General features: G+C 42.4%; 2 protein-coding genes across 7 annotated transcripts; one reads left to right on the plus strand and one right to left on the minus strand.

Annotated features, from left to right (window-relative positions):
* The first annotated feature begins 12,763 nt into the window (after positions 1 to 12,763).
* fxr1 (FMR1 autosomal homolog 1) lies at positions 12,764 to 48,722 on the plus strand. 5 transcript variants are annotated; one of them, XM_072438213.1, is made up of 18 exons: positions 12,764 to 12,902; positions 21,931 to 21,983; positions 22,495 to 22,588; positions 23,952 to 24,023; positions 24,448 to 24,596; positions 26,778 to 26,871; positions 26,969 to 27,085; positions 27,860 to 28,030; positions 30,448 to 30,526; positions 31,628 to 31,737; positions 33,032 to 33,130; positions 38,099 to 38,288; positions 39,045 to 39,138; positions 39,217 to 39,335; positions 41,518 to 41,730; positions 42,182 to 42,259; positions 44,602 to 44,684; positions 45,127 to 48,722. In XM_072438213.1, exons 1-18 carry the CDS (start codon positions 12,852 to 12,854, stop codon positions 45,301 to 45,303), a joined length of 2,043 nt encoding a protein of 680 aa, XP_072294314.1. In that variant the 5' UTR covers positions 12,764 to 12,851; the 3' UTR covers positions 45,304 to 48,722. The 5 variants fall into 5 exon arrangements, with proteins under 5 accessions (XP_072294314.1, XP_072294315.1, XP_072294316.1 ...); XM_072438214.1 differs by having other exon boundaries at positions 33,035 to 33,130; XM_072438215.1 differs by having other exon boundaries at positions 33,044 to 33,130.
* A 564-nt stretch (positions 48,723 to 49,286) lies between these two features.
* dnajc19 (DnaJ (Hsp40) homolog, subfamily C, member 19) lies at positions 49,287 to 54,228 on the minus strand. 2 transcript variants are annotated; one of them, XM_072438220.1, is made up of 6 exons: positions 54,114 to 54,228; positions 53,335 to 53,386; positions 50,476 to 50,549; positions 50,301 to 50,380; positions 49,532 to 49,602; positions 49,287 to 49,446 (listed from the first exon to the last, which is right to left on the minus strand). In XM_072438220.1, exons 1-6 carry the CDS (start codon positions 54,114 to 54,116, stop codon positions 49,382 to 49,384), a joined length of 345 nt encoding a protein of 114 aa, XP_072294321.1. In that variant the 5' UTR covers positions 54,117 to 54,228; the 3' UTR covers positions 49,287 to 49,381. The 2 variants fall into 2 exon arrangements, with proteins under 2 accessions (XP_072294321.1, XP_072294320.1); XM_072438219.1 differs by having other exon boundaries at positions 49,511 to 49,602.
* Positions 54,229 to 72,089: the final 17,861 nt, after the last annotated feature.

The following is a 72,089-nucleotide window of genomic DNA, read 5'->3' on the forward strand; positions in this document are numbered from 1 at the left end:
CGACACCAAATTACTGTTTATCGAAATAAGTCGGCCGGCGTTGTAGGGGATGGCGGCGCGTGGCTGAGGCGTTCTGAATGTGCGGAGAGAGTGGCGTTTCGTCAGGCCGAGGGCGGATTAGGACTCTGAAGACGGTCAATCGCTTGGTACTCGGAGCGTCGAAAGAGGGCGTTGGTCAGATTTTTAACCGTTTTCAAACAGTGACGAACGGATGGTGGATTTTAAACTGAACAAGTGTGTAATATTTGGGGAAAATCCGATCCGTTCAATCCAACTTTATTAGTGTAGCGCAGTTTAGAAACGAGATATTGCGCACATATTGCCCTGCGACGAGTTGGCCACTGTCCAGGGTGTACCCCGCCTAAGGCCCAAAGTCACTGGGATAGGTTCCAGTCACCTGCGACCTCGAACAGGAAAAAGCGGCAGAAAATTCATGAATATTGCGCACAATGTCAATGTAAAACAAACATTTAGCAAGGAAAGTGAGCAGAAATAGGCTACGTTTTGAACAAATCCGAGCATTAGCGCATAGAAAAGCTTCAATAATACAGTACAGGAGAATACAATGGATTAAAACCATGAATAAACATTGTTCATTAGGATGCTGGTACTTGGAGTGTACTTAGTTACTTACTATAAATGTGTTTTTGTAGCATTTGTGCCATTTACAGGACACACAGCAGAACACGGAGATGACATAATTCAAGTATAATAAGTATAAAATAAAAAGACATGTATTTTGTTCTTACTGTTCTTTACTTTTGAATTCTGAATTAAATTTAGACCAGTTTGTTCAGTGTTGATGGCTGCGGATACTTTTTTGATCACCAAAGTAAAACAACAAAACAGAAATATAATGCTCATAAAATCCACAAAATACGAAGAATGTTTTCTAAAAGTTTCTATCATCAATTTGTGGTGACGCTCGCTTTTAACTCCCAGGACCCACCAGGCATTAAAAACCCGGGAAAACAAAATAAAATGCTTTCTTTTCTTTCGTTGTCTTATTTATTTAACCTTTAAGTACTGGAAGTAGCCCATCCAAACGCATTTGTTTCCATGCCATACTACTCGGTCCTAATCATCGGTTTGAAACAATTTTTAATTGCACTTTTAAGTACGTGTAGCCGTATAGTTTGAAGTGTTTATACCTCTCGGTTGGAAGGTTGTTTACTCGTGTTATTCAATCCTCTTCACTTGTGAGGCCATGTCTGAGCCGAGTGCAACCCTGAAACCCACAACAGCACTTTGGAAAAAAAATACATCTCAACTATCTCAGATTTAATTAACTCCATATCCCAGACCTTTTATTTTTGCCACTTGGGGCAAAAGTGTGCACGTGTACTCCCATTTTAAACCTTTGGGGAGCATTAATAGTAAGCCTAAAATAGAAACATATTTGAACCCTGGTCCCTGGCTAAGTAGATTATAAACATTTATTATTATAGCGCGTTATCGTAATATCCTCTGCAGCATATTGCTCAACTTCAGCGGGCCACTTTCTCTCGCGGCGGAAGATCATAGCTAATTCAGCCACGTTATGGTAATGTAGCGGTCCCTATCGGCCCCCTGAATCATTTGTACTAACAAGCTTAGGATAAGCCAAGGCTGGGACGGTGTGAGCCTCGAATTTCTGAAAACCAAGTGTGGCCAAATCTGACTTCAGCAAAAAAAAAACTGGGGTGATTCCTCTGCTTAAAAAATTAGTGCTAGTGCATATATTTTTTTGCTAGCGAAGGGAGGTTTGGTAGCTTGTGAGTGGGGAAAAATGCTCGGTATGTAGAAAATATATTTTAAGTAAGGGGGAATTCGTCTTGAGCAGGCTAATCAGCTGGAAAGCCTGTAACGTGCTTTGGGAGATTTAAACACCGTGCAAGGGCTAAAAAACCCAACGCCATTGTTGACCAATTTTGAAAAACGCCCAAAAACCTCAGCTTCATCGCTAACGAACGTCCGCACGCTTCACCGGCGTCCACTGCACTTCTCGTAGTCGGTAGCTGTGAGTGTCGGGAGTGCAAGTGCGTCCTAAGCGTGTTATGCGCCAGGCTCTCCGGCCGAACCATGGGATCCCAGACAGGAGTGCATTCTGAGACAACATGCTAAATCCTGTTTGGTGGACTGGTCTAATCTAAGCAGCCAGGAACATGAGTGAAGTGTGTGAGCCGGTGTGTAGCCGAGAGGCAGCGTGTCGGGGGGAAATCATGTACTTACGCAGTTTTGTGTTGCTTTTTCTGGAAGTTAGTCTTGGTTTTGGGAAGACGGTGCTCCTCGTGCCAAAAAGTACCGTTTTTTTAGATCCTACATCAGCGGTTGCTAACCTCCTTTCTCGCAAGGACTCGTACAGTTACATTTTTCTTCTGCGGTACAGGTTTAAGGGGTCAGGGCCACTAACAACAGCACAAAGTGTGTACAATCGAACGACTTATTGATTATTTTGCGGTCAAAGGTTTCACAGATGCTTAAAAATGCCCTTCCGAGTCAACTGCTGTCGTGATTTTTTGGGGCGTTACAAAAATAAATTGAATTGAATGGAAATTTCAGACTTCGCTACCAAGTCTGAAATGGGAAAATACACGATTCTCAAGACCAATTTTGATCCCACAACAAGAGTTAAAAATGCGCCTATTTAGTCAGTCAAGTCAAGGTCTAAAACGATACTAGTTCTTCTAAAGCTCAAGCTCTTTCTTAAACTGGAAAGGACACATTTTTCAGTTTATTTGTTCAGTGTCGATCACTTGTAAACCAGGAGGTCCAACACTCCAGACTCTTGTTTGTTTAGACCTTTGTCTGTTTATTGAGACCCCAAATACTATAGTATCTACACCATCTCTGGGATATCCTATATCCCTTGGGGTTTTGTCGCGTTAACCAGAAACTTTTACACCACCTTTTGGGTTCTTTGTTCAGGGAAAAACGTATTAAAAGTCTTTAAAATCAAACTTTGCAACACATTTTTCATCCCATCTTTTTGTCCGTTTGTCTTTTCTTTCTCTAAAATGATAATTCCGGGCATCACAGATCTGGCACTTGTAACAGGTCTCGTGGAGGAAAAAAATAAATAATTAATGCAAACTCCAAGTGCTATCAAAATGCTGCGTTTGGAGTGGTGGCAGTCAGAGCGAGGCGCGAGGACGGGGCCCGGTCTCATTAGCAGAGCTGCAAAGTGGAATTAGTCTGAATATAATAAGGGCCCACACTATCGTATGTAAAAACAGCCTGTTTGCCCGGCCCATTCATCTGCACTAGTAATTAGTTTTGGCCCTAAAACTGTCACCCTTTACTCTGAGCAAAGGCAGATGTGATTTGAGGTGCAATTTAATCTTGCTTAAATGAAGAACTAATGGACGCGTCGCAAATTACTTTTCTCTCATGGCGGCCCCTCCTGTGTGATTGTGGAAACGAGGAGAGAGAGGGAGGGAAAAAAAATCTATTTCCTGCATTTCAAAAGATCAAGAGTATCTTTGATAATGGCGAGAGCGTCGCCGGCTGCTTCGCCGCACCGAGCCGGCAATTCACTGGAGAGGGAGGCCACAATTAGCGACAATGGGCCCCAAAGAGATGCGCGCGCCCTGGATAGCCGTAAGCCCTGGTCTCCCTTGTTACGAACCGGGCTGCCGGAGGTGTCACTCAGGAACAATGAGGCCTGATAAATTACCCTCCGCGCGCAAAAAAAGAAAAAGGAAGATGTACAGCTAATTTTCAATTATACACCTATAATGCATTCCCGAGTGGAGGGGGAAATTGGAGGCGCGTTTGCGGACGAGAACAAACACACCATAGGCTCAATGCAAGCTGTTTGTGGCGGTCAGAGGCGGCGGTCAGTGGTCGCTCTATTAGCCGCCAATGACACGGTGCTTAGTGCGAAACGTCGAGTCGGGCGGGCGCCAAAACAAAGCGGGCGCGGCGTGGACAATGCGCCGCACGTCGTCCGCGGGATCATCGAGCAGATGCGACTAATTGAGACTCATTTACGAAAACGGCGGCCGTGTTTTGGAAGGGGGAAGAATACGTAATCGCCGTGACTACCAGGAAAGGCGTTGAGCTGAAGTTGGCCATTTGTAATTTGTTGATGAAAGAGCATACCTTTTTTTTCATTCTCTTCCGTGACCGTTGTCCTTAGAAGTCGGTCCGCGGCGAGGATTTTCAGTCGATAAATCAAACGTTGATAAATACAAAGATGGCCGTGCTGGTTGTGTGGGTGTTGCGAACTTTAGATGTTTCCCATACTCCGAATACTTTGAATGGAAAACTGGCGCTGGCTTCAGACCTGACCTTTTGCATATTTCTCTCAGCAATCAAATTACTTCTCGTCGTCGTCATTACGAAATGACATTGCGCTTGAGGATGAAACTGGAATGTGGAATCAAGGTTTGACGGTGCGCGGATGTGAAACGGAACACCGTAAAGTATGAAATAAAAAACATGCGACTTAAAAATAAAGCATATTTGGTAGAAACGTCCTTAGATCATGTCCCTGTGAAACAAACAAGAGTTAATTTAGTTATTTGTTACAATTTACAAGTAATTTAACGTAATTACAATCAGATATTGAGGAGAAATTATGAAAGTTTTAATGATGCAGAGAGCTGTAGATTTACGTTTTAACATATGGTTGAATGGAGATGTTATTGCGCTGTTTGGAAGGTTCCACAGTATGGCATTCAAGGACACATCTTAGAGACAATTTACTTTTGTGAGCTTTAAACCATGTTCTGAAACCATGTCCCTCGTCAAAAACACACTTGGAGCTGTGTTTAGCTTCATTCACACGTCGATAACCCTGTTAAGTCCTCGTTTTCTGAGCCTCAGAAAACATTTGGGTCAAAACCTCAGAGTTACAACGACGGTTCTGAGCGTTCCTGCCACAGTTCTCAGCGTTCCTGCCACAGTTATGAACGCGTTCCTGCCACAGTTATGAGCGTTAGTTCTGTGCGTTCCTGCGAAGGTTCTGAGCGTCCCTGCAACAGTTCAGAGTGTTCCTGCCACAGTTCAGAGCGTTCTTGCCACAGTTCTGAGCGTTCCTGCCACAGTTCTGAGTGTTAGTTCTGAGCTTTCCTGCCACAGTTCTGAGCGTTCCTGCCACAGTTCTCAGCGTTCCTGCCACAGTTCTGAGCGTTCCTGCCACAGTTCTGAGAGTTCCTGCCACAGTTCTGAGCGTTAGTTCTGAGCATTCCCGCCACAGTTCAGAGCATTCCTGCCACAGTTCTGAGCGTTAGTTCTGAGCATTCCCGCCACAGTTCAGAGCATTCCTGCCACAGTTCTGAGCGTTAGTTCTGAGCATTCCTGCCACAGTTCTGAGCGTTAGTTCTGAGCATTCCTGCCACAGTTCTGAGCGTTAGTTCTGAGCGTTCCTGCCACAGTTCTGAGCGTTAGTTCTGAGTGTTCCTGCCACAGTTCTGAGCATTCCTGCCACAGTTCTGAGCCTTAGTTCTGAGCGTTCTTGCCACAGTTCTGAGCGTTAGTTCTGAGCGTTCCTGCCACAGTTCTGAACGTTCCTGACACAGTTCTGAACGTTAGTTCTGAGAGTTCCTGCCACAGTTCTGAGCGTTCCTGCCACAGTTCTGAGCGTTCCTGCCACAGTTCTACAGTTCTGAGCGTTCCTGCCACAGTTCTGAGCGTTCCCGCCTCAGTTCTGAGCGTTCCTGCCTCAGTTCTGAGCGTTCCTGCCACAGTTCTGAGCGTTCCTGCCACAGTTCTACAGTTCTGAGCATTCCTGCCACAGTTCTGAGCGTTCCCGCCTCAGTTCTGAGCTTTCCTGCCTCAGTTCTGAGCGTTCCTGCCACAGTTCTGAGCGTTGCTACCACAGTTCTACAGTTCTGAGCGTTCCTGCCACAGTTCTGAGCGTTGCTACCACAGTTCTACAGTTCTGAGAGTTCCTGCCACAGTTCTGAGCGTTCCTGCCGTCAAACCGCGTTCATCACAACACTGCGTGCTGTCGTCGACATGTTTGGAACATGTTTTGTTTATTTCGCCTGTGGTAATTCCCTCGGCTGCCAGCAGATGGAGTGCTAGCGCTAGTATTGACGAGAGAACGCCTGACTGGAAATAAAGTGTGATTTTTGACTTCTTAAACATATTAGCATAATTAAAATCCAATAACAATTAAAATAATGTGCAATATGTGTCCTTTAGTCTCTCTTGCTTTAAGTGTATTTGTAGTGTTTTTATTGCTCATACTGTACATACCTTTGGCCACAACACAGTCTGTACTAAGTCACCAACAAAGAGTTTGGTCTCATCTGCTCGTGTCCATGGAGATACTCTTTAATGCCACACTCTGGAACACTTCTCCACCAAAGCAGTGACACGGCACAATAAAACCACTTCACGGGTCAAAGTTAAATATAGGTTTTGTTCAGTTTGCACCGTTCAGTTTTATCCACTCATAATTCTTAATGAACTACTTGTTGCTACGTCATCAGGGCTAATTAAAGTGTAGTAATCATAAAATGGTACCGAGAAATGTTGTTGTATTACACCGCGGGAAATAAATGAGATGTATAGATAATAGGATTTAAAATTGTTTTTTTTCCATCTGAGCTGCTGGAACGAGCTCTGAACCTTGAAAACGCCCGCGAAGCGCTCGAGTATCGACCTCACGCGCGGCAAATGCACAAGCCTTGCGTGTTTGTTTGTGCACGGCGCCGCTCTCATACCCACTCGAGCGCCACCGCCGCCGCCGTTGGCCTTGAGAGACTTTCAGGCGGCGGCGGCGGTGGAAAAGTGTCCTTGAACGAAGGCGGCCGGCGGCGGGTTAACACGTGTATCCACCGCTCCGGCCGCCCAGGTCACTCTTCCCGCTTTTAAACGGCGCCGGGCTTAACGCGGCGACACATCTGATTACCCGCGACGGTAATTCCCCCCCCCGTAAATGAGGAAGAAATTGGACGAGATGAATGAAATTTGGCTGCGGTTTTGCAACAAGGGCGGCGCGGGGAGATTACGCGCGGCGCTGTATCGTCCATCGTTTCCCCGGCGGTCGCGGGCTTAGCATAATGGAATTGGTAAACTGGTTTAGCAGGACGGTGTATCAGCAGAGGCCACTATAATGTCTTCAGAACCATGCAGAATATTACACAGACTTGCAGTTAGGGCGAGGCGGGGGGCGAGGGGCCAGGCGAGGGGCGCGCGGGCTCTTGACACACTTTTGCAGAGGGAAATATTGACTAAACAGTTATTTATTCCAGAAATACTAAGTCAGGATTTGACATGAAGCAGCTGTACAGGTTTTTATAATGATGTTACTGTCATTTAGTGTTCGTTTGTGGGACGTTTACAACTGGATTCAGCTTTAAACTCTAATGAAGCAAGTTTTGTATAAAAGGCTGATGTAAAATGCAACGGAAAAGGCTTAACTGATCTTTTCTAGTATTTTTTATACATACTTTAAGTGCAAATTTGGCAGAAGTAAATGTAATTGAGTACTTTTTTAGCCTTGACACTGTACTTTTACTACAGTATATTTTGAAGTACTCTTCATTTAAATATAGAAGACGTAATTTAGTGAATTAAGATAAAAACACAATGAACCCCATAAGTAATATTAAAACAGAATATAATTGTTTTACCACTTGAAATCCTTGCTTTAATTACACACACACACACACACATACATATACATATATAACACACACACACACACACATATAACACACTGTCACACATATAACACAATCACACACACACATATAACACAAACACACACACACACATCTCTCACACACATATAACTAACACACACATATAACTAACACACACACACACACAACAAACAGTCACACATATAACACAATCACACACACACATATAACACACACACACACACACATATATAACACACACACACACACACATAACACACAGTCACACATATAACACAATCACACACACACATATAACACAAACACACACACACATCTCTCACACACATATAACTAACACACATATAACTAACACACACACACACACACACACATACATACATACATACATATAACACACACTCACAAAAATAACACACACAAACACTCATAACACACACACACACGCATCTAACACAGACACACACATATACCGCACACACACATATACTGCACACACACATATACCGCACACATACCACACACATATAACACATATAACACACACACACACATATAACACAGACACTAACACACACACACACACACACACACACATATAACACACACATACACACACACATATAACACACACACACACACACACACACACATATAACACACACACATCTCTCACACACACATATAACTAACACACATATAACTAACACACACACACACATACATACATATAACACACGCATATAACACACACTCACAAAAATAACACACACACACAAACACTCATAACACACACACACACACACACACTCATATAACACACACACACACTCATATAACACACACACACACACACACACACACTCATATAACACACACACACACTCATATAACACACACACTCATATAACACACACGCATCTAACACAGACACACACATATACCGCACACATATAACACATATAACACACACACACACACACACTCGTTGTGTGAAGTTATGACTTTGGCCACTAGGTGTCGCCCTGCCCGTTCGGAGAAGACAAGCCTGTCTCAGATTCACTGCTGCAAATAATCATCTGAAAAATGGAAACATCAGGTAAATTACTCAACATTTTTTGTGTGTATCGAGGAAGGATTTATTCAGACAAATATTCAGGTGGTTATTGCGTTCAACACACGCAAAGAGTGAATGAGTTTGTGTTCAATTGCACTGATCATTTATAACCATGTCCTTGTACTTACTATAAAACTCTATCAACTCTGACTGCATCACATCAGTTGTAAACTACTACTACTACTACTACTACTACTAGTACTACTACTAGTACTACTACTAGTACTACTACTGTATTTGTTATGTTATTACATTATGTTGAATGTCATTAGACTGTAATCATAGTTTCTCTAAAGGTATAAACTACAAATGTGAGGCCAGGAGTTTGTTTTCTTTGTAAGTCTCTGATAGGTTTATTAGTATTATATTTTTATTTTGGGAAAACATGGTGTGACCCTTGACCTCTTCAGGCTTCAGAGGTGTGGTGTACATGGAGAAGGAGGAGTCAAAACATATACTGTCAGGCTACCCCAAATAAATTGTCTGTTTGCTGTAACCCGACCCAACATTTTTCAAGTGGGTCGGTCGGTAGGTAAATTCTTTTTACTTTGAAGGCAAAAAAGAAGATCAAAATTTTGCCCAGGGGTCAGGCTTCAACAGTCAATGATGGAAAACGTCTCGACCCGATTTTAAGATATTTCAATCGACCAAAAACATGTTGTAAAATATACGTGTTGGGAAATAATTGAGTGTCTTCTTATGATGTCATAATTAAGTGTCTGCTTATGATGTCATAAAGCAGACACTATATGTTCTTGTATTTTAGGATTGTAGGATTTTTGACACGTTTCAACTCCTTAACACTTTCACCGATTTCAACAAGTTATACCTTTTTACGATTGCTTTCACCGTCTTACTGGGGCAGTTGCTTTTGACATTTTTACATACCAGAATATTTTTCAGTATTTGCAAAAGTAAATTGCTAACGCTAACGTCTCTACAGGTTGGAGGGGGTGCAGCCGGGTCACCGAGGCTCTCTCTCCCTTTTTCCCTGCTCAGGTCTGCGTTCAGCACAATCTTGCAATTTGTCAGGACAAACAACTATTTGAGTCGCAAACTACGCAATCATCAACTGTGAATTACTGAGCATCATTGGTCCATCCATCCATTTTCTGCCGCTTTATCCGGGGCCGGGTCGCGGGGACAGCAGTCCGAGCTGGGACTCCCAGACTTCCTTCTCCCCAGACACTTCCTCCAACTCCTCCGAGGGGATCCCGAGGCGTTCCCAGGCCAGCCGAGAGACATAGTCATCATTGGTATGCAGCAAAAAACGCAGCAGAAAACATGAACGGGCGGGAAGGTGGCCACGCGGGCCACTTTTCAACAAATATTGAACATTTTCAACAACACATGTAGTACTCTGACACACATGTGTTACACACATGCAGTACTTTCACACAAATGCAGTACCTTTACCACAAATTACACTTCTTTACACAACTAAACTACATGTTGTTGTTGTTGTTTTATGGCGGCTGGTATCCTTGTTGTTGTTGTTTTATGGCGGTTCTTCTTCTTCCATCGCTTTGGTGTATCAAAGCCCATGAGTTCATGAGAAGTTTTTGTTGTTGTATCCTTTAGAAGTTACATTACCGCTAGTACTTTATTCTTCAGACTTTATTCTGTGTTTCAAAGCCCATGAGTTCAAAGCACGTTAGCATAGACTCGAGCATTCCTTGGAATGAACATTCCATTCCATGGCTCGAGCCTAACAAGAATAAAGTCTTTACTACATGTGGCACGACGAGGGTGTTGCAGGCAATTTTACATTAATATTTAACTAAAGGGGTAGATTTAACAACACCAACAACGCCACCTGGGATAGGCCCAGGACCGAAATTAAAAGTTGAGGACACACGGGTTCGTTATTGGCAGACACTTGGTTCAGTTTAGATATATTTTAATTGTCTTTTCGGTTAACCAGTCAAATATACATTCAGGTCAACTCGCATCCACACTCACGGAGCCTGCCACGCCAGATGCAGGACCGCCACATCAGACAGTACCATGACAGGAAAATAAAACAATGAATAAGAAAGAGACAAGACCAGACTAAAGACAAGACAATTCACAGGTCATCCTCAGTGCCGCCGCTCCACGCAACAGCTTCCGTGATCTCCCATCACCACTTGCCTGGCGCACCACGCCTCAATCCACAGGCTTTACGCCAGACAGTCGGGGCATATGACAGCGGAACCGACCAAACGTGGATGAGAACGTGACCGACAGTGACAGGGGGGCATAGGCCACCAGACACACGCAGGAGCGTTACACCAGCGAGACGTTGCAGAGGTGAGGGCCTAGGAGCGACGGCACTGAGGACGACGGGAGCCCAACCCTCGGCGCAACCCGGAAGTGACAGCAGTGTCAAAGGCCAGAGAGCGAGAGCTAGCGGGAGCGCCCTTTTATAGGAGCCCCCTGGCGGTAGAAAATGGCAGGCGCGCCCTGCCACATACACACACGTAGTACTTTTACGCAAGAATGCAGACACTCGCAATGGCTTCAGCCATTGCACATTATCTAGTTAAACATGTTGTAAAATATACGTGTTGGTAAGTAATTGAATATGTTCTGAAAATATGTATTCAATCTTTCATTTGATAATGTCAATCATATTGGTGCAATATTCCCTGTCCATAAAACTTCTGTAAATAAGTGTGTAAATAAGAGTGTTACTTACTATTTCCTTATTTTCTTAAGTCTTCTATAAGTTATCTATTCTCTCACTTCTGTGCCTACTTGTGTGTTGTAACATTGAAATTTCCCCACTGTGTGTACTAATAAAGGCTATCTTATCTTTATAAGAGTTACTTTCCTTAAATCACACGTTGGACTTGATCAATACAATTTAGGTTCCAAACTGCATGTTATTATTTAGAAAAACAGAAACGTATGATCAGTCAGTCGGATGTTAGGGTTATTTGTTAAATTATTAGTTAGAAATGTATTTTTTAGTCAAATTATTAGTAGGACATGTATTTATTAGTCTTATTAGTAAGAAATGTATTTATTAGTCAAATTATTAGTAAGATATTTATTTATTAGTCAAATTATTAGTTAGAAATTGATTTATTAGTTAATATACTAGTTAGAAATGTATTTATTAGTCAAATTATTAGTTAGAAATGTAGAAATGTCCGGATGCACTGGATGTTTTCAACTTTGGTAACGTCGTTCGGACAATCTCCATGGCAACCCACTTCCAGCCTACCGTTTTCCGCGACGACTGCCGTAAAAACAAAACACAATTAAAATGCATGAGCGCGACGGACCAAACAAACCGGTTTTGACCGAACTTCGCGTGAAAGTGCGTGCGTTTCCATCGCTTTCACACAAACCGCCACCGTCTTTTTTGTACTTTCTCTTTTATACTACCTTTTTTTACACTTTCTTTCCCCCACTTTCCTTTCCCTAGAAAACTATGACCAGTCAGTCGGAAGTTAGGGTTATCAGTTAAATTATTAGTAAGAAATGTGTTTATTAGTCAAATTATTAGTTAGAAATGTATTTATTAGTTAATTTATTAGTTATACATTTATTTATTAGTTAATGTATTAGTTAGAAATGTATTTAATAGTTACATTATTAGTTAGAAAAATAGAATACTATGACCAATCAGTCGGATGTTAGGGTTATCAGTTAAATTATCAGTAAGAAATGTATTTATTACTTAAATTATTACTTAGAAATGTATTTATTAGTCAAATTACTAGTACGGTATGTATTTATTACTTAGAAATGTATTTATTAGTCAAATTATTAGTTGGAAATTGATTTATTAGTTTGTTTGTTTTTTTAGAAAATACAAAAGTATGATCAGTCAGTCTGGATGTTTTCAACGTTGGTAACATCTCCATGGCAACGCAGCCTACCGTTTTCCGCGACGACTGCCGTAAAAACAAAACACAATTAAAACGCATGAGCGCGACGGACCAAACAAACCGTTTTTAACCGAACTTCGCGTGAAAGTGCGTGCGTTTCCAGCGCTTTTACACAAACCGCCACCGTCTTTTTAGTACTTTCTCTTTTATACTTTCTTGTTTTGCACTTTCTTTCCCCCACTTTCCGTTCCTTCTCCTCCAAACTTGGCCTGAAGACGCACCTGTCGTCCCGAGATCCTTTGCGTGTCCAATATGGAAGAACTGGCGGTGGAGGTCCGCGGCTCCAACGGGGCTTATTACAAGGTAAACCTGGCTTTATTACACCCGCACGGGGCCGTCGTGACGGCCCGCGGCCCGGTCCCGGTCCCGCGGACGCCACCGGAGACGCCGTTTAACCGCGGGACTTTCGCTTTCCGCCGCTATCCGCTGCTGCTAGCTTGACGCGGCTAGCCCCGGATTAGCTTCGCGTGCTAACACCCGCCGCCCGTCCCCCCCGGTTCTTCTTCCCCGTGACGGTTCCTCCCGGCTTCACTCCTCACGGACGCGTACGGGGCACACGACGCGCGGCACACGTCCGTTTCACCCGTTACTGCGCGTGTTTTTGACGTGTTCGAGCGCGTTTTGCGGTCGGTGAAATGCTACATTGACGGCGTTAGCATGCTGCGCTAAAGTCGACGTCAATAAGTTTCATTCTCAGTTTTGTCACATGTCTGGATGTGTTATGTGATCAGAGTCCAAGGCAGGGCGTGAAATTAACTCACAATTACACGATTTAATGACAAAAGTGACATAACCACGCGTTTTATCCACAATAATCCACATTTACAGAGCTACTTTTGACTTCATTACGCCTTTACACGATGTTGCCTGAGCTTATGTTGTTGTTGTTGTTGTTTTATGGCGGTTGGCATCCAATTGTTGCATTACCGCCAGACTTTATTCCTCAGACTTTTCGTAGTTGTTGTTGTTGTTGTTGTTGTTTTATGGCGGTTGGCATCCAAGTGTTGCATTACGATGCGTTCGCTCTTAATTTAATGCTAGAACGTTGCTTTTTTAGGGGTTGTTTTAGTCAATTACGTATTAAAAGAGGATAAACAAAGGGTCAATTTGCAATAACAAGCTAAATATATGAGCTAGGCATGATACACGCCTTTGTTGTTGTGTGTTTCGGTCTGTCATTGTCTAAAGATAATCACATTTTGGATATATTATATCGTTACTCTGTCCATTTTAAGAGTTGTTGGTCCAGAAATCGTTGATTAAGTCCATATTAAATCTAAAATATTCCTTTTAATTACTCCATACTGCTTCCTTTTGTGTTCATTATACCATGAGTCAGTGTAATATCATCGTCCCACATATGATACAATGCTCAATATTTATTTACATTCATTTATTTATGTTATGTTCGTTTTTTTTGCACTTTGAGCCATGTGCTATTTATTGACTTATTGTGCCTCCATGTTCTTCAATGATATGGTACATTGTCAGTGGCATTAAAGTAGTGTCAACGTATATTATTATATTTATTTATGTATGTTTGGAGAGTCCCTGAGCCGTCTTTATTTTAGTTTTCTCCGCTTCCTTGTTGTACAAATGAAACCTTGGTTACTTTGACTCTCCTTCACTGACTTTGTTAACTTTTCGTGATGTTTTCGAATCTTTTCGCGGCCCGTTTTCGTGCGAACTGGATGCAGGGATCGGTCGGGATTGGTCAGAATTGGCGCTTTCGGGATCCTGGACTGTCCCGGCGTTCCATTATCTGATACGTGGCCACGGGCGAGTTATTTGTGCCGCGGGACGTGTTTGCGGGGGGCCCGGCTGTCGGTGTCACTCCGGCGCAGTTGGCGTGTGACGAGGGGCCGGCGGCTGATACCATAGACGTGCGGGCTATTCCTGGACCCCGGACTAAGTAAAGGTTGAAATGTGGAGACTGAAGGCATCTAGAGACGGAGAATGTTTAACAAAGATTTAATAATGCCACTGTTTTTGTTATGAAATAACAATTGTGTCGTACGTGTTTCAGAGTCTTTACAAGTCCAGATGGCGATTATGATGATCAAAAATGACGATTCGTTTTATGGTCGACATGTTCACACTCTGTTCCTGGTTTGGTCTTCGATTGGGCCCGGTTTGGTCTTTGTTTGGGCCCGGTTTGGTCTTTGATTTGGCCCGGTTTGGTCTTTGATTGGGCCCGGTTTGGCCTTCGACTGGGCCCGGTTTGGCCTTCGACTGGGCCCGGTTTGGCCTTTGACTGGCCCGGTTTGGCCTTTGACTGGCCCGGTTTGGTCTAGGTTTTACTTCCAAGTTTAGTCCCAGTTTAGTCTCAGTTCCCTGTTTAATCATGTTTTTTAGTAATAAAGCTTGTGTTGTTGATGCCACAGGTTTGATGGCCGACATGTGGACGCGTCCTATATTTGTTTAGATGCTTGAACCCCTTTTTGTCTCAGAACAGCGCCCCCCTGTCATGTCTCAGAACAGCGCCCCCCTGTCATGTCTCAGAACAGCGCCCCCCCGTCATGTCTCAGAACAGCACCCCCCCGTCACGTCTCAGAACAGCACCCCCCTGTCACGTCTCCTTACAGATGGTATTTTCTCCGTGCTCTTTAAATAACTTAGTTTACTGGAGCTTGGACGACGCTTTACTACGATCACTAGAAGGAAATGCACTCAGGACCTCGACCGTCTCTTGCTACTGAATTAATAATAAAGAACGTATTGATTTAGCTTGAGTCTTTGCAGCTTTAAGTCCCAATGAACAAAGGTCATAGGTCGAACAAGATGGTCGTAGTGATGAATAGTGCGTTGTTGTTATTGTTTTATGGCAGTTGGCTTCCGAGTGTTGCATTACCGCCAGACTTTATTCCTTAGACTTTGCCGTAGTCCTAAAAGTTCTTCTTCCAGTGCTTTGACTTCCAGTGCTTTGACAAAGCCCAAGAGGTCATGAGATGTCTCAGACTCTGCCGTAGTCCGTAACTCCTTCCATTGCTTTGGTGTTACAAAGCCCATGAGGTCATGATATGTCTTTGTGACTTGTCGTAGAATAGTTGTTGTTGTTTCAGAGTCCGACCGGCTTTATTCCAGGGAGACTAGAGATGCACCGATTCCAAAATTCTTGGCCGATACCGATTTCCGGTTTTCCGGAGGTCTGACCTGCCAAAACCGAATTTTCTGATACCGATTTTCTATCTAGCCACTGATTTTCCCACAAACTACCCAGTATTATATATGTGAAAAAGGTGCATGTATACAGGACACACGTTTTATAATATAAAATGTAATTTATTTTGTGGAAAAATAACTATATATAAAAATAATATATAAATACAGAACTATATACTAACTAATATATGGCCTGGAGAAGAGTGGGGGACACAGAGGAAAAAGGAGTCCATTTCTCCTGCAGAAGATGCAGCTCCAGTGGTTCCAGATTGAAATCAAAGGAACTATTTTCATATAGTAATTTATACATTTGTAATTTTACACATTCTTTTGAATGAGCTGGAACCCTCTGCAGGAGAGGAAGCAGGTGGAACATGAGGAGGGTCAGTCCTAGAGCGCTGCCAGCACCTCCCTCTCAAAGCTGGAGGACTCTGGCTCCAGGACCTCTTCCTCGTGGTTCTACAAAAAACACATTATTGCAATTTAGATGACACAGGCTAAAAATCATTGTAATCCAACCAAATGCTTTTACACCTGTGGGTGCAGCAGAAGGGCCAGCATCCCCTGAAGGAGCAGGAGCAGTAGGGGCAGGAGCAACAGGAGCAGGGGCAGGGGCAACAGGGAGGGCTGAAGGCAAATCCAGATCTTCAAAAAGAACATTGTACAGCAGTTATATTTTAGCCCAGTACATTTACTGCAATATTATTCAAACTTTTACTATTATAATACAGTATATTAAATGAGGCACATATGTTGCCAATATCATTTTCCAGTTCCATCAGCTCTTTGATAACTTCACACACTCACTAGAAGCACAATCAGCTGTGCACTATAGATTCTAGAGCACTATAGATTCTAGAGCACAGCTGATTGTGTGAACATTTCTTTGAGGCTGCGGGACAATTAAATAGTCCTGACATTAGATTGTAGTCACTCATTTCGCTGTTCGAGTCAGTAATTTTAGTTTTGTATCTACGTAATGTATGTCTCAAATGCAAAGTATTTTTAAAGTCTCATTTCAGGTGGATGAGATCTCTTGTTAGCATTAGCTCGTAGCCTAGCTCTCTGCTAGTTGAGCAGAACAACAACAACAACAACAACAACAACAACAACAACAACAACTAACCCTTCTGACAGCCCTGCTGCTGCTGCTTCTTCTGGCCCCTTCATGTGTCCCTACTCTTCTGCAGATAACTCTGAATAAACACATGAACTCGTCATGTGTTTATTCAGAACACATGAACACCAGCGCAAATTATTTTGACCGCATCAACCATCAACACGTAGATTGTAATCGTCTCAAAGTTGTAATAACTTACCCCACAGTCCAGTCTCCTCTGATCCTCCTCCAGGCTCGCTCCTTCTTGTATTCCACCAAAGTTGAACAAATCTGAACTTTTCTGCCACGAACGATTTTAACGCCTTGAAGCTTATGCTTGTCAAAGCGTCTAGAGCGGAAAACACCAAAACGCACCCTCCGCGCCGCGGCGAAAAAGCAGGAATCGCGCCGCGGGAAACGCAGGAGGTGTTCGACGCACGTTTACATAGACTTTAATATAAACTGGACACTTTGGCCGCCGCGCTCTGAAAGAGTTGTAGTTTTTAGCTGTTTTGCTCTGGGCGCGTTGAGCTGCTACGCACCGCGCATGCGGGTCAGTTTGGATCGGCCGAAAACCGGCAATTACGACATGGACCGGCCGGTCACCGATTCTGGCCGATTCGACCTAAAACCGGCTTTTTTTAATCGGCGGCCGATTGATCGGTGCATCTCTAAGGGAGACTCTTCTTCATCTTCCTCTCCTTCTTTGACGTCCGGTGCTTGGCTCAATTAAGTTGACAAGCTACTTGGCTCAATTAAGTTGAAGACACATGAACAAGGACTTCTATCAAACAAAAGGCTTAACTGCAGACTGAAATAAACTCAACTTGTCTGGTTTATTCACTGTTTACTAACAGAAGTTACAACTTACAAATCACAAGCTACGAGCAAGCTAACACACATTCATGTGTTTTACTCTTTTACTAGAGGAACAACTTTTAGATACATTTCCACTCTTTAATTTTGCAGATCCATTGGCATCAAAGTCAGGTAAAAACCTTCAAAAACTAGCATAACAGTCAACTAGAACCACTATAAATCAATCAACTTAGCAGTATCAAAAATAGAATATGAAAATATTTTACACGACACACAATACATCATATTATCAGCATCAAACACAAGACCATATTTAACAACTGTAGAATACAAATACTATTACAAAATATAAGCTCCAATTAATGAATCCAGCAATTAAACAATATTACTTTGACTTAGTATTTACTTAGATGTATAAATATGTATATTGCACATTAACCCACCTAAATAAATGCTACATCACACCACAACATAAGTTATTTTATTCATATTGTAGCGACCCTAGTCTCTAGTGCGTGTGTGTGGTCTCTGGGGCGGAGCTAAGAGCGGGCTCAGGAGACGAGGTCATTTCTGATGTTCCTGTTCCATCAAACTCTGTTCAAGAAATAAAGTGACAACTTGTGAGCACTAAACCAGCATTACTGAGAAGTTACAATATTTACACCCAAAAGAAAAGCACAACCCGCTCCTTTAACAAGCGTCTTAAACTAACTCACGGAGCGGCACAAGCGGGTTGTGCTTTAGTCTGGGTGTAAATATGAATGAAATAACTTAAGTGTTATGTTGTGGTGTGATGTATTTGGCATTAAGTAAATACAAAGTAAAGTCAAAGTAATATTGCTTAATTGCTGCATTCATTAATTGGAGTTTATATTTTGTAATAGTATTTTATATTTGTATTCTACAGTTGTTAAATATGGTCTGGTGTTTAATGCTGCTAATATGATGTATTTTGATGTGTTGTGTAAAATATTTTCATTTTCTACTTTTGATACTACCAAGTTGATTGCTTTATAGTGATTCAAGTTGACTTTTATGCTAGTTTTTGTAACTCTGTTATTTTACACTGTGACTTAATTATTGACACTGGTGTATTGTCTGTTTGAAGGTTTTTACCTGACTTGTGATGCCAAAGGATCTGCAATATTATTGAGTGGAAATGTATCTAAAGGCAAAACATTGTATCAGATGAAACAGCTGCTTTGACCCTTGACCCAGACTGACTCCGTCAACAATACTCAACATGGGTTAGGGTTAATTTAGCCAAGTAGCTTGTGTTATGCTGTTATAACATTATGCAAATATGGCATGGTTTAGGTCCGGACTCATTAGGTCCGGACCTGAACCTAAACCTCTGGATTCGAATCCGGACTTGAACCTGAACGTGGGTTTAGGTATCTATCCCTACATAAAGCTTCTCGTTTGGCCGTAAATGAAGTTTGATTGGATTTTTGACTCAATAAAACCACTTTGTTTTTTACCACAAACAAACATGCAGGTGCTTCTTTGACGTTTGTAATAAAGCCTCAATCCAACTTTATTTGTACAGCACATTTTACAAACACGATCGTTTCCAAAGCGACACACACAATAAGACAAACATTTAGATCTAAAATTCAGCTGAAATATTTCTGGACAAATGGAACTAAAACAGTCTGAACAATAAAACAAATGGGTAATAAATTGGATGAATCAATGCAAATTAATAAAGATGGTACAAAGAAGAACGCACTGGATAAAATAATACAAAATTACTAAAATTGATACAAAATCACACAACTTCTGCCGTGTCGAAGGCCAGAAAGAGACGTTTGAAATAATTTAATGTCGTGATTGATTATTATCGACTTTGATGGCCATTTGATTGGCCGTGACCGTACGTGACTGTCCGTGACTGTCCCGATTACACGTCTCGGGTACTTTCCAAAAAAACCTGTATTGTACGTTGTTCATGTGGTTTCTCTCTGACACATTCGGTGAAATATCGGCCTCTTTTACACACATTTAAACTGTATATTTTGTCATTGCAGTGGAGATGATTTCAATTTGGGAAACTGCGACCGTTTATATTTGGTTTAGAGCTAATCTGGCCGCGCTAATCATCCACTTATTGTAGTTAATTTTTAGTTAATCTGTGTGTGTGTGTGGTAAACGATCACACAAAAATGTCACATTGTAAATTAGAATTGCGCGTCCATTACAAACTAAAATAAATCATTTTCATAATTTTACACATAATTCAACTGTGTAGAATTTAATTTAATTGGAATAAATAGTCCTTTAGGTGTTAAAGTGAAGATGTTACTATGTTTAGGCCTCTCACAGTTACTCTTCTGTAGTACGATATATACAACAATAGAAAATACAACAATAAATGATTATTTTTAATGCTGGAAAACGTATCCTAAAGAAAACACGAGCTGCAATAAATAAACGGCTCATTAAAACATACGAGGGGATAATTAGAGTCCATAATGAGCCACTCTTTCCACTCGTACTACAAGAAGAAGGTGGATATCACTGTGACGTGTGTTTTAAATACTTCTGTAAAAGCCTTGACAATATTTAGTTTAGTCTTTACTTGTCAGGGACCAAAAGAGAAGAGAAAAGAAGTACATGTTTCATTACAATTACAGCACGGTACATCATGCTTTTAGATGAGGGCCGTCTTCCCGTATTTTGGACGGGGTATTTTGACATGTGGACGGGCATTTTCGAGTGCAAGGACGGGGTCATTTTTATTAATACATTTTAGAAAAGGGAATATCATCATTAAATCGGGCCGGGAAGCGTTTGACGATATGGCTCAATAAAACCACTTTGTGGCCATGGTCCGCGCCATGACAGTTTACTGTTTACAAGTTAAAATTTGCATGCTGCGCGCTGATTTGTCGACAAGATTTGTGTGCTTGGCTCTGATTGGCTGCCGAGACCTTGTCCGGAGTATTCCGAAGCTACGCGTTTCCCGAAGCTCCACGGCCAAATGCCATGTAAAATACGGCGCGATACGCCGCTCCTAAGTGGCGGAGTGTGATCTGCACGGCCGAGAGGCGCAGGCGGCGCGAGAGTATGGAAGGTCGATATGATACGAGAGGCGTGCGGGCGCCACTCTAGATCGCCGTGTGGGCCGCCTGCGCGTTAAAAGCGCCGCTTTATTTTGTAAAAAGGTCGTGATACACATATTGGCTTTCCATAGCCGTAAAAAATGTAAGCCCCTTGACAAAATTATTTGGACAGGGTGTTTTCAAATCCTATCTAAAAGCCTGCGGTACATGTCATTATTAGCATTAGCTCAGTAAGATACACTACATAACAAATCCATTTCTAAAAATGACATTAGTTCAGACGAACGAAAAATTCTGCTAAAATCTAACTGCTCCGTTTATGACCAGGATGGGATTTTTCATGAACATCTGCAAGTTTAGGCAAGGCAAGTTTATTTGTAGAGCACATTTCATACACAAGGCAATTCAAAGTGCTTCACACAACAGGAAAAATGCATTAAAATCACAAAGAAATTACAGACATGCATAGCATTCCAGACACTCTTTCCCATATTTATTTGACATTGCAACATGACAGGCGTCTCTGGGATGGACACATCACTTTTTAGATTGATTCTTTCCCTTATCAGCGCGCTATCTTGAAACTAAAAATCTACAGACGATTTCAGAGCGTCTGGAGTCAATTCCACCGTCTGAAAGTTACAAAAGTAAAGGCAGGTTGTGCAAATGCGGAGGACGGTGCCGTTTCTGCTGTCGTTTGTTCAGAGCAAGAGGTGGATGTGTTTTTACAAGGAGGTGGAGCAGTTCTTAGATTTGAAAATGAAATAAAATAGCCTAAAGTAAGCATTTTTTATGTGCTAAGGATGTTGCAATGACGATAACGCTGTGTTTTCTTGTCTGTTGCCTTTAATTGCTTGGTTATAGAGAGACGTGAGAGGTTTGAGGGTCTCGTTGGCCTCCTGTGTGGCATCGTCATGGCAGCGAAGGAGGTGAAAGCAGCCTAATGTGTCTGAAAGATTAGATATTATATTTGAAATGCCTCTAAACTATATACTTCTTGATAAATATTGCTCCATACGTGTTGTTTTGTGTGTGTTTCCCATTGCTGAGACTGGCGGTCCTCGAAGTCTAATCCCCCCTTGAGTCTAAACACAAGTCGGACACAGATTTAAAGATGAATAAATGACCATTTCTGCTTGTGGTATTGTCATAATCCTACATTTAATCACTGTGTTTGTTTCCTCAGGGTTTTGTCAAAGACATCCATGATGACTCTCTCACTATCGCCTTCGAGAACAAGTGAGTCTGTCGTTCACATTGTTCTAATAAATACTTGAGAAATACATAGTTGTGTATTTCTCTGGACGCTCCTGATGACAGTGTGACAGAAGTCCATCAAAATAAGCTTCTAAGTGAATGGTCCGTAAATGGATGACGCAAATATGAGCTTCTTCTAGAGCTGGCAACAGTATAAAACATGAGAATATTGTAATAGTTGTTTTGGAGAAATGCAAGTCAGAATATTGAGTTGCAGATTGTCCTCCAAAGAGTTAATCTTCAAAACAAGATCATAAAGTGATTTTCTTCTTCTTTATGCTTCATTTAGCACATTTCTGATGCTTTGTGAAACATGCTCCGTAAATACTGTAATATTCGATTAAGATCAGCTCGACCTGTAACGATTAACTGGAATAATTGTGACTGTTTGACGACTAAAATATTCAGATGTTTTGACAAACAAAACGGAACAAACTCATTTTTCTCATCTTCAATAATCATCCGTTTGTACACATCTCCCTCTCACTTGCAGTTGGCAGCCAGAGCGCCAGGTTCCCTTCAATGACGTCCGGCTGCTGCCGCCCGAAGACGCCAAGAAGGAGATCGGAGAGGGAGACGAGGTGGAGGTGAGTGAGGGGAGACGAGGTGGAGGTGAGTGAGGGGAGACGAGGTGGAGGTGAGTGAGGGGAGACGAGGTGGAGGTGAGTGAGGGGAGACGAGGTGGAGGTGAGTGAGGGGAGACGAGGTGGAGGTGAGTGAGGGGAGACGAGGTGGAGGTGAGTGAGGGGAGACGAGCTGGAGGTGAGTGAGGGAGGTGGAGGTGAGTGAGGGGAGAGGGAGACGAGGTGGAGGTGAGTGAGGGGAGACGAGGTGGAGGTGAGTGAGGGAGGTGGAGGTGAGTGAGGGGAGAGGGAGACGAGGTAGAGGTGAGTGAGGGAGGTGAGTGAGTGGAGAGAGAGACGAGGTGGAGGTGAGTGAGGGGAGACGAGCTGGAGGTGAGTGAGGGAGGTGGAGGTGAGTGAGGGGAGAGGGAGACGAGGTGGAGGTGAGTGAGTGGAGAAGGAGACGAGGTGGAGAGGGAGACGAGGTGGAGGTGAGTTAGGGGAGAGGGAGACGAGGTAGAGGTGAGTGAGTGGAGAGGGAGACGAGGTGGAGGTGAGTGAGGGGAGACGAGGTGGAGATGAGTGAGGGAGGTGGAGGAGAGTGAGGGAGGTGGAGGAGAGTGAGGGAGGTGGAGGAGAGTGAGGGGAGAGGGAGACGAGGTGGAGGTGAGTGAAGGGTGAGGGAGACGAGGTGGAGGTGAGGGAGGTGGAGGTGAGTGAGTGGAGAGGGAGGTGAGGGGAGACGAGGTGAGTGAGGGGAGACGAGGTGAGTGAGGGGAGACGAGGTGAGTGAGGGGAGACGAGGTGGAGGTGAGTGAGGGGGGGAGGGAGGTGGAGGAGAGGGATGGAGGTGGAGGGGAGACGAGGTGGAGGTGAGTGAGGGGAGACGAGGTGGAGGTGAGTGAGGGGAGACGAGGTGGAGGTGAGTGAGGGGAGACGAGCTGGAGGTGAGTGAGGGAGGTGGAGGAGAGTGAGGGAGGTGGAGGAGAGTGAGGGGAGAGGGAGACGAGGTGGAGGTGAGTGAAGGGTGAGGGAGACGAGGTGGAGGTGAGTGAGTGGAGAGGGAGGTGAGTGAGTGAGGGGAGACGAGGTGGAGGTGAGTGAGGGGGGGAGGGAGATGGAGGAGAGGGATGGAGGTGAGTGAGGGGAGACGAGGTGAGGGAGGTGGCGGAGAGGGAGGGAGGTGAGGCAGGGAGGTGAGGGAGAAGAGGTGGAGGTGAGTGAGGGGAGAGGAGGTGGAGGTGAGTGTGCAGGTGAGGTGGAGGAGAGTGAGGGGAGATGAGGTGGAGGTGAGGGCGGGGGGTGGAGGTGAGTGAGGGGAGACTTTCTGAGCTGTGACTCTGTTTAATCGCTCTTCTTCCTCTTCCTCCTTCCTCTTCTTCTTCAGATCTTCTCCAGAGCCAATGAGCAGGAGCCCTGTGGCTGGTGGCTGGCCAAAGTGCGCATGATGAAGGGAGATGTGAGTGAACATGGAACTATGAACTATTAACTGTTTGACTTGAATAACTACAGTCATAGTGATTTGCTCAGAACTGTGACCATTAAAATATCGGTTTGTATTCAATTGTGATAAATCGAGCAACGTTATTAAATCAAAACGGCTAAAAAGAGAAAAGTCTGTTGTGATTAACTTCAATAATACATTAAATTAATATAAATATATATTTTTACCTTTATATCTGGTTCTAAATTGTTGTAGAAACGGATAAACTATAGAATATAAATGTTTGGCTTCTGGTCCAAACTATCAAACGAGTCTACTACAAACGAGTTATTGGACGACAAACGACTGTAAATCAGAGTACTTTAGTCACAGAATACTTGTACTTCAGAATCACATGATCTTGTGGGCCTCGTTTGCTTACTCTGCGTTTCCGCCTCAGTTCTACGTAATTGAATACGCCGCCTGCGACGCCACATACAACGAGATCGTGACCTTCGAGCGGCTCCGCCCGGTCAACACCAACAAGGCCATCACCAAGAACTCCTTCCACAAGTGCACCGTGCCCGTGCCCCAGGACCTGGCCCAGGCGTATGTACCACCACAGAAACCACGGCAACGGGACAACGTGGCTGTCCCCTCGATCGTTTTGGACTTTATTTAGAGTTTGTCATCATCGTCCGGGTTGGAGTTGTCGAATCAGATCCTAATCGAAACAAAAACGTGAATCAAAACTAGGGCCGCGACCAGGCTTTTAGATAGGATTTGAAAACACCCCGTCCAAATAATTTTGTCCGGGGGCCGACTACGCGAAAAAACTAGTAGCTTCGGCATTCTCCGGACCACGGCTCGGCAGCCAATCGGAGCCAAGCGCACAAATTTTGTCGACCAATCAGCGCGCAGAATCCACATTTTCACTTGTAAACAGCAAACTGTAATGGCGGACTATGGTCAAACGCTTCCCGGCCCGATTTAATGATGATACTCCCTTTTTTACTAAGATTTATTAATAAAATGCCCGTCCACATTTTAAAATACCCCGTCCAAAATACGGGAAGACGGACGGCTATCTAAAAGCCTGGCCGAGACTAGTGATCGTTTTGCTTATTGATTAATCAATAACTGTTTCGTGCAGTGAATAAGATTTGTGCCAAATTTGCCCCAGATGAAGCTGAAGACATTTGAGTGTTTTCATCAATTACACTCAATTTACATATTTTCCATTTCTCAGCTCGTGACGTGTTTTGGAACCTGTGTTTAGTTAACAATTACAGTATTTTCCGGACTACAAGTTGCACCTTTTTCATAGTTTTGGCTTATACTTGACTTTATATATGATATTATTCATTATTTTCACACTGACAACCACAAGAGGGCACTCTAGGCTCTAAGCGACGCAGAAGAAGAATCAGCACTTCCTCTACCTCCGGAGTTTGTGGAGTTGTTTAGAAGTGACACAGAGGAAGAAGAATTCAATGGATTTAGTGATTTGGGGTAATACTGATGCATTGGTAAACTTGTTAGCATGTTCTTTATGCTATAGTTATCTGAATAACTGTTAATATGTTACGTTAACATACCAGACACTTACCACAGTTCTGTCTGTGCGTCATGTAGCTGAAGGTGTTAGCGTTAGCATACGTACACCTATTCACCATGTTCTCTAATCTGTTATTATTTTAAATTTCCCCCAAAATGCGATTTATATATGTTTTTTTTCTTCTCTTTTATAATTTTTTTTGGCTGGTGCCACTTATAGTCCGGAAAATACGGTATACAATTACTTAATGATTTGACAATTATTGCGAAATCGTCCAGCTGCGATTTAATTAATGAACTTGTTGCGGATTTAATCAACATGAGAGACTTATTAGTCAATATATACATTAATAGGATGAAGTCTGGCCTTAGAATAATCTTTAGCTTCATCTCGACCGGTACAAGAGTGTTTAATAAAGAACGTTCAGTTATTTTGTGTCTGAAATGTCATTAAACAAGGCTGAAAATGACAAAACATCTTTCAAACGAATCAGACTAAACCTTAGTGACCCTGGCCTGGTTAGAATGTGCGTTTTATAGAGTTTAAATCGAGCCCTAAATCATAAAAATCTGGACATCGTGAGTCACTTTCCACCTACTAATGTCATCAGTAAGTGTGTCTGGAGATGTTTGTGAGAAATACACTCTCTACAGTTCGTTTAGAGGCAGGAATCCTCTTCTCTGTTGATCTGGAGCTTTAGTCTTTCCTCTGCTCATGACCTTTTGTAAATCCTGGTGTAAAAGTAATCATGTATAGCGTATTTTCTAGACTATAAGTCGCACCGGAGTATAAGTCGCACCAGCCAAAAAATGCATAATGGAGAAGAAAAAAAACACACAAGTCGCATTTTTGGGGGACATTTATTTGATAAAATCCAAGACCAGGAACAGATTAATAACAGATTATTTTAAATCTGTTCGGTGTCACTTCTAAACAACTCCACAAACTCTGGAGGTAGAAGAAGTGCTGATTCTTCTTCTGCGTCGCTTAGAGCCTAGAGTGCCCTCTTGTGGTTGTCAGTGTGAAAATAATTAATATCTGTATAATATCACATATAAGTCGCTCTGGAGTATAGGTCTCACCTCGGCTAAAAATATTTTTAAAAAGTGCGACTCATAGTCCAGAAAATACGGTATATATATTATTGGTAGGGAAATCTTGAACACTGTATTGAAATCTGTGCGGAGCCTTTTTCCTCCGTGTCGTGAGTATGATGTGTGTCTGTCCTTCAGGTGTCAGAACGAGAACGCCCACAAGGAGTTTAAGAAAGCCGTGTCCGCCTTACACATTTCCTTCTGCCCCGAGGCCAGCCAGCTGCTCATCGTGGTGGGTTTATTCAGCTCGAGGACATGTACATCTCTAGGACGATGAGAAACCACTGACGCTCGCTCGGCTAACCTGGTTTTTCTCTTCCATTTTCCAGTCGACAAACGAGTCGACGGTGAAGCGCGTGTCTTTGCTGAGCGACATGCATCTGAGAAGCATCAGGACCAAACTGATGCTCATGTCACGCAACCAGGAAGCAACCAAACACCTTGAGGTCAGTGTGCAATACTGCGCTCTTGTGTGTTCAGTGGGTGCCTGGTCTTCCTGCAGGTTACTGCTCTATCTCGTCAGCTCTAGGCAAGGACTGGGCCTGGTCAGTACTTGGATGGGAGACTGCTGGAACACACAGTGCCACAGGGGGGCGCTAGAGGAACTGTAGTTGTGTCCTTACTAGGCAAGACACTTCACCCACATTGTGTAGTCAAGGGTTTTGAGTGCCTGAAGGTGGACAAGCTCTAAATGAATACACATAATAACAACGACAACAACAACAACAACAGCAGCAACAACAAAATACATTGTTTAAATTAATTTAAACTGTTTAATCATGTTAGTATTTGGGCTGCAACGATTAATATAATCTAATGACTAACTGAGCAAAACATTTTGTTAAATTTTGATCATCTATCTCTGGACTACACACACTCTAAAACACATTAAAAAATAAATCATAAAATATATATATATAATAAAGACAGTTGCATTATTAACTGTAAATACCAAAAAGAATAAAGTATTTGTGATTTTCATCAATAATCAACTTTATTTGTAACTATTCTGTCTAGAAGCCTTGTTTGGTTTATAATGTGTAAAGTAAAGTTCGACTGCTCAAACTGTCCTCGCTTGCATTCTTAATATATTGTGTCATTGTGTCATCAAAATCAATGTATAGAATCCACATGTTCTTTAGTGTGGAAATGACAGTGCGTAGGATTGTTTTCTTTGTCATAAATGGTGTTAATCGTCTGACGTGTCTCGCTCCGTGCAGAGCTCCAGACAGCTGGTGTCCTCGTTCCAAGAGGAGTTCACCGTCAGAACGGACCTGATGGGCCTCGCCATCGGGAGCCACGGCAACAACATCCAGCAGGCTCGCAAGGTGTCCGGCGTCACGGCCATCGAGCTGGACGAGGAGACCGGGACCTTCAGGATCTACGGAGAGGTTTGTGACCGGAGACGACGTGGACCCCTCAAGAACTGAAAGCCAAAGAGCCAAGCACTAACTAAACACACAATAATGTTGAATAAGACATAAAATACAGTTTAATCACTAAAATGTACATCACTCAAACATACAGGAATCAATCATGAAACACTGATGTAATATGTTCCCTTTAAACTCTAAAGGGAACATAATATCAGTGTTTCATGATTGATTCCTGCATGTTTGAGTTAGTCCTACCCACTAGCCCCGCCCACATCCCTGTACTCTGTGATTATTTGCAAACTAACAACTTAGAGTCACATATGTTGGGTTCTAAAATGTCACGTTGCCACTTTCCAACTGTAAAAACACGTGACAATCGAAGAGGCGGAGCTTATCGGTCCTGCAGTTTAGAATAGGAAGTCGTGTTTCTATTACTGAGCTGTTGCGGATCAATATTGCAGTTTACAATTCACAACTTTAAAATTACGATCCACTGATGTTTGTAGTTCAATACTCAGAACCTGGAAAATGCATTGATGGTCAGCTTTTAAGTTTAAGGACTTTTTATATATTGTTTATGCAAATGTATTCTCGTAAAGCGCATATTTATTAATTTAATGTAACACGAATAGAAAGGAAGCATTAGAGTAATATGTAATAATGCGTCTACCAGAGGCGGAGCCAGACATTCTAAACATCCGGGGCTTAGCCCAAAAAGAAAGGGAGGGGGGTCATTCTGGCCAATATGATGTGGTTTTAGTGCAGTTACAGACAGTAACCCTCCAAAGGCAAAGACAGACTTTTTGCCTTCTGAGAGAGCTCCTCCCTCCAAAAAACGTTGAACAGAACAGCAGAGGTGACATTTAGTTATTCAAGAAATTGTACATCTTGATGTTCTTTAAAACAATCAGTGATAAAACAAATATGAAAAACATGCCCTTCACAGGGCTCGAACCCACAACACTGAGGTCCACAGTCTGATGCTCCGCCGTCTAGGCTAGTCAGCCCATAGAAAATGAAGTGCTGTTTTAGAATTAGGCTAGGCAAAATAATATGTCTCTTTGCCGGAACCTGACCGACCTGTTTTGAAACTAGCTGACTGAAAAAAAAATCTGCATTTTGTTGAAAAAACGTCTAAATCTTTTATTTTTCAATTGTTTCGCCGACTCACCGAGCGGGCTTTCCTGAACCGCCGTGTTGAATATTTTTATCATGCTGATAAACGTGTCTTTCAGCTCAAAGGACTGTGAATGCACCGCGTGATACATGCGCGTCTTCATATTCAGTTCTCCACGTGCATCTGTATCAAACAGAGCGCGTGCATGACTAGCCTTATTGCTTTGAACAAGCTGGTTTACCCTTGTCGGCACTCAAGTCTCCATAGGACATGTGTTTCTCTGTCAGGGTGTGAAATTTGACTTACGCAGATGCATTCTGGGATTGAAACACGCCCAGCAGCGTCATCACAACAAACATGGCGGCGCCCGTCTCCCCCGCATGTTCCCCGCGCTCGCCTTCGCTACCAAAATAAAGGATAACGACGTACAAAAGGTCGATTGAAATGTCTTAAAATCGTGAGCTTTAGTCTCTCGATTGGGTTGAGAGAGACGTTTTCCGTCAGTGACTGTTGAAGCCTGACCCCTGGTGGTCATTCCGACAAAATTTTACTTTTTTTTTGCCTTCAAAGTAAAAAAAATAAGAATTTGCCTACCGACCGAGCCAGATGAAAAATGTTGACTCCGGTTACAGCAAACAGACATTTATTTGGGGTAGCCTTAGACTGATCTTTATTGAAAGTAAAAGTCAGTCTTACCTTTAGCAGACACCTTCCTCAGTGAGCTGTTTGTCCTGTAGTTTCTCTGCTTTAGCTTTGTAGATGAATAAAACCTGAGCCACTGCTACACCGACAACCACAATGAATTCATGGTTTGAACGATCATGTCCTGTTGTTTATTCTACGTTAGATAAACTTTGTTTTTCAGCACATGTTCTGAATGTCTCTTTTTTCCAGTCGATCTGCTCTTATTTATGCCCTTCACTTTTTGCAAAACATCAGTTAAATGATAGAAAAGGCCAGATTGCGTAACGTGCTGTAAACACCGCGCACTTTCCACATGCAGCCAATCATCCATCAGTTCAACGAAAATAACCAATGAAACGGGTAAAGAGAATAGAAGCCATTGCTGGGTTCGAACTGTGGTCACTTGCGTTCCAACCCAGCGCTCTACCTGTTGCGCTTTCCACTTAGTGACGTCATGATGCATTTTTAAAAGATTAAAAGATTCGGGGCGTCTGGACAGAGATCCGGGGCTCAAGCCCCAAAGCCAGGGCCTGGCTCCGCCCATGGCGTCTACTTCAAATATCGCATGCATATTTGTAAAGGAAAGCTATTGCTAACCTGGTTGTCTCTTTTTGTGTTTTGTTTCTTTCAGACGGCGGAGGCGGTGAAGAAGGCCAGAGGCATCCTGGAGTTTGTGGAGGATTCTGTGCAAGTGCCAAGGAACCTCGTCGGTAAGAAATGTACAAAGAGGAGACTCGAGCGCTTGAGTTTGTGTCGCGGGGAAAGCACGTTCTGGAGCAGAGTTCATGCAGAAGAGGGCGGAGTTCAGGTGGAGGAGGGCGGAGGAGGGCGGAGGAGGGCGGAGTTCAGGCGGAAGAGGGCGGAGTTCAGGCGGAAGAGGGCGGAGTTCAGGCGTAAGAGGGCGGAGTTCAGGCGTAAGAGGGCGGAGTTCAGGCGTAAGAGGGCGTAGTTCAGGCAGAAGAGGGTGGAGTTCAGAGTGAGAAGGGCGGAGTTCAGAGTGAGGAGGTTGGCGTTCAGACAATATTTTTGATTTGAATAAGAATTTTTTTTTAACAAAATTGTGATCATAAATACAAGGGGAAATATATACCGTATTTTCCGGAGTATAAGTCGTACTAGCCAAAAAATGCATAATAGAGAAGAAAAAAACATATATAAGTCGCACTGGAGTATAAGTCGCGTTTTGGCGGAAATTTATTGCTAAAATCCAAGACCAAGAACAGACATTTCATCTTGAAATGCAATTTAAAATAATACCAGATTAGAGATTAGAGAACATGGTGAATAGGTGTACGTATGCTAACGCTAACACCTTCAGCTACATGACGCACAGACAGAACTGTGGTAAGTGTCTGGTATGTTAACGTAACATATTAACAGTTATTCAGATAACTATAGCATAAAGAACATGCTAACAAGTTTACCAAAGCATCAGTATTACCCCAAATCACTAAATCCATTGAAAACTTCTTCCTCTGTGTCACTTCTAAACAACTCCACAAACTCCAGATGTAGAGGAAGTGCAGATTCTTCTTCTGCGTCGCTTAGAGCCTAGAGCGCCCTCTTGTGGTTGTCAGTGTGAAAATAATCAACATGTGAAATGCGGTTGCCAGGGTGAAAATAACAAATAATATCACATAAGTCGCTCTGGAGTATAAGTCGCACCCCGGCCAAAACTAAATACGAAATGTTTTTTTGTCGGTGGTGTACCAAATACTTAAGGGGAAAAGTAACAGTACTTGCGTATACAGGAGACCTTTGAAACTGAAGTAGCTCTGACTGTTCACTGACTTTCACTTTGCACGTTTTAGGAAAAGTCATCGGCAAAAATGGTAAAGTGATCCAGGAGCTGGTGGACAAGTCCGGCGTGGTGAGAGTCCGCATCGAAGGAGACAACGACCACAAGCAGCCGCGACAAGAAGTAAGTTTACTACACCGACCAATGGAAAAAGTACACGTGTATGTGAACGGACCGAAGTTCATTGTGCGTCTCCTTACTGTCCTCATCTTAGCTTTTTGTAACATTTGAGCCATTGTGACCATGACGTATTTGGGCCTCACTCCCTCAGTATTTGGACCTCCCTCCCTCCTTCAGTATTTGCACCTCCCTCCCTCCTTCAGTATTTGGATCACCCTCCCTCCCTCCTTCCCTCCCTCAGTATTTGGACCTCTCTCCCTCAGTATTTGGACCTCCCTCCCTCCCTCCTTCAGTATTTGGACCGCCCTCCCTCCCTCCTTCCCTCCCTCAGCATTTGGGCCCCCCTCCCTCAGTATTTGGACCTCCCTCCCTCCCTCCCTCCCTCCCTCAGTATTTGGACCTCCCTCCCTCCTTCAGTATTTGGACCTCCCTCAGTATTTGGACCTCCCTCCCTCCCTCAGTATTTGGACCTCCCTCCCTCAGTATTTGGACCTCCCTCCCTCAGTATTTGGACCTCCCTCCCTCAGCATTTGGGCCCCCCTCCCTCAGTATTTGGACCTCCCTCCCTCAGTATTTGGACCTCCCTCCCTCAGTATTTGGACCTCCCTCCCTCCCTCAGTATTTGGACCTCACTCCCTCAGTATTTGGACCTCCCTCCCTCAGTATTTGGGCCTCCCTCAGTATTTGGGCCTCCCTCCCTCAGTATTTGGACCTCCCTCCCTCAGTATTTGGATCTCCCTCCCTCAGTATTTTGACCTCCCTCCCTCCCTCCCTCAGTATTTGGACCTCCCTCCCTCAGTATTTGGACCTCCCTCCCTCAGCATTTGGGCCCCCCTCCCTCAGTATTTGGACCTCCCTCCCTCAGTATTTGGGCCCCCTCCCTCAGTATTTGGGCCTCCCTCCCTCAGTATTTGGACCTCCCTCCCTCAGTATTTGGATCTCCCTCCCTCAGTATTTGGGCCTCCCTCCCTCAGTATTTGGACCTCCCTCCCTCAGTATTTGGATCTCCCTCCCTCAGTATTTGGGCCTCCCTCCCTCAGTATTTGGGCCTCCCTCCTTCCCTCAGTATTTGGGCCTCCCTCCCTCCCTCCCTCCCTCCCTCAGTATTTGGACCTCCCTCCTTCCCTCAGTATTTGGGCCCCCTCCCTCAGTATTTGGACCTCCCTCCCTCAGTATTTGGACCTCCCTCCCTCAGTATTTGGACCTCCCTCCCTCAGTATTTGGACCTCCCTCCCTCAGTATTTGGACCTGTCTCCTCATACGATCTTGCTTATGGTGTTTGTTCTTCTCCTTCTTGTTGACGACACAGGGAATGGTCCCGTTCATCTTTGTGGGCACCAAGGAGAACATCGGGAACGTGCAGGTGCTGCTGGAATACCACATCTCCTACCTCAATGTAAGGGCTCCTGTATGTACTGTTACTCGGGGATATGGGGCATGTGTCTGTGGGCCTGCGTTGGTGTTTGGGGCGAGGAAACGCTCCACGTCCTCCTTGTTTTCAGCTCCACGTTTGTTTGAAGTAGCATTAGCAGCAGTTTGAAATGATGTGAGAACTAAACCAGACCTTTACTAACAAAAGCTACAGCTGTTCCAGACTGCACGGGAGAAACATTATTTATTTCATGTTAATGGTAAGTGGAAGGTGCAGTTTTCACACACACCTTGGCAATATTTAAAGTACATTTATTCTCTAATTATACATTTGGTGGAACGGCACTCGTGGTGGATGTTTGTCATACTTCTGCATCAGTCGAGTGGTAGTAAAGGGGAAAACATGCACAGAATCCCATCCAATTAATTCAGAGAGTATTTATGCACAAGGAGCGTTTTTTATGACAATTTAAACAAAATTACGGTATGAAAAATGAGTTAGAATTTAGTGTCGAGCAGGCGTGTCAAACTACTACACCGAGGCCACATACGAGACACCACACTTTGAATAAGATTTTAGTATAACATCAAAATTGTTGCTTCTCACTATATTAATTTTAGCTTAGCCCCCCAGTCGTATTAAATATGATTGGCGGCTCAACCTGTTTAGATTCTGGGTTAGACCTGGTTCAGACTTAGTTGGTTCTAGTCTAGTTTTTCCAACACAACATGAAGCTTGAACTGGAACGTTGGTTACAATACGTTACCATGGCAACGTTCTCTACAGCCTACATTATAACACAATGGGTATTAAGGTAACTATTGAGATTTACCATAGTCTACAATGGGCTTGCTGAGTAACAGTTATGGAGTTGTGATTTAGGTTAACAAAAGGGTTATATTTAAAGTCTAAATGACACGTTTGACGACACTTTTCACTTAAACGCAGAGAACACAATTATATTTAAAATTTGACGAAACATTGTCCCCGTTTGCTTGACCGTTTGTTTAAAGTTTATAATTGTACTTCCTGGTTGGACGTGAGCACAGATATGACAGTAATTCCACAGCTGTTACCTAGCAACCAGACTGTAAACAAGAGCCAAACTCCACATAAATGACACACCAGTTCTGATCTGACACACAATAATACCATAAAACACCTTTATTTCAGGTGTTTTCTATAGTCAGAAAAGTGTGTCCGTGTAAACTGTCTCTGTGTCGCACTCTGATGACATCACATAGGGCACTATTTAGGGCTCACGCCGGTTTGCAGTGGTGTCCGAATGTCCAGCAGGTGAAAAACTAGTGCACTCACAATTTCCCACAATGCACCATGAAAAGTAGCGTGCTGCGATGTCAAGACCGGTCAATATAGACCACAATGCATTGCAAGAGCCAGAAAAACGGCAGCGAGAGGTCTTTAACTGGACACAACGGACTGAATGAAGCAGAAGAGCTGTTTAAACGTAGAATATGAACAAAGCACTTACTAAACCGTTACGCCGCAAAGTTGCTAGCGTTAGTCTTAGCTTGAGTCGCCGTCACAGGCAAAAAGTGGAATAATCTAGTCCGTTTGTTGTTGAATTTCAGATCCATGACTTGTGTGGGGATTATTTGTCCATAAATATGTCCGTGTCAGACGAATTTGACCAATATTTATGACAGAAATCTATAATACGAGTTTTGCTGCCTTTTTTCCCCACTCGGACACCAGAGTCACGTGACCCGCGGTGAGGAGAAAGTGAGCCAAGTGTCCGAATCGCTCTGTAATTGAGTGACCTGCAGAGTCTGCTGAATAGTGCAGGACGGTGGGGTCAATGAGGGGTCGAGGGCGGACATTCGGACGCAGCCCGTCTCTGTGATGTCATCAGTGTGCGACGTGCCGTTGAAAACGCAGAGGGAATCAGCTCTACCTCCTGTTGTAGAAAAAGGTTCAGTTGTAGTCATCTGGACTCAGTTTAGAAAAAACTAGATGTTTCGGCTCTCATTCAAGAGTCATTGTTAATAAGCGAATTTAGGTCGGGAACGCAGATATTTATACTATTCTGTGGTAAGTCCAGCCCATTGGGCGGGCCTTTCTGAAGTGGAAAAAGTTGTTTGTTTCAACAGAAACTTCCCCTCTTTGTTTCTAACAAATTTGCCTTTTGTTTACAATCAGTCCTTTAATGGGCTATTAGTCTCCCCTTTGTTTTTGTGTGTCCCTGACTCACTCACCCTGGGTACCTGATTAGCATCCGAATGTCCTGGACCTCTACCTCTCCAGGGGTTCAAGATTCCATTGTAGACTATAGGCAAGTTGAATCTTAACCCTCCATTTATGTTTAAAGAAGGTCTTTCTTTTTTAACAAAAATAGCTTCCTTAACTCCTCTTTCAAACCATCTTTTCTCCCTGCTTAAAATCTTCACCTCAACGTCTTCAAACGAGTGATTAGAGGCTTCAAGATGAAGATGCACGGCGCTCTGTGGTCCTGAACTTGTATTTCTTCTGTGCTGATAGAGCCTCTTGTGAAGTGGCTGTTTAGTCTCTCCTGTGTAGCGTTCTGTACAACTTTCTTCACTACGTTGGATAGAATAAACTACATGCTCTCTTTTTGGGTCGGCATCTTGTCCTTAGGATGAACCAGTTTTTGTCTTAAAGTGTTGTCTAAAAATTCTCTGCAGTTTTTCCCGACAGTCCCGAGACATAAGGGATCAAAACACCCTTCCTTCTCTGTTCAGTTTCCCTTTTGTCCTGCTGCTTGGTTCTCTTCACTCTGTTGAGAGCCCAAGCGGGGTAACCACAGGCTGAAAGGGCATTCCCGACGTGTTTTTCTTCTTTCCTCTTGCCCTCTGAGCTGGTGGGAACACCTTGAGCTCTGTGTTGTAAGGTTCTGATCACTCCCAGCTTGTGCTGTAGTGGGTGGTTGGAACCAAAGAGCAGGTACTGATCCGTGTTTATAGGTTTCCTATACACTTCTATTTGGAGCTTCCCGTCCTCTCCTCTGATCGTGGAACAATCAAGAAAGGCCAAGCGGTTCTCCTTAGCATCTTCTCTTGTAAACCTGATATGTGGGTCCACAGCATTGATGTGCTCTGAGAAGGCTTGCCTATAGCCTACAATGGAATATTGAAACCCTGGCGAGGTAGAGGACCAGGACATTCAGATGCTAATCCGGCCTAAATTCGCTTATTGACAATGACTCTTGAATGAGAGTTGAAACGTCTAGTTTTTTCTAAACTGAGTCCAGATGACTACAACTGAACCTTTTTCTACAATGGAACACTCCTGGACGAATGAGGGATTACATGGACTTGTCTTTTTAATAATTATTTTACACAATACCTTCATGTGCTAATTTCGTGCATGTGGTGATTTGTGCATGCTTATTGCTGTGTGTCTGTTTGCGTTGTGTGTGTGTGTAGGAGTTGCTGGAGCTTCTCACAGAGGGACAGCACCTTGAGGAGGAGCTGAGGCAGATTGAGGTGTTTGCACAGGGCCGAAGCCTAGCACGCTTCAGAGTAAGATGCTCTCAGGAAGTGCAGGACTCGTGTATGAGCAGAGCGAGCCTCAGGTTTCCTCTCCAGCCCTCGCGTTCCGTGACCGGGGACGTGGAGATTAAGCGGTTAAAGGGGCTGTACCCGGTAAACTAAACTGTCCAGGGCGGTATTTAGTCCGAACAATACTAAAGTTTCAGACGCTAAACCCGTTTCAGTGCCACAATAACAACAAAAACAAACCATTCCTTTTATGTTACGGTCTACTAAAGCTGGTACTGGTCCATACGTTTGTTGTAATGCATTTTAAATTGGAGAGTTAGAGTTAGCTTCGAAACATCGCAAACTATGAGAAACTAGGGTTTTTTTGGCAACTGAACTACACCGGAGTTAGAAAACACGAGGATTTAGCTTAGTTTATTGACGTTGTATAGTTTTGCACAATTACCATAAATACTAACAACCACATCAACATTTCTTACTCCGTTCAAATACGCCACTCACACCATTCTAAAGCTAAACCGGGGAGGTACAACTTTGTCCCGTTACTGTACTTTCCTCCCTGTATTTATACTTGCTCGACTTGTTTCGATAGTAGTTTTAGTGTTGATTATAGTCTAGGTTTGATATACTTGATTGTACCTATCAGAGCTTTTTAACAACCCTCCTCCAAACTCATTCCTCACTTTCCTAACTCAATCCGGGCATACCGTATTTTCCGGACTATAAACTGCACCAGACTATAAATCGCACCAACCAACAAATGCATAATAGAGAAGGAAAAAAACATATAAGTCACACTGGAGTATGCAATGTGGTTGCAGGTATGAAAATAACAAATAATATCACATATAAGTCGCTCCGAAGTATAAGTATATAAGTTTAAATACAAGTGTAAGTCGCACCCCGGCCAAAACTATGAAAATGGTGCGACATATAGTCCGGAAAATACTGTTAATATCATTCACACCATTTCGAAGCTCGTCTGAGTGGAGTTTGGACCCACTGTCCGTGTGTTACTTCTGGGTTTGTGATGGATACAGTTGTTCCCTTACTGGATGCAGACGACGCACAGGGGTCTGATTTTGACCCAAAGAATATATATATTTTACTGGGGTAAAACTGATTTTTACTTTGCTACATGTAAATTGAAATGGGTACAGCGCCTTTAACTGATGATGACGGTTAACAATGTGAATGTGTTCAGAATTTATGAAGTAGAAATAATTCACTTCGAGTCAATCTATGTTCTAGCAATAAATGGTCAAATTACGTTTTCACCTGGCTGTTTATGTCACATTAATGTAAACATAATGCATGAGAATGATAGTGAATTAAGCATTTCACTGTGGTTTTGTTGCTAATAATCGTAAAATCATTGTTTCTCCTCACAATAATTACACGAAACACTAAAATGTCACATCCTACGTAACGTCAGGGAGAGTTACAGCTGTTCTGCCTCGTTCTGCCTCTTCCTGGAGCTCATTTTGCTTGTGCTTCCTATGTCGTCCTGAAGGAGGTGGAACAGCTGCGTCTGGAGAGGATGCAGATCGACGAGCAGCTGCGTCAGATCAACCAAGGTCACCGCTCGTCCTCGGACCGAGGAGCCTACAACGCGGACGCCACCGCCGGCTCATCCGCCCCCAACCGACCCTACAACGTGAGGGGGCGCAGGGGGCGGGGCCACAGCTACAGCACCGGATACGGTCAGTACGGACGAACGCACACGGGGAGAAGAAATGTTTTTTTTTGTCAGTTCAGAAGATGTTTCCAGGGTCTTAGACTTCTTTATCCTCCGATGAAGCAACTACCGTATTTTCCGGACTATAAGTTGCACCTTTTTTTATAGTTTTGGCCGGGGTGTGACTTATACTTCTATACTTATACTCCGGAGCGACTTATGTGATATTATTTGTTATTTTCACACTTGCAACATCATTTCAAACTCTACTGCAACTTGTATATGTTTTTTTTCTTCTCTATGATGCATTTTTTGGCCGGTGCCACTTATAGTCCGGAAAATACGGTAATGTCTTTGTGTTTATTTGGAGTTAATGTGAGGGACAGTTTAAACATGTTCCACTGTAGAAAATGGTTCAGTTCTAGTGGAAACTGGTTTGAAAAGTCACTCTCAGTCTTATTAATGATAATCTCATGATATTACAACAAACATATGATATTACAAGATCATAATATAGTCAATAAACAATTTTTTGTCCATGTTCACATCTTCTGTGAGGCGTGGCTTCAGAAGTGTGACTGAGGAGCGAATGAATAATGCACCAAAAACCCAAAAATGTTAAGCGGCTTTGATTGTCTAGAGAATCACTAGAACTTTACAAGACTACTATATTAAAGAAAGAATGGAAAGATCAAACTGAGATCTTTCACATTTGGTGATTTGAAAAACAAGTCATGTCTGCAGTGAAATGGTCCAGCAGTTTGTTCTTTTTTACTCTTAGGCACCAATTCAGAGCAATCCAACGCCTCCGAGACTGACTCCGAGCGCAAAGATGAGCTGAGCGACTGGTCTTTAGCCGGAGAAGACCAGGACAGGTCAGTGAGCGCAGGACACGTCGTCGTCACTGACACGAGTCACGCTGAACACGCTGACCACACTTCTGTTTGGAGCAGGGAGCGGGACAGAGGCTCACGTCCAGTGAGAGACAGCCGCCGGAGGCCAGGACCGGGCCGAGGGAGAGGAGGAGCCGGGGGGAGAGGAAGAGGACGAGGAGGATACAGCAACACGTCCGGTACGCTTTCGAAAAGGGCTGGACATTCATCGTTTGTGGTGCATTTTGTAATAACACCGTCAGATCAGGGGAAAGAGAAAGGAAAGCACTTTTGCTTGATGTTTTCTTCTAGATTGTTGTTGTTTTCACTCGTTTTCTCTACTATTTTCTTTTTAAATGTGCAACTTATTATATCATTATTAATGCCTGTGACATTTTCAGACTGTCAGCAATGTTAATCGTGACAGAAAATTGGAATAAGCCTCAGTTTATTGTAGACTCATAAATGCGGCGATAAATCATGAATGCGCAAATTGTGATATTCTTTCCCAAATCTGTCACTTAAATGTACTATAAACTCACCCAGGACCCTGATTAACCAAATTTGGCCTTGAGGACAAACTTGAGGATTATTGCCATTGTCTATACGCTAAAAAGTGCTAATACCGACTTGATATGACCTGATTTAGATGTAAGATTGTTGCAAAATACATGAAGAGATATATGTTGAGTATTCCCAAAGACAATATAATAATTGTGACAAAATTAAGTCTCTTTAGTTCAATCTCTCGTCCTAAAAAATAGATCTAAATGTAAAGAACTTTAATTTATCTGGCAGTTTTTGTCAAATTTTACTTTATTTTGTCTTTCAGAAAGTTTGAATTTTGTAAACAAATTTGCGGAAAAGTCACATGTTGGACCAGAGTCTCAATAATCGTAAATAATTGTTAAAGGTGGTATGGACGTTTTTTTTCAGCAATTTTTTTTATCATATCCTGCCACGTATCAATCATAAAACGCACCTACCGCTCACCTGCAGCCGCGTGCGGTTTGTCCCCACGTTTCCGCGTGCCTAAGTGCATGGATCTATCATAATATAGTTCCCTCAGTGTACGGGGCAAAATGAAGACGGAGAAAGACAGTTCGAGCTGACACAGAAGTGGACAGAAATCTACGGGAGACGAGCGATGCGATGCGCTCCATTACGCTAATAAACAAACGCACGTGTGTGTTGTATCAGTCCGCACGGGGGAGTGCGCATGCGCACTTCCGCCTGCGTTCTCAAATCGCCGAAAAATCGTCCATACCGCCTTTAAATCGTGACATTCCAGGGTACAAAAAACTGCCTGAATTTTTTTTGAAAATTAATTGTTATTTTTTTTTTTAACTTTATTTATTATTATTTTTTACTATATTTATTATAATATTTACTATATATATATAATTTTTTACTAAATATATTTTTTTTTTAATATATTTAATATTTATTTTACTATATTTATTATTTTTACTATTTTCTTTTTACAATATTTAATATTTATTTTTCTTTCTTTTACTATATCATCATTTTTTACTATATTTACAATTTATTTTACTATATTATTATTTTTACTATATTACCATTTTTTACTATATTATTTTTGACTTATAATTTTTTAGTATATATTTATCATTTTTTACTATATCATAATATTTTTACTAAATTCACTATTTTTTACTAAATAAATATAGTAAAAATAATAATACATATTTTTTTACTATATTTATTATTAACCCTTTAAAACGATTAAATTGTGAATAAATAATGAGATAAATCACTGTCATTTCTCATTGGAATAGGTGTGTCATTTGCTGATGTTTGTGTGAAGCATCAGTTCATGTCTAATAATAATAATCGACAAACAAGTTATGTGGTTTATATTGTAGATGACATTCAATTGGTGACGATTAAACAGTATGAAATATGAAGCAGTCGTTTAGCTTTAGCCTTCATTTAATCTGATTTATATTAAAGCCGGGATAAATGTGACAGTCGCTATATCGCTCAGGATATTCTACGATATATCGTTTTTTTCAAGATTTTAACGTTTTCTTTGCACAAACTCAAACTGAAACACGCCCATTTTCATCATCAAAACAGTCAAAATGTCAAAATTCTAAATCGTAAACAAGTTTAATTTCTTTAAACGAGCAACAAAATTGTCTCAAAAGAATTCAGGAAATTTGACCAAAAATCCTAAAATGACTCATAGCGATATATCGACACAGCAGCCCACGATATCTATACTGTATCACCAAATTTAGTATCACGATATATTGATTAATTTCTATTTATTTGGTCTTTGATTTGATCTTCAACATAACTAAAATCACTAAAGATATGAAGTTTTTCTCACCGTTGACTCTCTCCCGACCCGCCCAGGCTACCGAGACCCCGAGGCCGACCACGCTCACGCCTACGGCTCGGCGGAGGCCACCACCGAGACCGACCAGACGGCCGACACCGACGCCAGCGACTCCAACCTGGCCGCCAACCGCCGCCGCCGCTCCCGGAGACGCCGGACCGACGAGGACGCCACACACATGGACGGCATGAGCGAGTCCGACAACGCCTCCGTCAGCGAGAATGGCATCGGTGGGTTTTTTAAGACGCGGCGAGCTGGCGATACGTTACCATGACGACGGATGAGGGCTGAGGGTGGAGCCATCTGACGTTAAATGAAGCCTTAAATCACAAAACATCTTAAAAACTAATTAGATTAAACATCGGCGACCATCACGTGGCACGGTTACGCTTTTAAAGAGCCCGCCCCTTCTCATTCAGACTGACCCCGCCCCTTCTCATTCAGACTGACTCCGCCCATTCTCAGACTGACCCCGCCCCTTCTCATCCAGACTGACCCCGCCCATTCTCAGACTGACTCCGCCCCTTCTCATTCAGACTGACCCTTCTCATTCAGACTGACCCCGCCCCTTCTCATTCAGCCTGACCCCGCCCCTTCTCATGTAGCCCAGAGCACAGTTGACACAGGAAACATGATCTAAAGTCAGAATTGTGACCGCTGTGATTCTGGTGAACTCTCCAGATGATTCTGAAGTCAAGCCTCAGCGCCGCAATCGCAGCCGGCGCCGTCGTGTGCGTTACCCTGAGGAGAGGCAGCCAGGTAACCGTGGTGACACCAGTGTGCAGAGAAAACAACAACATACTAAACCCAACTTTTTTGAGTGTTGCCTAACCTGTGTGTGAATACCTGAAGTTGTCGTGGAGACCAGAGGGGAGGAGCTTGACTTTAAAGGTCCCATACTGTGATAAACCCACTTTTGTGAACATTTAACTTTATAGTGTTAGATGTATCTCAAAACGATCTCAAAAGAAGTTTTTTCTTTCGTCTGTGCATTTAGTAGAATCGTTTGAAACTGGGCGGGGCACCGAACAGGAAGTGAGTCTGTCTCAGTCTGTGGCCCCTCACGCTCAGGGGCCTATTGTTCCAAAAACACCTGGAAAAGGTATCGTCTGATTGACACTAAAATGAGCTTTTATTGGGTTTTCACAATTCTCTTTTAAAAGCTGAAGGTAAATTCCCTTGTAATAAAGTAAAAATGTCCAGATAGAATCCAGAAAAAGTCCTATTCATTTTTATTTGTGACTTTGGATGTTAAACTGACCCTGATGCTTCCAGAATGATGGATTTGACTGGAAGTGCGTTACAGCTTTATGTTTAAGTAAAGCAGATCAAGCAGCCCCAGAGTTTTCTTTTATCAGATGTGGACAAAATGGAATAAATAATAAAAGTCAGAGGTAGATTTACATGACAAATGCACTTGTGTCTCCCATTGACTGTTGTTCTGATTGTTCTGCTTAATAAACTTTTGTAACGACACACAAGTCCCTAAATCGCCTGCTCACGCCACAAACTTTCATAACTCATTGTGTGATGCATGTGGCACAACGCTAAATATTGTCATAAATGTCCTTAGAAGCTGGAACTATGGGACCTTTAAACAAAGTGTCTCGGGCTGGACTATTGTGGTGATGAACGTCTAATTGTGATCTGATTCTGTCACGATTAATCAGAAGAACCGTTGTCTGGACTGTAAAACCCCAAAAATACAAAAATACTGTGGCGTTATTAAATGGAAATGTCAAAAAAGAACCAACAATTTCTGATTTTCCTCAGTAATAAACTTAATTTGTAAATAGTCTCTTTCTAGAAGCCTTCAATTGCCCCTTTTCCACCGTTTTATTTGGTCAAAAATGTATTTAAAGTCTTAATGTTCAGTAGAAGTAATTGTTTTTGTCGACTAAACAAAAAAATATTGCTGACATGTTCTAATTCTGCTTCAGTGACAAACAAAAGACCAGTTTCTCCATCCGCTCCTGCTATTGTTCAGTCCGCCATGCTCTGTGAGTGGCTCTGTGCTTTTAGCCAATCACAGAGAAGCATGAAGTGTCTGAAGCAGCCAGTGAATCATCACGTTGTCCAGCCCTGAGAACACACTCCCTCTCACTCTGCTGCTGCTTTGTCACTGCATCACTGATGAAATGTGTTAGAGTCAGGTGATTTCAATGGTCAGAACACTCTTGATGTGTCGACCGTGTCTCTCCAGTGACCGTGGTGTTAGATTCAGGTGATTTCAATAGATCAACATGGGCGTGACGTCAGAATATTAATGAGCACTACAAATGTCCCGGATGAACATTCAAGCGCGCTCAGGCCATCAGGGAAATAGCATGGGAAAATAGCAGGAACAACAGCGACTACGACAGCTAATCTCACTCAAATTGACGGAAGATGACGTCCCAAGAGCGAAGCTGAAACAGCATAAAGTAGAGGACCATTCTGAATTAGTTGAAGCGATGTTTACGGTGCAGAGGACGTTGTATTAGCGGAAAGAAGACTGAACTTGTAAAAAAGTATATCCGGGCTTTCAGCGTCTTCATCTCGACTCTTCGCTCTCTCCTCGGTTCACAACAAGTCCGATTTTTAAACATTGCGACATGGCATTTCTAAGTGTTTACTGAATAAAACTGATGTTAATTCTACAACGTACGCGGAACACGGTAAACTTATATACAGGGCTCCAGCCGCTGGCACCGGTGCAGGTTGTCACGCGCCGCTGCCTGCACCTGCAAAAAAACTGGTGGTAGGCTATGCAAGTCAAAACAACACTGACACTCACTGTCACTATTATTTATCATCATGTTTATTACTCGAACTCACCTGTTCGTTGCAAGCGGTTGCTGGGACAGGATATGGGTGGTCATATGTTGGTCCATATCCTCCTACAAAGTGTTTTGAACAAATGTAGGTGCTCCTCCTAGTTTTCCCGACTAAAAACGATGTTTTTTTTACGTATTTTCAATGGGAATTGATGCCTCGCAGTTTCCATTGTCTGACTTCCGGGTACGCGCTGTTGGCGCGGTGACGTCACATGGCTATTTTTAGCCCGGCCGTGGAGCGCTATTGTCAGAAACGCACTTGATGTGTCCATCGTGTCTCACCAGTGACCGTGGCAGATTACATCTCCAGAGCCGAGTCTGAAAGTCGACAGATGCCGAAGAAGGACTCCAAGAAAAACAAAGACGTGGTGCGTATTGTGAACTGGCTGTGTCTTCTCTAACTCTACTGTATAACTCTAACTCTCTTGTACTGTATATCTCTCTTACTCACTTTTGCTCACTCCGACTCACTTTCTCATTTTGACTCATTTATCTCACTTTACCTCACTTTATCTCACTCTGACTCCTTTATCTCACTCTGACGCACTTTGTCACTCCCACTCACTTTATCTCACTCACTCTGACTCACTATCGCTATCCGACTTGCTCTATCCAACTCACTTTATCTCACTCTCTTGATCTCACCCTGACTCACTTTATTTCACTCGGACTAACTTTATTTCACTTTATCTCACTACGACTCAATCTAATTCACTTTATTGCACTCTGATTCACTCAATCTCACTCCGATTCACTTTATCTCACTCTGACACAGTTGTATTCACGTTATCGTCTGCTCTCTCCCTCCAGGTCGAGCCCATCGCTGAGCACAGCCCCCCATCTGCCCCGTCGGCACCGTCGGCGCCGGCCAACGACTCCGGCAGTAACGGCTCAGCGGCGCCACGGTCTCCCTCGGAAACGCGGGGCCCCACCCCCCGCGAGAACGACGCCGCCGCCGCCCCGGCCGCGGTCAACGGCGTGTCGTAGAGCGAGCGTTCTGGTTTCGAGCACCGTTCTTTTATACTCATGGAATCTCTGAAACCGGGTCAAGCGCAGCTCCTCACGCGTCACACTTTCTCCTTTTATTACAATTTGTACAATATTTTACAACCGTTCTTCCTGTACGAGCTTGCCAAAGACAGTCAGACACACACTTTAGCGCCGGCGGCGGCTCGGCGAGAGGTTCAGGCCGAGCGTGCGCACGTCGGGAGTAGACAAACAAACAGACAAACAAACATCCAGTAGCAGGGTGTAAAGAGAGCTAACAGAGCTACCTTTAACCAGACAGAGATGCTTCCTGCGTTAGCGACACGCCCCGCGCCGCCAGCTTCAGTAGCGTTTGTGCCTTGAGTCGATTGAACGTGTCGCGCACATGGAATCCTGTCACTCACTTCTGACTCACTTCTGATTTAGTTCATTAACATTCATAATCAGCCACGAAAATGTAAAAAAAACGTATGATTTTGGTGAGATAAAACGCCGTCTGCGCTCTCTCTACGGCGAATCTTATACGTTTAGATTTGATATCATTGTTAAAAAAAAAGTTAATTTAAAGGTGCGCTGTGTAACTTTTCTGCACGTGTGTGTGAGTGTGTGTGTTTGTTTGTGTGTTTGTGGGGCTGCGGCGGTTATTCTGCAAAGCGAAAATAATCATCGTTATTTTTCTTATATCAAAAACAGTATTATTAAATCAAAATGTAAAAGAGAAAAAGAGTCAATTTGAATTTTCTCCATCCAGTCGTCGTATTTCAGCGGTTATTTGGTTGATAAAAAGTCTGGAATGTTCCGCAGTACGCAAATATTCAGACTTTAATAATTTCGAGATTAAGGAGCTACATTAGGGCTGAACAAGGTCTTTTAAGATTCTGTTAAAAGTTCACATTTGTTTGTACGTACGTAAATAACAGGGTTTTGCCACTTTTATACACGATAAGTCACTATGGTTTATAGTTTTATAGTCCAGTAGTTTGCCATTTAGATTTGTCGATCCACGTTGCGATTTATGCAGCGCTAATTCATGTTCACGCGCTAAAGCAGAAAGAAAAGGAGCGAGTTTACTACAATTTCCTGCATTTTCAGCAGTTTTTGCGTCAAATAATCCTAATAATTCACTCCCTTTTAGTCGTTTAATTGTCGGGCGGGACTAAACGTCGACGAGAGCCTTAAAATGTGTTATTAGGACTTAAAAAATGACCCTCCTCTTCTTCTGCAATACCACTCCGCCAGAACGGTTACACGGTGCACTTTTAACAAACAGGAAGTGCCGCGTACGTTTTGGTTCTTTTCCCCTCTTCACAAAGTGCAAATGTCGTCACACGCAAACACGCGCGGCGCCCCCGGGTGGACTTCCGAGGGACGCCTTTCTCACGCAGATTTACGCCGTCTGTTTGTCAGAAAAGTCCGGTTTATGCTTTATTATCGTTATGAACGTGTCGAGGAATGTGTTGATTTTAGCTGCTTTTTCGTCGTTATTTTTTTTTTTTGTGTTCTCTTTTCATTATGCAACCACTTCAGTCGAGATGTTTTCGGTGTCCAGAGCAACCGTTGGCGTGGCGCTGGAGGTATGGAATAACCGCGCGGTGCTGGTGGTTGTCGCCCCCTGGTGGTCGAGTGCGGAACAAAGAAACGCTGCGGTTCTAACGGTTTTGAATGTTTTTTTCCAAGGCTCGTTTTTGACTTTTTTGCGTGGCGGAAGGTGCGCCGTGTCAGGGGTGTGGTCAGAAGGGTGTGGTTGCCGTGTCGGGGGTGTGTGGTTTAAGGCAAATGGATCATCATTTCAGCCGCAACGTGTGAAACATTTGTATTCAACGTCATTATTTGGACTAAACGCACTCGTAAAGACCTTTTATAACAAAGGCGGTGGTATTACTTCATCCAAATGTCAATATTAAATAAAACATGAATTTTCATCAATAATACACTTAATTTGAATTTTTGTATCAATTTTTCAGAGTTTCGACGCGCAATAGAAATAACCGCTGACTCGTGTTACTGACGACGACAATAATCGGCCTTAATCTTAATCGCAGTTGTTTCTTTGCTTTCTTAAAAAACCTGCAGTGAAAGTATAATCCTAGTTTAACCCTTTAGTTATATTCTCTCCAAACGTCTGTGTGAACATTTTGTAATTGAACGGAGCAATAAATAAAATCACAATTGTAAATCCGATCAAACGCAGCGACATTTGTCCACTGCGTCGCCCGGAACGTTCTGCATTGAAGCATTAAACGTGAGATTAACGCCCCCTGTGGATCGTTCTGGGCCAAGCGGCGGCGTGTCTACGGTTAAAAACAAAGTGCGACTTTAACGATGCTCTAACGTCAAAGGAGCAACAGGTTTTGGGTGATTAAACTCCTTTAAATATGCAAATTAACGAACCCTGTGAGCTTTTTGTCACATTAGCGTTAGCATGTGTGTTACTCGATTAAAACCCCCCTGGAGTCGTGTTCAGCTTCGGTAGTGCTCGCTTCATGAATCCCGTTAAATGAATATATAGAAAACACTTGTAATTCCCGCCGCCACCTGCAGGTGGAGCGCTAACTCCAACGTGTGGGAACGTCCGACTGTTAGAATGTGCGCCGTTCAGTAGAAAGGTTTAAACGCCAAAGCAAAGGCACTCGCGAGCACGCTATGAAGGCCAATAATAAGCAAATAATAATAAAGCTAATAACGTGTTCTTTTAAGGCGTGTCTTTCTCTTGGATGTTTAAGTTTGACGTTCTGGACGCCACAGAAGAAGTCACTAGGCACAAGTCGGGCCATTTGAGTGTGAAAACTGATCCAAACGCTGTATCAGCTGGAGACGTACGGCGTTTAAAAAACACAACGGAGCACTTCCTGTATTACCACTTAGTGACATCACAAGGTGGAGTGTTTTAAAATCAAAAGAAATTGCTTAAACGTGCAGAACGAAAGGAAACGCGACTCCAGGCATGTTTCGGACGAGGACACGACATCATAATGGTGCGTTAAAGGTCCTTTTAAATCCCTTTTTAAAGCTCCTTCTAAAGTCTTAGAAAAACCAACAGTCCCTGAGCGCAACACGGCAAAAAAAACACTCAGAATGTAACGTCTGCGAGAATTCACGAAGCTGTACGAGCGTTGAGACGTTTCTGGAAACCGTAGCCCAGGACGAGCGCCACTTTCCAGGGTTTATTTGGGTTATTTATTTTAAGAGAATGTACAGTATTTAAAAGTAAAAAACACACACACAAAAAAAAGAAAGGAGAAAAACGGTGTCGACACTAAGCGCGGCGGCGTTGCTGGATTTGGACCGCTGAGAGTCGCGTCTCGGGGGTCTCGTGGGCTCGACTGCAGTATGTTTTATAAGGATTGTTCTGGTTGGTTGATGTGCAATATGTTTTGTATGGGTAGTTCTTAAATAAACTTGATTTTCCATGTGGAGAAGTCTCATTTATTGTCGCACGTTCCCACTCACGTTGACCCTCCGGAGTGTCTAATCTGACCCGAACTCAAGTATTTATGTGGATTACATTGTGTTGGAAAAAAAACGAGTGAAAAGTGTTCAAACCAGTCGGCCCCTAAAAAAGTCCGGAGTATAAGTCTCACCAGCCAAAAAATGCAAAATAGAGTAGAAAAAAAACATAGGTCACACTGGAGTATGAAATGCGGTTGCAAGTGTGAAAATCACAAATAATATCACATACTTATACTCCGGAGCGACTAAGTAAGTTAAGATAAGTCGCACCCCGGCCAAAACTATAAAAAAAAAAGGTGCCACTTATAGTCCGGAAAATACGGTAATAGTGATTGACAATAGTCAAATATCTCAAGATACTGATTTATTTGTCGTTTTAGGGTTAAGGTTAGCCATGAGGCTATGTGACCGCGCCGCGGATCTGCAACCCCGGCCTTTATTTAAACCTCGTGATTAAAAACCTGAACCTTTTAAAATTAATGATTATATCACTTTGTTTACTTGACTTTTTCACATAAATGAGCTCCAACAGATAACGTTCTTTTATTAAACTTTATTGCAAAAAATGTGCGAGTGTCTGTGATCAGTCCGTGTAGTAAACGTGTCAAAGGCGCGGTCACTACGGTCACTACTTCTGACCGTCCATCAGATCCTTGGCCTCGTTTATCTTGGCGGCGATATACGGCGATCCGCCTGAAACACAAACGTCACGTGTCAGAAGCGGCGCGCGGACTAATCGAGCGCGTTTGGGTTTTACCTCGATCCGGATGGGTTTTACCTCGATCCGGATGGTTCAGGATCATCAGTTTTCTGTGAGCTTCCCTGATCTTCACCTTATTGGCCGTCGGGCTGTAAACAAACACACGCAGCGTTATAAGAAACAACAACAACACAATATGATATAGTTTATAAATATACAACTGTGTAATGATGTTTGCTTTAGTGAAAAAAGTACTTATCAATGAACTCTTAAAAACTCCAAATTTTTCCACTTTTCCATCGACAAATTATTGTTTGTGTAAAAGCGTTTTTTTTTTGTTCAAATTGCATCTCATTCAAAGCCACTTAAATCCTCTGCTAATTTATTTATCAAACTTAATATTTATTACATAATATTTAGATTTTTTTTTTACATTTATGTATTACAATTATTCCATTAATTATTGTAAATGGAGCCAATTTTCACATTTAGCGAAAGACAAATGTTTAAGCCCTTTTATATTTAATTGATTTTTTTGTTTTAACTCATAGTAATTAAACATCTATGAATGTGTGATTTTATCTATGCACAGCTATAATCACATTTTATTTTATTTATTCTTTAGGTGGAGGAGTTAATATAAGTTATAACATTTAATAATAATTTTCCTGCACCTACTTTTTTATTTACTGTAATTTTTGTTGTTTCATATGTGCAACAAAAATAAATAAATACAAAAATTGTGACAGTTGATGTGTGATGAAAAGGCGTCTCACAGTTTTGGACCATAATTTAGCTTCAAATGTCTATTTCTCTCTGAAACAGGTTTTGTAACATCGTTTTTTACCTGAGGCCGAGGACTAAAGACGCTTCTCTCTTGGTCATCTTGGGCTCAAATCCTCCTCTGTAGAAGCCGCCGCCGAAAGCCTAAAACAGCACGCAACAGGTCAAGGCCTTTTCACAGAGAGCGCCCCCCGCAGGTTTGAACATTACACAGTTTGTTTGTGTGTGAAAACACTGACCGTCTTGGGGAAACTCTTCAGAGCCTGTTTCATCTGAGGCTCTACCTGCTTTAAGGCCTGCATGGCATAACGTCCTGTAAAAGTACACAGAGACGGAGGGTAAAAGTACACGGAGATGGGGAGTAAAAGTACACACAGATGGAGAGTAAAAGTACACGGAGATGGAGAGTAAAAGTACACGGAGATGGATAGTAAAAGTACACGGAGATGGATAGTAAAAGTACACGGAGATGGGGAGTAAAAGTACACGGAGATGGGGAGTAAAAGTACACACTGATGGAGAGTAAAAGTACACGGAGATGGAGAGTAAAAGTACACACAGATGGAGAGTAAAAGTACACGGAGATGGAGAGTAAAAGTACACGGAGATGGAGAGTAAAAGTACACACAGATGGAGAGTAAAAGTACACGGAGATGGAGAGTAAAAGTACACGGAGATGGAGAGTAAAAGTACACACAGATGGAGAGTAAAAGTACACGGAGATGGAGAGTAAAAGTACACGGAGATGGAGAGTAAAAGTACACACAGATGGAGAGTAAAAGTACACGGAGATGGAGAGTAAAAGTACACGGAGATGGAGAGTAAAAGTACACACAGATGGAGAGTAAAAGTACACACAGATGGAGAGTAAAAGTACACACAGATGGAGAATAAAAGTACACGGAGATGGAGAGTAAAAGTACACGGAGATGGAGAGTAAAAGTACACGGAGATGGAGAGTAAAAGTACACGGAGATGGATAGTAAAAGTACACGGAGATGGATAGTAAAAGTACACGGAGATGGAGAGTAAAAGTACACGGAGATGGAGAGTAAAAGTACACAGAGATGGAGAGTAAAAGTACACAGAGATGGAAAGTAAAAGTACACACAGATGGAGAGTAAAAGTACACGGAGATGGAGAGTAAAAGTACACGGAGATGGATAGTAAAAGTACACGGAGATGGAGAGTAAAAGTACACAGAGATGGAGAGTAAAAGTACACACAGATGGAGAGTAAAAGTACACGGAGATGGAGAGTAAAAGTACACGGAGATGGAGAGTAAAAGTACACGGAGATGGATAGTAAAAGTACACGGAGATGGAGAGTAAAAGTACACAGAGATGGAGAGTAAAAGTACACAGAGATGGAGAGTAAAAGTACACACAGATGGAGAGTAAAAGTACACGGAGATGGAGAGTAAAAGTACACGGAGATGGATAGTAAAAGTACACGGAGATGGAGAGTAAAAGTACACGGAGATGGAGAATAAAAGTACACAGAGATGGAGAGTAAAAGTACACAGAGATGGAGAGTAAAAGTACACACAGATGGAGAGTAAAAGTACACGGAGATGGATAGTAAAAGTACACGGAGATGGAGAGTAAAAGTACACAGAGATGGAGAGTAAAAGTACACACAGATGGAGAGTAAAAGTACACGGAAATGGAGAGTAAAAGTACATAGAGATGGAGAGTAAAAGTACACAAAGATGGAAAGTAAAAGTACACACAGATGGAGAGTAAAAGTACACAAAGATGGAAAGTAAAAGTACACACAGATGGAGAGTAAAAGTACACAGAGATGGAGAGTAAAAAGTACACAGAGATCAGAATCAGAATAAGGTTTATTGCCATTGTCAATGAATAAAACTCAAAACATTGGTGATTCGATGTAACCCAAAACAATAAAACAATGAACAATGAATAGCTACCAGATAGATAAAAAAAATAAGTAAATGAAGTTAAAAATAGGCTTGATATGTACATAATAAAATATGTAGTGCAATATGTGAACAGTGCAGTGAGTGAAGGTGCTTAGGAAGTGTTCATGAGTCCAACTGCAGAGGGAAAAGAAACTGTTCTTGTGACGGGAGGTTCTGGTCCGGATGGACCGTGGCCTCCTGCCTGAGGGGAGTGGCCTCCTGCCTGAGGGGAGTGGCCTCCTGCCTGAGGGGAGTGGCCTCCTGCCTGAGGGGAGTGGCCTCCTGCCTGAGGGGAGTGGCTCAAATAGTCCGTGTCCAGGGTGAGAAGGGTCGGCTGTGATCCGACCAGCTCCTGCAGGGATGGAAGTCTGCAGCCGAACCCTAACCTCAGCAGAGTGTACAATGCGCTGTAGTCTCTGTTTGTCCCTGTTTGTCCCTGGCTGTGGCTCCAGCATATCACACGGTGATTGAGGAGGTGATGGAGGAGGTGAGGATGGACTCAATGATGGCTGTGTAGAACTGCACCATCATATCTGCTGTCAGCTTGGCTTTCCTCAGATGTCACAGGAACTACATCCTCTGCTGGGCCTTCTTGATGAGGGAGCTGATGGTGGGCTCCCACTTGAGGTCCTGGGTGATGGTGGGCTCCCACTTGAGGTCCCGGGTGATGGTGGGCTCCCACTTGAGGTCCCGGGTGATGGTGGGCTCCCACTTGAGGTCCCGGGTGATGGTGGGCTCCCACTTGAGGTCCCGGGTGATGGTGGGCTCCCACTTGAGGTCCCGGGTGATGGTGGTGCAGAGGAAGTGGAGGGAGTCCACAGTGGAGATGGGGGATGTAATGATGATTGGATTATTGAGGAAAAACGTCCCGTTTTAACAATTTGTCATGATTATTACTGAGAAATCTGACCACATGTGACAAAAACAGCCAGTACTTTATATTTAGATGTATTTTTTTAACTATAGATTTAATTAAAACCAATTCATTTTACTTCTAAAATGGTCAAAGATCTAAACACGAGGTTCATCAGCAGATTACAAATGACACTTCACTTATTTCCTCTCTGAAAGTGTATTTTACTTTTGCCGACACCTGATATTTGAGCCCATCGCGTTGCCGGGCCGATCATTGACTGAGGCTATATTTATCATTATTATTATTATTAGTCGATACCTGCAAATCCTGCCGCGGCCAAGGCCAGTCCCACGGCGACCATAGAACTGGCCTGAAACAGAAGAAACAGTGATAAATATGAACAATTAACAGGTGCTCTTTTTGTATAAATTCTGAAGTTATAAACCTTTAAAAGTCTGTAAACAAAGACATCCTAAATACAGGAATAATGGCAAACGTGAAAGAGAGTGAGAGTAAGAGAGTAACTTGAATTCATCTCACAAAATATGAAAGATCCCGGTGGTTTTGTCAAATGAAAACGACAAATTTAGGCCTTGTTTATAATTGTATTTTATTTATCAAATGTTTATTCAAAAGGTGACATTTATGGTGACGACAATGTTGACTCCACAATCTACAGATGTTTTATATAGTTTAATGGAAAATTCTACTTTTTGTGAAGCTTAAATAAAATGTTAGGGCAAGAAAATAGTGTATTTTCCCATCTTTTTGTGATAGAAAACTGACATTTCAACCCTGACAATCAAAAATAATTGTACTTTTTTTTTTTTTTAAATAAACAAAGCATTCAGAAACTGCATAAATATTTGATCTGTAAGTAACATTAATGAGGGTATTTTTAGTAAAGCAGCACGTATCAGTGAAAAACAGAGCAAAATAATGAAAATATAAAGCAATCCAACGTGAGAGTCCCACAGAAGCTAACATTAGCATAACACTGGATTTAACCTTGATTCATGCTCTTTTCAGCCAAAATATGAATCTCTTTGCAGATTAAACCGTGTCTGTGAATCATGCGGATGCAGAATCATCTTTACCATGTCTGTAGATTATGTCCGCTCGTCTTTACACGTGAGAATCATCACTTTTGACCTCTCATGTTTCCCTCTCGCAGGTCCACTGTGTTGTGACGGAAAGCAGCGGGAAGTGTCGTAAAACCGGCACAGAAGCGCTGATTAGCTCTTCCGGTCAGGTGTCTACTGTCTAAAATGAAAAATAAAGAAAGAATAATCCGCGTTTTCTACAGGTGTATTATTTTTCGTCGGTGTTTTTGGAGTTTAGCTCGTTTTTTTAAGAACACATTCATCACAGTGGACGATGAGCTAGAAGTTTTAGCATACACCTGATGATTTAAGCTAAATGCTAGAAGCGTTAGCATACACCCGATGATTTAGGCTAAATGTTAGAGGTGTTAGCATACACATGCTGATTTAGGCTATATGCTAGATGTGTTAGCATACACATGCTGATTTAGGCTATATGCTAGATGTGTTAGCATACACCTGCTGATTTAGGCTAAATGCTAGAAGCTTTAGCATACATACACCTGCTGATTTAGGCTAAATGCTAGAGGTGTTGGCATACATACACCTGCTGATTTAGGCTAAATGCGAGAGGTGTTAGCATACACCTGCTGATTTAGGCTAAATGCTAGAGGTGTTAGCATACACCTGCTGATTTAGGCTAAATGCTAGAAGCTTTAGCACACACCTGCTGATTTAGGCTAAATGCTAGAGGTGTTAGCACACACCTGCTGATGTAGGCTATATGCTAGTGGTGTTAGCATACACCTGCTGATTTAGGCTAAATGCTAGAAGCTTTAGCATACACCTGCTGATTTAGGCTAAATGCTAGAAGCGTTAGCATACATACACCTGCTGATTTAGGCTAAATGCGAGGGGTGTTAGCATACACCTGCTGATTCAGGCTAAATGCTAGAGGGGTTAGCATTCACCTGCTGATTTAGGCTAAATGCTAGAGGTGTTAGCATTCACCTGCTGATTTAGGCTAAATGCTAGAAGCTTTAGCATACACCTGCTGATTTAGGCTAAATGTTAGAGGTGTTAGCATACACCTGCTGATTTAGGCTAAATGCTAGAAGCGTTAGCATACACCTGACATTGTGTCAACATCATTCAGTTTTGCACCTGAATATATTAATATTATATTAAATTCATGTGCAATTCATGTGCAATTACTGTGAAATCCATGTGCAATCTATGTGCTGTCGTGACACATATTCATGTGCAATTACTGTCGGGATCACATGCAATGGTATTTATTTATTTATTTGTCTATGGGAGTTTTTGTTTATTTATAGGAGATCTTCTACTGAAAGTGTTTTTCAGACTTCCTATAAGTGATCTGTTCTTCTGGATCTATCTCTGTATCTACCTGCGTTGCACCAATGAAATTTCCCCATGTGGACAATAAAGGAATATCTTATCTTATCTTATCTTATCTTAATATTTTTTATTTAATCCACTTTCATCCATATATATTTATACGGAACATTGAAACTTCAAAGGTAAGTTTCTCAATCTCAAAATGCATTTTTATCTCACAAAAATATAAAACTCAGCCTTGAAGTGGCTTCAACACAAACCAAACTTTAAAATAATAATAATAATAATAATAAATATAGCCGCAAGCGGCAATGATCGGCCCTCGCCACACCGCCGCCACGCCGCAAGAGGAGGGGGCGCTAACGCGCCCCAATTGTCCTTTTAGTGCGCCTACTGCTGAATCTGTGACGCTGTCACATCTTCTCCCCTTTGTTTTACCATCAAAAAGCAATTTTATTTTGAATTCTTGACAAAATGTGCGGCTTTGCCGCACAGACACCGTGACTCTTTGAATAAAAATGTGGATAACTTTTGATGGTCCACCCCTGAAGATGAGTCTCACCAAATTTCAGGTTAATATGTCTAACGCCCTGGGAGGAGTTTGTGAAAGTCTAAAGTGTAAACATGTTCTGGCGATTTCCCCATTGGAATAACATGGGAGGTTTTGGTCATCGCTACGGCAAAGCCATAACAATTATGACATGGGTCTCATTGACTTTTTTGATGGGGATGCCAAAATTGAGTTGTGTGTCAAATTTCATATAATTTCGCAAAACTAAAAATTTAACCTCCATATAAAATCTGTAGGGGGCGCTGTGGCGCCAAATTAATTTATTTCACTTCAAGTAGGTTTATGGCAAAGAGTTTAACAACTGATTCTAATTTGACGCAATTCGGACTTTATCTGCGCAAACGGCAGAAATGTTAAATTTGGGAGATTTCTGAAATTCTAGCTACAGTTTGCGGCTTCGCCGCTCAGAGACCGTGACAGGTATCAATGTAATTTGAATAACTTTTGATGTCCCACTCCTCAGTAGCATTTTCACCAAATTTCAGCTTTTTAGGGCCAACGCCCTGGGAGGAGTTCGTAAAAGTACGACGTTTGGAAAAACTCCCGAGTCATGCTTAGCCATTTTTGAAGCAATATGGCCGACATTTGGTTGGGTGGACGGCGTTGCCGTAATAATATTTTTTACTTCTCTTGTCACCATCTACCTCTGCGCCAAATTTCATGATTCTACGATCAGATTTTTTTGGGGTCATTTCCTATCTCAATGCATTTTTTGGTACATTTGGGGGCGCTGACGCGCCAAATTTTTTTTATTTTAGAAAAGGGAAATAGCCAGAATGTAGAGAGGCACGATTTTTAGAGTTTGTGACTTTTCGTCAATGTTCACTTGGTGAAAAATAGGGGGGTTGGTCCCAAGAAGAAAGAAGAAAGAATAATATTCTGATGCGAAAACAATGTTTCCCATTTTTCAAATATCATAAACTATACATTTTCGGAAAGCGCTCGCGCTTTCCTACCTCATGGTGTGGGTCCCTGGTCACTGACGGGTACTTTCGTTAATTTTGAGTGGGCTCCGCCCACTTTGTGTTTTTGGCCCTCTAAACAGTAATAATGTTCAATTTTTGCATTACATGCTTATATGCACGGAACATGCAAGAGATGGGGAACGTATTCGTGAGCTACTTAGGGCAAATGAGTGCTTTATATGGGGATGACGACCGCGGTTGTCATCCAAATGTAAAGTGCTCGTTTAGTGCGCACTTTTGCACGGGCTTCGCCCGTTTACAACGGTAATGTTCCATTTTCCTACTACTAATTAGTATGCACGGGGCGTGCATGAGTGGAGGAGTGCGTTAGTGAGTGTTTGGAAGTGGGCGAGCGCTTCGCGCTCGATTTCGTGCGCACTACGTGCGCACTTTCGCAGCCGTGCTTCGCACAGCCTTACGGGACTAATAGGCCTCTCGCCAGCTTGTGGCGCTCGGGCCTAATAATAATAAAGATTTTGACTGATTTAATATATATTTCTTTGGTTCGGGACAGTGCGAGATAATATTGTTTATTTTCACACATAAAATGCCTGAGTTATAATCTTAAATATAAGGTTTGTTCCTATTCGGCCTTAAAATCGTGATATTTGAAGCCACAAAAGTCGAGTCAAATACACCAGTTTTAATCAGCTAATTTTGCTTTGTACATTTACTATACTTCCTCTTCTTTACAAATAACAAACAGCCTCAATCTTAAACTAAATGAAAAAATCCTAAACATAAACTTCATCATTACGTTGGTTATGATAAATATATAGTCAAAAATAACATTTTGCTGATAAAAATAGTGAAAAACAAAAAAATGCTAAGTTTTTTCACATATTTTGAGCAATATTAACGGATCGAATGTCATAGTCTGGATAAAGAATTGACAGAATTTTTGGGCAACAACTGAGACTGAATCTATGTATTTTTATCTATATTTTTGTTTGCTCAAAGTCGGGACTTGAACTCAACCTTTAGGCAGAATGTGCTAAAATATGTGTTGGAGTAGAAGTACATATACTGTATACCTGCGCTCAAAGGTCATGAAGTACATATACAGTATACCTGCGCTCAAATGTCATGAAGTACATATACAGTATACCTGCGCTCAAATGTCATGAAGTACATATACAGTATACCTGCGCTCAAATGTCATGAAGTACATATACAGTATACCTGCGCTCAAATGTGAAGTAAAAAGTATGCACTGTAGAATGTAAGTAAAGTACAGATACGTAAAAGTCAATAATAAAAATAATAGTTAAAATCATATAAATACATTTAATTACGTAAGTCAAGTAAAGTAAGAGAATAAATAAATACATAAAAAAAAATATGTTTTAATAAATAAAAAAATACATGTACATAAATAAATGCAATTTAAAAAAAAACTGTTTTATAGATTGCTTTTTCAGGTAACTACACTTTACGTAGTTGGAACTGATCAAGCAAAAAGGACAAAGATGCATAATGAGTAATTATTGGGGATCTTATTGTACTTTTACTTTAGTACTTTGTTACTTCCCACCACTCAATGAGGGCTTTGTCTTTTGGCTCAACTCAAACTGTTCTTGTTAAATATGTTCAAAACCTGTTCACGTGATCTCGTACAAAGACGTATACATCGTGTTGAAGTTCTCACATCGTTGGTCTCTCACGTGTCAAACTGGACTCACATCGAGAGGGTTCCATGAAGGCAGAGATCGACTTTGGACTGTCAAATCTATGGCGAAAGTAAACCGTAAACCTGCCCACGATCTGCTGAAGCTAAATCTTATGGTCTCTTTTATCACAGATGCAGAGGCTGAAGCTTGGTCAATCACACAGTCGCACACAACGCCACCGGGGTGCAAGTCTTTGTCGTTTTCTGAGCATTTAGCGGTTTTAGTCCGGTGTTTAGACGCACAGCAGCACAAAGGAGACGGTGTGGAGGAAGTTGGCTGCAGTTTAGGAAGTGAAATGTGAGTTTTATCTGCCCTTTTTACACATGAAATCGATTCTTCTCCTTCTTCTTTCTGCACAACTCGAGCTTGTGATCTTTTGTGTGCACTTTGGCTCAGAAACATGTAATCCTTCCTAGAGCTGATGCTAGTTTTAGTCGTTGATGCGCCGTAAGTCTTTGTTCGACCAAAAATTCCTTTAGTTGAATACCGTATTTTCCAGCATATAAGTCGCACCAGCCAAAAAATGCATAATAGAGAATAAAAAAACATATATAAGTTGCACTGGAGTATGAAATACAGTTGCAAGTGTGAAAATAACAAATAATATCACATATAAGTCGAGTATAAGTATATAAGTATAAATATAAGTATAAGTCGCAACCCGGTCAAAACGATGAAAAAAGGTGCAAAAACACGGTACTTCAAACTACATCACGGTGGAAAGGTGTCTTGCCCGAGCGCACGTCTAATCCGCACACGTGTTGTTCTCTTCCTCTTCAGCCTGCGCCGCCGAGCTCTGGACCCGGCGACGGCGCGAACACCTGCGTCCGTAAGCGAGGGAACGTTCGGCGCCGGTACATTTCCCCCCCGCCGCTCGCACAATGGCCGCCGCGCACAGGCCCTAATTATTGCCCCCGTTATTTGCATAATTACAATGCTTCTCCGTGCCAGAGACGGTATAGAAATTGTAAATTGTGGTGGACCCGCCGTCTGCGCTTTCGGCGACACGAGTCACGATTCAAAGAGCCGTGTGCCCGGTGCGCCGGCCAAACCGCCCGCCAACCAGCCCCTTGCCCCTCGCCCGCCCGCTCGGCTCAGACACCGGGCCCCTCCCCAGCAGCCCCCTCGCACACTCAATAGGATTTCAAAAGCCAACTGTGTGTGTGTGTGTGGAGAAATGAGAGATTTTGCCCCTCAAATCATATGGAATTACAGTGGTTTGCGTGCGGCGGCGGTTGTGGCGAGCCAACCAGGCGCTCTGTGCACAAAAGCCCAGAGGAAGCTGCTATTTCTGCACGTTTTATTAAACCAACCAAGCAATTTAATTCCTTTGTTCGGGGGAGTTCTACTTCATTGATTAACAAAAGCGGGGATATAATTTTTTCAGCCCCCTTTGAAAAGCCTGAAATGTCAAGCCTTTTAAAGGAGATTATTCTGCCTGTGCGCAATGAATAGAGCCCAGAGTAACCTTTTGTCTACAATTAAATATTCCGGCATAAATATAAAAGAAAATCAGAGATGGGGGGGAAGATTGAGTCAGGAGAGATTGGAGAGGTAGATCCTGCGGCCGATAGAGCAGCAGCAGCATCAGCAGCGGCAGCAGCAGCAGCAGCCCTGGTTTCTAATTAGATATGCCAGGCGGAAAAAGGCAGTCGCTCTCCCCAGCGCGGCGAGCACGGAGGCAGCCGCGGCTCCAGAGAGAGGACCGGAGCGTATCGCCGGCATCTCCTCGCCCGACGACAACGCCGCCGCCGCCGCTTCCTCCTCGGGGCGCCCGCAGAGGTATTTATGCATCCGCCCACTTTTGTTGTTGTTTTGTTTTGTTTCGGAAAAGGCGACGCCAACTGGGAGCCACGTGAATGAAAAGTTTTCGGGGGGAAGATTGTTTAGAGACACGCTGGGGGGAGCGATTTAGCGGACGATAACGGGAAGGCTTCGGGAAAAAGGTTAGAGCAAAGTGATTGTTGAGTGAAGTCGCTCCGAACGTCCCAGAGGAGGACGGCGCTTTCTTTTTTGCCAAAGTTGAACGTTTTCTTTTTGGAGTGACACTTTTTTGGAGGACGTTTCGAGCAAGGGTGGCGTTCTGGATGGTTGTCATGACGCCAGTTCGACCAATCACTCCGTGCTTTTGGGGGGGGACTGTCGATAGGCTGAAGAGCAGAGGAATTACAAGTTTTATACAGACGTTTAGCGTTTGTGACACTTTGGTGCGGTCAAATGTTAAAGCCTGGACACTTGCGTTTGTGCTTTTTGCCATTGTCGGCGAAGAAGATCGAGTGTTGCGTTCTAACACTTGATCTTGATCTTTTTAAGTTTTGTTTTGGGCATTTAAAGGTGTTGGCGTTTGTTGGCGTTTGTTGCTTTGGCAGTTCATCGCGATCGGTAATGAGGGATGTCTCGATATCGAAGGAGAAAACGTCACAATTTAACGATCGTTCGCGATTACTGAAACGGTCTTTTCATTCCCGCTGTTCAACATGCTCGAGTTTGAGACGGGTTTTACGAAACGTTCACTTTCTGAAAGACAAAATAAAAGTTAAATGTGACAAAAACAGACGGATTAAAAACAAATCTTTGCGTTTAAGTACATTTTTCCGGACGATATATTGAATTAAAAAGACTTAATTTTGCTTCTAAAATGGTCACGGTTGTTTTTTGGGGGTAAATTCGAACACGTTGTGCCCCGAATCATCACGATTATGGATTAACCTGACGATCTTGACATCTCTAAATTAATATATACTTCTAAAAAACTTCAAAATCTCTCTTTTTTAATTCAGAAACTGTTCGGAATTGATAAAGTTCCAACACAAAAGATATAACAGACACAGCGCGGACAAAAGTCACTGACATTTGAATCGTTTGCACGTTCTTTCCCTCACAAAACCCTCCTCTCTCCATCACTATCACACTCGACATTATCAGGATCTTTAGCGCGAGGAAGTGACACTTATTTATGCTTCGAATGGAAACAATCGAGTTTGTTCCGAGGTTTGAAAAGAACGATTTCAGACGATGAAATTGCATCGAACAAATGGATTTTAACTGTGACTCTAGATAAAGATGTGACGTTTTAAAGTGAAATCAAAACATGTAACGGCAAAGACTGAAGAAGACTTGAAATGCTTTTTATTTTTGTGCCTGAACATGAGAAAAACAAAGTGAGTCATGGCCAAAGACGAGTTTGTCTCCTGTGCAGGAAATGGAAGTTACATAACATAATCTAAAGCGTGCTGTTTACTGACTATTTACTCAAGTAACTTTGTGACTATTTACTCAAGTAACTTTGTGACTATTTACTCAAGTAACTTTGTGACTATTTACTCAAGTAACTTTGTGACTATTTACTCAAGTAACTTTGTGAATTGACGTTTTCGGGCAGCATACTTTTACTCCCGCTTGAGTCGTACAGTTTGTCGCACCGTGTCACTGTCACAGTGAAAGTTTTGTTTCCTCTTCCCACTTTGAGCTAAGACTGTGGACAATGTCAAACTGTTTGAACATTTGCGCTTCAGTTACAGTTACCGTAATTTCCGGACTATAAATCGCACTGGAGTATAAGTTGCACCAGCCAAAAAATGCTTAATAGAGAAGAAAAAAAAACATATACAAGTCGCATTTTTGGGGGAAATTTATTTGATGAAATCCAACTCCAAGAACAGACATTTCCTCTTGAAATGCAGTTTCAAATAATAACAGATGAGAGAACATGGTGAATAGGTGTACGTATGCTAACGCTAACACCTTCAGCTACATGACGCACAGACAGAACTGTGGTAAGTGTCTGGTATGTTAACGTAACATATTGTATATACGGTACTCTATTTAAAGTAGTAGTTACTAAATTTTGTTTCGATACTCGACTTGTCGCGGTAACACTTTGGAGCTGCGATATACAGAAAAATATCACGACACGGTATATTGTTTTAAGAGTAATTTATACTTCTGTCACAATAACCTGAAGCGCTTTTCTTAAGTGAACAATATACAACTAATAATCTAATAAAAGCTGAATGAAACACTTAAAAACACGTAAATATTAGAAGAATCGTAGAAGTGACTCATTCGTCTCTCCACAGCTCAAATCTGGTCATTCTACAATAAACTTTAACGCATGAATTAGGGTTGCGTTCAAAATATCGATATGGCAATATATCGTCACGGACTCCGTATCGATACGGAGTCACAGTATAGATTATTTTTTTACATTTTTTTAAATTTTATTTTTTAGATTTGTGTGGTGGAATAGTACTTTTGATCTGCTGTTTGTGCTGTGCTCTCTGGGCCGAGGTGAGAAGGAGCTGTGGACCTGATCAGAAGCTGATCTGTGCAGAAGATGCTGCTGCAGCATGTTCAGATCATGAAACATACAATACTTTACGAGAGTGTGTTCCTTATATTTCTATTTGGATCAGTTGGTTAGATGTATGAAGTTATGAGAGCAGAATGGATTTATAAATAAGTGCTTGGTGGATAAACATGAAATTTCATACATTTTCTTATCCAGAGTCAAAACATTACCCATTTGGTACATTTTTAAGACCTTTTTTTCAAAAATGTATCTGGATACGTATCGGAATGAGGGAATTGTATCGGGATACGTATCGTATCGCGAGGGTCTTGGCAATACCCAGCCTTAGTATGAATGCAAAGAAAATCTACACGTTGTAAATACTGAGCTGACATAAACATTGTTCCATCTTTCATTTATTGAACGATCAGTCGATGCAGTGATTATCGTGATGATGTGACGAGAATGTAAGGAATAGTCTCAATACTTAGACCACAAACTGCTCTTTTTCTGTCATAATTATTAATTGATGCTCTGTTATGCTCTGATTGAGTTCAACATCCTTCTGAAACTGTTGAGCAAATGTCAAATGTCCTGTTTATGTGATGTTGATACTTTTGACACCTTTACTTTACATGGACAGTTGAATAGATTTTAAAAAAGTGGCTCTTTGTAGTAAATTTAATTTAGGCAAAACTATAACATTTGGCCCAAAGTATCTCTGTTCTCTGGGTTAAACACATCTGTGAGGTCTGTGTGGTCTGTGAGGTCTGTGTGGTCTGTGAGGTCTGTGTGGTCTGTGAGGTCTGTGTGGTCTGTGAGGTCTGTGTGGTCTGTGAGGTCTGTGTGGTCTGTGTGGTCTGTGAGGTCTGTGAGGTCTGTGTGGTCTGTGAGGTCTGTGTGGTCTGTGAGGTCTGTGTGGTCTGTGTGGTCTGTGAGGTCTGTGAGGTCTGTGTGGTCTGTGTGGTCTGTGTGGTCTGTGAGGTCTGTGTGGTCTGTGAGGTCTGTGAGGTCTGTGAGGTCTGTGTGGTCTGTGTGGTCTGTGTGGTCTGTATGGTCTGTGCGGTCCGTGCGGTCTGGTGGTCATACCCTGCATCGGTGGATCTGTAGTTCTGGTTCTGGCTCGTGCCAGTTCTTAAGGTCCCATACCTGCCTGGACATGATGAGTTCTGGTTCTGGGCTCGGGTAGGGTGACGTGCCACTGCCGTGAGTTGGTTGATCATTTTTTATTATTTATGTGACGTTCCTGAGGAGTTTTCCATGTTTGCTTTGTGGACCATCAGAAGCTCCCAGAAGGTGCTGCTTTTCTCTAAACTCTTGAGTCTTGTCCTTTGATAGCTGAGGATACAGATGTACTGCAGTACTGTATTCAGAGTACCAGGTTATACACAATGAGTTTAGCCTCTGGGGAAAGGATTCAGATCGAAGATCGAACTATAAGTGGGTTTGTTTGTCTGCAGGGCTCTGCTCTACGTGATCCAAGTGTAATAATATAGAAATTAATGTTCACAGCGACGGTTTTTAAACCTGTCGGAGCGCAGGAGTCACAGTTAAGTTAAAACTGTTCAGAAAAGCACCGTGTAGCTGCTTTAGTCAAGGGCTCAACAAACGTCTTCTCATGCTGAAGCTTTAAGGCCAATAATATCAGTCCAATAATATCAGCCCAATAATATCAGTCCAATAATATCAGTCCAATAATATCAGCCCAATAATATCAGCCCAATAATATCAGCCCAATAATATCAGCCCAATAATATCAGCCCAATAATATCAGCCCAATAATATCAGCCCAATAATATCAGCCCAATAATATCAGCCCAATAATATCAGCCCAATAAAGCAGCTGATCGTCGTTTGCATCAGATTCCTGCCGACAAAGTGAAGTTGAGTCTCTTTAAATCACTACTAATGTGTACAAACGTCTACAAGTCTGACTCTGACAATACGTGACAATTATTCACAAATACTGACATGACCATTATTTCAACAGTCGAAGAGTCCAGCCATTATTTCTATTGTACATTGAGACTTTTTGAATACATTTTGAATCCAATAGTCTAAAAGTCTGAAATATGGTGAGTGAAGGCTTTTAGACAGAATATTGTTTTCTGTAGTTAACTAATCAGGATTTGTAAATTACTTGCGCTAATGACCAAACAGCACTGAAACGGCATCTGATTCCTCTGGTATGTGACAGATCTGACGCGTAACTCCTTGAGTTTGAGCTGGACACTCGCACAGAAAAGCTTACTTCGGTTTAAAAAAAAGTGGCTAATTAAAAATGCCTCGTTAATTGCTTTAATTTTTCGATCAAAGTTCACGTGTTGTTCTTTGTTCTGTGAAATATAAAACGGCTATATTTGAACGTCAGGACCTTGCCGCGTTTCAAAGGGTTTTCATTCCCAATCCTCCCGTGTGTCCTAATGAGAACTGGAGTGGGATATAGTAACAGTAATAATGGCATGGATTAAATGTATTAATTTGAATGTAAGTTAATCCATATGTTAATTAAAGAAGTGGTTTATGACTGGAGCAGCTTTAGTTTGTCCTAATCTCCCTGAAGACCGCTGTGTCTGGGGGCTCCATTACAACTCCTCTTAGATTAAAGACACACTGCAGCACTTATGGTTCCAGCGTTATGGCGTAGACACGTGAGCATGTTCCGTAATGATTGGAAATTATAGACTTAAACTCTACAATTTGAGAACTGAGGGGACGAGTTTCAGCGTCGCGCGTAGGCTCTGTGTTGGGAAGTAAATTTTTTAGGCAGGAAAGTTTCAGTCCGAGTCGTAATTTTATTGTCAAAGAACAAAATTCACAAACTAGGAGCTGATAAGGGGCTGTGACTTTCCTTACGTCCACGGTCATCTTTACGGTCTTCTGGGCGTTGTGTCCGCCGCACCAGGACACCGGTCGGTCCACCTTCCTCCTGTAGACGGACTCATCCCCGTCTGAGATGAGCTCGATGAGGGTGGTGTCGTCCGAGTCGTGGCTGGAGGTGTTTGTGTACAGGGAGAAGAGCAGAGGAGACCGTGCACAGCCCTGTGGAGCTCCTGTGCTCATAGCCCGTTGACAGTTTTCTCCTGTGCCACATGCGCTCACTCTGCTCTGTTTACTTTTTTTTCTTCGTGTAAGGTTAAGTTTAGCTGTGAGGCGAAAGTCATATTTAATTCTTGTTGAAATAAGGTTTACTGTATTTTCCGAAGTATAAGTCGCACCAGCCAAAAAATGCATAATAGAGAAGAAAAAAACATATTTAAGTCGCACTGGAGTATAAAATTCGGTTGCAAGTGTGAAAATGACAAATAATATCACATATAAGTCGCTCTGGAGTATAAGTATATCAGTATAAATATAAGTATAAGTTGCACCCCGGCCAAAACTATGAAAAAAGGTGCGAGTTATAGTCAGAAAAATACAGTATATTGTATGGTAAGGGCGATTTCTTTGCATTTGAAAGTAGACGATTTCCCTAAAATGTCATGGACTCAACACACGACAAGAACATGTATAAGAACAGACAATAACACGGCACAAAGACGGAGATAACGTGTCAACGACGCAGTTTCAGACAAAGTGCAGGTATAAAAGAGTTTGTTTAGAGTTCAGTAGAACACCGGGACATTAAAGGAGATTTAAAGGTAATGTTAAATGCTCTGGGTGGTTCGTGTGAGAGTTTACTACTGCCTCAAGGTCATTTACAAGCAGACATCATTTTTCCTCATGTTACAAGATTTTAAACATATTCACGACCGACATGTTTCCAGACGTCTCCGACCCGCAACCCGTTTATCATCTCTGTTATTTATGATTCTGTTTAATGTCGGTATAAGTGGACGGCCCTCATGAATTTAGACAGGCAGACGCAGAGAGTTTATCTGAATCTGAGCCTGTGATTGGACCGGGCGTCTGAGGTCAGAGGTCGCGACCCCGCCGTGTTAACTAGACAGAGAGGTTAAGCGCCGCGAGCGACGATGGCGGTGATGGATAACCACTGCAACGTGTAGGAATGAGATTAGACGTTTGTGTTGTAACGCTTTCCCCGAGAGCGCAGACGCCGGACTGATGTCAAGGTTAAAGGGCCCGTGACAGGTACTTACGGTCATCTAATGTTGACTTTATTTAGTGTATTTATACCTGTCATACTTATAAATTATAGTTTTACACTAGTTTATGCAGAATTTACACCAAGAAACAACTTTTTTGACTCTTTAAACATGAATTCAACGAAGTAAAGTCACTTTAATATATTTTTATTTGTCAAATTTAAAAATTGTGACGTTAGATGAGTTTTGGCCAAGTGTTTGATGGGTAATTTCCTACTGTGATGTCATAAATTACAAACAGGAAGTGAAATATAAACCTAAAAAATTAGCTGGGATAACATTAGGGTTAAGGTTAAGGGTTAGCGTTAGGGTTAGGGGTTAGGGTTATGGGGGTTAGGGCTAGGGGAGTTAGGGTTAAGGGGGTTAGGTTTAGGGGGGTTAGGGGTTAGGGTTAAGAATTGTAGAAGCAAAATTTAAGTCCTTTTAGTTCAATCTATCGTCCAAAAAATAGACCTGTATGTACCTGTAAACAACTTGTTTTATCTGTCTGTTTTTGTCAAATTTAATTTAATTTTGTTCTTTTGGAAAGTTCAATTGAGTAAAGTCGATCACAAACTTGAGGAACAGTCACATGTCAGACCTCGAGAATGAAAGAAAATGATTTCCCTCTCAGTCTCAGTAATAATCATACATAATCGTTAAATCGGGATGTTTTTTCTCACAATAATCGTAACACTTAAAGTTGATATTTGATTGGTGATGATTGGCGCAGGGAGAACGCTTTGTAACGTGACGTCGAGTGCCATATCAGACGGTTGTACAATACTATAATCGTGCCTTTACAGAGCTGCAGTAATAACATGTACCGCACAATTCCACTGCAGATTCTTTCGCTCACACTCCATTTGACAAACACACAGTTCGCACGCGGTCGCATCTCGATAGAAAACCCCCCCGTTCGCCAGCGTTCCCCGTTCGTCACCGCCCCCGAGCGCAGACGGGGCGTCGGCGCGTGTGCAAATCTGCCATAACGCTGATCTGTCACTTCCACCAAAGAGGACTGCAAACCCTGCAAAAAAAAAGGAAACAAGAATTATTCAATCATGCCGCGCTCCTCCCACCGGCCCGACGCGAGCGGGCCGCATAAAGCCGCCGGACGCATAATCCCTTTATCAAACGCCAAGATGGAACACTCTTATTGGAAACGCGCACGGACTGAAATAATATTAAGGTCATTTCTATCGCCAGTTTATTTCCCCCTTTTTGAAAAACCTCCTCTGCATTTGGTTTATTCTTATTATTTTTTATCTCGGAGCGATAATGAGTTGTGGTTGGTTTGCGGGGAGGATGTCGGGGGGGATGTAGAGAATGGAGGGGATGTAGAGGATGTAGGGGATGTAGGCTGACCACTGCTCCAGGAGAATCTCGGAGCCGATCAGGAACGGCAGAATCAAAAGCGGGATTTAAGCCACGGTCTGGAGCAGGTGGAAGCGGGAGGCGAGCGGGAGGCGAGTGGGAGGCGGGAGGCTGGAGCGGGAGGCGGGCGGGGATGGGAGAGCGCGGCGTGTGTCCCGTCAGCGTTTTTTATAGCTTCATATCTGGCCCTTCCTCCCCTCCCCTCCCACAACGTGACTGTCTGCTGTCTGTCTGAGCCGTCCTGATAAGTCCACAGCAAAAAAAAAACAACAACACAACATTATTTGCTAATACACGAGTTGTGTTACGCCTAACTGAAACACACCTTGAGGTTTATTTAGTTTAGCTCGAGCTCGTTTCAGCAATCTTGCATATTTATGCTTTCAGTTTCCAGAGGACAAAATACTTACAGCTGCCTTAAAGGTTTCCTGCCAGCCAAACTCAGGCAGAACCGTGCAATCAGGTTTGTAATTTAAGTCAGTGGTTCTCAGCCCGAGGCAAGGGTTTCAGGGAGCGCCCAAATAATGTGGGAACAATGTGAAATGTACTGTATTTTCACCAGAGTATGAGTCGTACCAGCCAAAAAATACATAATAGAGAAGAAAAAAATAGAAAATACATAGTTTCACTTCCTGTTTGTAATTGATGACATCACGCTAGGAAATTTCCCAGCAAACACTGGGCCAAAACTCATCTAATGTCACAATTTTTTCTTTATGTAGTTGAAATAATGTTTAGAAAGTCAAAAAAGTAGTTTATTTTGTGGAAATTATGCATAAACTAGAGTGCCTTTGGTGTGATGTCACTTCCTGTCTTCATCTACAAATCTTTTAAATGATTTCTTCACAAATTCCTGCTCGACTGGTGTAAAACTATAATTTTTATAAATACACCAAATGGTTATAAATACACCAAATAAAATCAAAATTACAAAATCGTAATAACCTGTCCCCATTCAAATGCAGATTTCTGTCGGCGTACTAGATTCATGTATCACTTTATCACTTATTACTTTTTGTGTTTGGGGGTCTCAAATACCAGCAGGTTGTTCTTATGAAAAGGGTTGAGAATCACTGATTCAAAGGGACAAAGACAAAACAATGATATGGATTTTATATTGTTTCTGTCATTAACACTTGTCAACACCAAGGTGTCTTTTAATGGTACTCGGCTCACATTAGACGGTAGGACCACCAGGGGGAGTCGAGAGGCAGTGAGCCAAAGGTCGAGAGGCGAGTTTAAAATGATGACGCTGAACTGAATACATTCTTTGATTTAGAACAGTATGATTGGGGTCCGACGATGCCGTTGCTTTGCCTGGAATCTTCTGTACAACACAACAAACTGCTAAGAAACAATGTTAAACTTGATTTAAAATTATTATCACTGTGTCAAGCTATTGCTTCACAGCTTAAAGATTTTATGAACGCTAATTGTGTTTTTAATTGCTTTCAATATGGGTTCAGCGCTAAACATAGTACAGAGACTGCCCTTGTTAAAGTTACTAATGATTTATTATGATTTATTAATGTCGGGCGACTGGTAAATCCTCTATTGCTGCATTTGATACCGTCGACCATGACATTCTCCTTGTATCAAAGGTACAGCTATTTTACTTCTTAAATCATATCTTAAATCGCTCGACTTTTAATAATAGGCACTCTACACTTTCCCACCTTAAGTAGGGGGTACCCCAAGGCTCAGTTTTAGGACCACTTTTATTCTGTATTTTTATGACTCCACTTGGTCAACTAATCCAATTCCGTAATGTGTCTTATCACTTTTACTCGCTCGGAAATCGCCAGATCTCTGAAATTTTAACATGCTTACACTTTATACTTCTACAAACTCCTCCTTGGGCGTTAGCCCGATTAACCTGAAATTTGGTGAGACTCATCTTCAGGAGTGGACCATCAAAAGTTTTCAAAACAATTATTCTAAGAGTCATGGATTTGCCAAGAATTCAAAATAAAATAGATTTTTGAATGGGGACCACAAAATGTAGTTCTCCCAAAATGTGTCAAATTTTGCACAAAATTCTATTTTGGCCTGCCAGTAAAAAAGTCAAAGACACCCAAGTCACATTTGTTATGGCGTAGCCGTAGCGATGACAGAAACCTCCCATGTTATTTCAAAGGGAAAATTGCCAAATCTCTGAACATGCTGACACTTTATACTTTTACAAACTCCTCCTTGAACGTTAGCCCAATTAACCTAAAATTTGGTGAGACTGATCTTCAGGAGGGGCCATCAAAAGTTATCAAAATGTTTATTCTTAGAGTCACGGACTCTTCATATGTAAAGCAAAGGGGGGAAGACGAGATAGCGTCATGGATTCAGCAGTAGATGTAATAAAAGGAACGCGCCCCAATTTTGCGGTGGCGTGGCGAGGGCCGATCATCGCCGCTTGCAGCTATATTTGTATTTCTTCTTATAATCTTGATTTCATGTTTTTAACTGAGACATGGTTTGACAAAAAACACAGGAAATGTAGTTCTAATAGAATCTGCTCAACCCAACTTCTGGAACACGAGAAAACAAAAAGGTGGGCGGAGTCTGTGCAGGTTATAGAGATGAAATAATTACCCGCAGGTTGTCCTTTGGGGTGTTTTCATCATTTGAGTATGTATCCTTTAAAATGGAGCTAAAACAGTCTCCATCCATTCTCTTCATTGTTTTATACAAGCCAAGTTTTATTGATGATTTTACTGAAATGTTTCAGTCGTATGCACAGACTTTGATGGTTTGGTCATTACAGGTGGTTTCAATGTGCATGTTGATCATATTTGTGACAGAAATGCTAAAGAGCTTGGGCCCCACCCACAGCAGAGTGGCTCCACCCACAGCAGAGGGCACACTCTAGATCTCATAATTACTAAGGGGGTAAATATTTCAAATGTCAATGTGGTTGATGCTGATCTGTCTGATGTCATTTCTGTGTCTTCTTTGACATGTCTGTCAAAGAAGACATGTCCTGGTCCTGCAGTTGTTCAGAGGAGACGCATAAATGATGGCACAGGTGCACTGTTCATGGAAATGATAAACTTTGAAAATGTGTCATGTTCTAATGTAAATGATTTGTTGAACTCTGTTACATCTAGTGTTTTGAATGTTCTTGACACCATTGCCCCTATAAAGGCTAAAAATAAGCAGAAGTTGCCATGGAGACATGATGGTTCGGCTAAGGCACAGAAAAGGGAGTGCCGCAGGGCCGAACGGAAATGGAGCAAGTCAAAGCTCCAGGTTCAAAAAGAGATCTACAAAGAGAAGCTGAACATGTACAACCTAATTTTATGTAGAACTAGGGAAAGACATTTTTCTGAAATAATTGGAAGCTGCAGTAACATCGCACTTGTCCTGTTTGCCACAGTAAACAGATTAACAAACCCTCCAGCTCAGCTGCCGTTAGAACTCATTTCCACATCCAAGTGTAATGAGTTTGCATTATTCTTTAATGACAAAGTTCAGGGCATTAAAAATGCTATAAATCCCACAATGCAAAAAATTACCCTAAAACCACCTAGACACTTAGAGCTGACTCACTTTGCACCTGTAACTGACAAAACTGTCCAAGAGATCATCACCAGTCTGAGTTCATCTACATGCTGCCTCCATGTGTGACCCTCCAGATTTCTAAAGTCTGTGCTGAACAGTTTGTTAGCACCATTATCTCACATAGTTAACATGTCGCTTCAATCTGGAACATTCC

This window comes from Eucyclogobius newberryi, unplaced genomic scaffold (assembly GCF_026437365.1).
Source record: "Eucyclogobius newberryi isolate DKJ021-1_F unplaced genomic scaffold, fEucNew1.0.hap1 SCAF_9, whole genome shotgun sequence".
NCBI classification, from domain to species: Eukaryota; Metazoa; Chordata; class Actinopteri; order Gobiiformes; family Gobiidae; genus Eucyclogobius; species Eucyclogobius newberryi.

Coding starts and splice junctions, on each gene's coding strand:
- dnajc19 (XM_072438219.1), bottom strand. Junction 50,550..53,334: donor GGCCGCGGCAGGATTTGCAG/GTATCGACTAAT, acceptor GTACTTTTACAG/GACGTTATGCCATGCAGGCC. Junction 49,447..49,510: donor TAAAACCCATCCGGATCGAG/GTAAAACCCAAA, acceptor TTTGTGTTTCAG/GCGGATCGCCGTATATCGCC.
- fxr1 (XM_072438213.1), top strand. CDS start 12,852: ATGGAAGAACTGGCGGTGGAGGTCCGCGGCTCCAACGGGGCTTATTAC. Junction 30,527..31,627: donor AGTGCCAAGGAACCTCGTCG/GTAAGAAATGTA, acceptor TGCACGTTTTAG/GAAAAGTCATCGGCAAAAAT. Junction 41,731..42,181: donor CGTCAGCGAGAATGGCATCG/GTGGGTTTTTTA, acceptor TGAACTCTCCAG/ATGATTCTGAAGTCAAGCCT.